A 72,089-nucleotide genomic window follows, 5' to 3' on the forward strand; every position below is an offset into this window, starting at 1 on the left:
TTTGTATACTTTGTTGTATTTTTAGTAAATTAATCTTAATCCAGTACATTTTTGTTAACTTCTGTCACTTTTAGTTAAAAATTGTACAGTTACACATTTAATTGTTGTATGTACAAAAAATCGATATTGTACCTTAGGCCCCCCTCTTCGCAATATATTTTCATGTCTTTTTACGAGAAATCATGGTTAGAGAAATGTCTAAGTTTAAGAAATGTCTAGCCACTCCTACACATGCACATATCTTTCTCAATTTCCTTAAAGGGGAATTCCAATCGAAAATGAACATTGGCTCATATAAAAGATACAACTATTTATTGCTTTTCGGTAAAATATTTTTGCTTATTTAAAAAAAGGGAGAAATAGCTGACAAAAGTTAGAATTTTTGTATTATTTGACGCCCTATTGATAGGCGGATCTTCCAGGAGCGTCAATTTGTGACGTCATTGCGTTTTTCAAAAAAAAATTCTATTGATTCTAATAATACATTGCAAAGATGTATTCAAAGCAAAGATGAGCAAAAATATTTACATTTATTTCGAAGAAAGTCCATCTAGTTGATTGAGTGAGAGTGTTCTATTCAACCCCACTCTATCTCTTAACACACAAATTTCACCAAACTTTTATTACTATATCTTGTAACTTATAACTCCGTAAATATCGTACAATAAGTATTTATGTTATCTAACTTCCTATGTATATATATTTCAATCTGACGATGTCTTAGATTATTGACAACGTTACTGTTATAAAAACTATTTATCAATGGCCATATTGAAAGTTTTATGTTGGGCAATTATATCTGCTGTTAATTTTTTTATAATACTTACAGGGCACGTCTCTGCAGATAATTTTTGCCTTTTTTCAAAATTAAAAATGAAGTAACTGTCCATTGCAGTTGCTGCGCAGCAGATAAAATAATTATTATTGGATATTTTAGATGATTTAAATAGCAATCTGCCATGGACCATCAAGAGAATCACCTCCTTCAATACCTATTTCAGTCCTTCCACCAACACCCGTCATTCTAAAATACAAAAATAAGTTTCAAAATATCAACAGATGGACATGTTGGAAATAGAACACAATCGTTATAGTTTAGGTCGCGTGACAGGAAGTAGATTTAATTACTGTCAACCAATGAAATAAATAGGTCAGGGCATGCTAAGAAAAGTGTCATTTTTCTTTCAAGCGTAATCGAGATAGCTGTTCGTAGCAAGTTTTGATGCATTACATTATATTCTTTAAACATACGAGACTTTGTGTTGTAAATTTCATGAGACTTTTCGCAGATCCATACCGGGGAGGCAGGTAACTTGCGAAACGTGGCACCTCCGACAGGATTGAAGCGTTTGTGAGGAAATCAGACTATATTCGAACCAAGTTGTTGACAGAAATGGCAGACAACAATGTGATAGCAAATGGCGGCGTCAAATTAAAACAACTTTGAATGACATGCAAGAGAACTGATTCGGTTATTAGTTCTAACAAAGATTCTGCAAACAAACGCTAACTGGAAGCGGTAAAGGCTCTAACAAGCGAGTTAGAAACTTTGAGACGAAACGTAGAAGCTTTTAAAATCGAACAAGAAGTGAGCGAGGACGAAGTTACAGCATGGAATATTGGTGTTGAAGACGATATCGAGAAGGCAGATAGCGACGTCTGCCGCACGTCTCAACAGCAAATGCAAGAAAGGTTGCTGACTTCAGTGACAAGTTAACATAATGCGTGCAATCATTGCGATCGCTCAAAAAGTTGAACGAAATGAAGGGTTTTTACGATGGTGACCATCGAAAAGCTGCCAACGATACGGGGTGACCTAGTAAGGTCGGATGGTGACTGGGAAACGTGGCAATTTTGTCGGTTATCTGTGAACGATTTTCTTTCATTCCCGTTGGACACCTCCAGAAAGGTCGTGAGAAATTCAAGACAGAAGGACTTTTACTTCACCTCTGTGTGACTTCATAGCTCAGTTGATCAGAGCACTGCACCGGCACCGCAAATGTCATGGGTTCGAATCCCGTTGAGTCACCTGATTTTTTCAGGTCCTGACACGATTGCTTAAATTGTCCAGCAAAGTGCAAAGATCATATCTTCATTTAATTTGAAATACCGCACTGCATAAAACATTCATTCGACATTCCTTTCACGAGAAAACATGAGCTCAACAATATTGACCTGCTCACCACTGTATGACTTCATAGCTCACTTGGTCAGAGCACTGCACCGGCACCGCAAAAGTCATGGGTTCGAATCCCGTTGAGTCACCTGATTTTTTCAGGTCCTGACACGATTGCTTAAATTGTCCAGCAAAGTGCGAAGATCATATCTTCATTTAATTTCAAATACCGCACTGCATAAAACATTCATTCGACATTCCTTTCACGAGAAAACATCAGCCCAACAATATTAACCTGCTCACCACTGTGTGACTTCATAGCTCGGTTGGTCAGAGCACTGCACCGGCACCACAGAGGTCATGGGCTCGAATCCCGTTGAGTCAACTGATTTTTTCAGGTCCTGAGACGCTTGCTTAGATTGTCCAGCAAAGTGCGAAGATCATATCTTCATTTAATTTCAAATACCGCACTGCATAAAACATTCATTCGACATTCCTTTCACGAGAAAACATGAGCCCAACAATATTGACCTGCTCACCACTGTGTGACTTCATAGCTCACTTGGTCAGAGCACTGCACCGGCACCGCAAAAGTCATGGGTTCGAATCCCGTTGAGTCACCTGATTTTTTCAGGTCCTGACACGATTGCTTAAATTGTCCAGCAAAGTGCGAAGATCATATCTTCATTTAATTTAAAAACCGCACTGCATAAAACATTCATGGAAACTTCATGTTATTTATATTTTGTGTGCTAGTGCCAGACCTAATAGAGAGTTATTCTGCACGACAATAATGGCAACATAAATAAAATGCCTAAAAGAAATACATATTTCACTCGTGCATTAGGTAGGATTTTAGCAATTGTTGCGAAGGTAATATTTTAAAAGTTATAATCGTATTGTGCAAGACAAGGCGAGCTTTTTTTAAAGATCTGCCTCGAATTCGCCGTCAATGTCATCATCTAAAACTCCTCTTTCTCAACATCATTGTCGTCATCAATATCTATATTCGTGTTTGCAGTACACAACCATACATCCGTGTACTTCACTCCTGATTTGTTACATGAGCAATATTAGGAGTTACAGCCACGTTGCAGCCAGTCTTACAACCACAATGAATGTGATCAAGTAGGGAATCCGGCGCTAGGGGAATGGTTATCCATATGATTTCAGACTTGCAGTTTCCCGACACTTGTTTGCCACCCATTTTCATCCGAAGGAGTAATATCCATTTGTGGTTGTATACAGAAAGGCCAAAGCGTAGCTTGGTACAAAAATGAAGAAGGCTGTAAGTTCCATAAACTTCCATTGCTAATCAAGAGTTAGTGTAAATTTTGCTGAAGTCATTCTTATTGCATTCTGTATACAACTGAGAGGCATTTTGCGAAAAGAAGTTAAAAATCTCAGTTAAGAAGCATAAAATCTCAAAACACAAAGCTAGAACTCAACATTATTTGATTCTTAGAACAAACGTAGCTACTATTTGTTTACAATATGCCAGAAGTGGTAAACTTTTGTATTTTTCAACAATCAATAGGTTTTGATAATTGTTAATTTCAGTTCAGGCTTTATGCTCAAGATCATGTTATACAGTTCAAGAAAGAATATTTTTCAGCAGGCCATTTCATAAGACAGAAAGCTGGGTCTTTTGCTTGAGGTGAAACTTTGCTTTATTGTAAATTTGATTAGCAAGGACTTTCATAGATAAAAGTTGTCTTTGTCATACCATGAAAAGGAGAGTGAAAGAGTTCTGGCACATTGATTGAAAAGGTCATCCCGTATTTATATTTCTCAACAAGAAATGTATTTATGAATCTGATCGATACATACTAATGTACTAATTTACTCTGTGTCCTTTGATAAAAGTTTAAATGTTGATTTATAATAAAGAATATCTGAATTATTTTTGAAGTCATTCTTTATATAATCACTGCATGGAAACAGCAACTAAAGATGCTTTTGGGACATTGGTATGTAATAGAGACAAGATCTTCTGTTAGAAGTAAGTGAGCAAGCACTTTAATGTTTAGTGCAGCTTCTACAAAACCAAAAAAAATGTTGTCCTTCGATATTTAAAAAGAGAAATTCCAGAATTCTACTCTTCCAAAGTTAAGAATGGACTTCACTTATCCTATGTGGAGTGACCTTGTAAAAAGAGTGGTCAATACATTGCACCAAAGCAATTTTTGTGTTTAGTGAGTCTAATAGCCTGATAGCAATACTTTTAAAACTTTATTTTTGCTCTTGCATCACTTAAAGCAGGTTAATCAGAAAGGCATGTACTTTATGGCATCTGTAACATAGCTGTAAGCTGCTAAATGTTTGTTCAACAAGTTTTACATTTATCTTAGGCCTATACATAATGATGTGCCTCTTTAAAAGCTTATGAACAAAAAATTGTTTAGTGGTAATGATCAACTTCTTACCAAGCTTTAGTGTTTAAGGAAAAATTTATGGAAAGATACGTTGCTATCCTTCGAAAAGTGAAGTTGCGCATGATTTAACCATGAGTTCTTAAAACTGACAAGATTTAGGTCTAAAACAGGTTTTTCCTATGTTGATACATAAGTGCAAAGGTGACAGTTTAGGTTTGCTTCCAAAATTTCCGACAGAATTCTTCATTTAAAACTTACATTTTACTTGGACTTTATTAAGACTCTCGCGTTTTTGCCACCTTTCAAGATGGCGCCCATAAATAAATTTGCCTCACCATGACAACGGCAGTTAGATACATAGAGTTCCGCACCAAAAAAATGGCGACATTCAAAATTGAAGGAGCGAGGAATTTTGAAATTCAACCGCGGAATACTAAAAAACTGCAGCTTTTTAGAAGCGACAATGAAAAGAATATCAAACAGCAAGTGACTTTCTATATAGTTTGAAAATTTTGCGCCCTTTCTTGAGGTGTCCAACGAAACTCATTTTTAAAGCATATTTTTGAGGCACAGATCACGAACTAGTTGGATCAACTGGCGGAAGCATTACTCCTTTAGCTACGACGTAACCCAGTGCACACCAGTCCAAACTTAAAGGATGATCAAGTCAGGGAAGGAAGGGAAAGAGAGAGAGCATATCTTACTAACTAAACAGACAAACCCCGAGGGTGAGTATATTGCGATAGCAACGATCATAAAGCTGTCGACTGCACGAAATTAACCGCTGTAGCTGACAGAAAGCAAATCCTGGTAAAAAAAAGAAGCTGTGCTTCAACTGCGCCATTGAAAACCACCACGCTGCACAATTTCTAAGGAAAACATCGTGTCAAACCTGCCACAAAAGACACCATACCTCGATATGCGACAAATCACAGATAAGTGAAGTGCAAAGGCTACCTTGATTTCAAACGGAGTGGGCGAGGATATTTTTCCTTCTGTATTACTGAAAGTAAATGGAATGGTTCATTGAGCACTGATTGATACATGAGCGTGTAGCTCATATGTTTCTGCTAAGGTCCTTGAATGCGCCCATACGACATAACGTTTCCTATTAGGCGCTGGTCAAAATTCATTGTGGGCTGGCATTTTGCATGAAATAAGCATAAAACATGGTGGAAAACAAATTGAATACAATTAAGTGAAGCGAAAAATCTTGAGGGAATCATCGCTTAAGTTGTCCAACATGCGGAATCGAGTTAAACAAACTATATTACAATCCAAAAATGAGTTGTCCCAAAAAACCGTAAGTGTTCATACCTGTAGCTATCTGCCTGAGTATGAAGTGTTTTTAGAGCAGCGAAGCAAGGTTTAAATCGACAAATGTTTGAAAGAAAAAACAATTTAGGGAGATCTTGCGTCGTTGGTTGATATTTTAGAAGATGAGCACTTATTTTTATCAACAGTTTGTAAAGTCGAACTTTCTGGAAAAAAAACACGTTTGCAGTACAATTAAAAGAACAATTCTCGTTTATACAAATATTTTCTCTTTCCATAGAAAATATGATTGACCGAGAAGTATTTCTATTGATCATACGAGATATAATTTCAACTGCCGGCGCAAAAATATACCTCCAAGAAATAGCCACGAGAACATCGGGTAAATCAACAGTGCTAATATTCAGTTTCTCGATTCACAGTGTTGGGAAAATGGAAGTAGGCTATAACGCACAACAAAATGCAATGCTTTCACAAAGTTCTGTCACAAATATACACCACGTTTTGAGTTTTGTCTTTGAAAAAACAGATTTTATAACGAACTTTTGTTTTACAAACTTGAGTTTGAACGTCATAATACTGTGCAAAATATCACAAAAGCAAAAATCATGTTTCTGTTGTTGTTAGCATGTACTTAACTATTTGTCAGAGTGATTAGATTTAGCTTGCCTAAAAAATTATAGCAAATTGCAGAATAGTAATACTTCAGTTTCGTTTTCTTCGTGTCTAGCAAAAAATCTGGATACAGCCAGAAGATCTCGATCCGCATGATTTTTCACTTGGTAGCCGAAAAAATTCTGAAAATTTTTATAGGGGAGCAACATACTTTGCAGAAAATTATACAAGTATGCTTTAACCGTTTTATGCGGAAGACATTCGTTATCCTTGGTAGTGTGAGACCATCTCAGAATTAGCTTTACCTGCTTTAAAGTAATTATCGCGGTAATCAGAACATATGTATATAAAAAATTTTTAATCACCACTTGAATACTAATGAGTAATTGTGTTGTGTTTAGCTGCTTTATAGGTTATACGTTTTACAGTTGGTTCTTAGGTTCATCTTTTAAAGACGATTATACTGCTGTATTGATAGACTTGTCGATTTTTAACATGACTAAAAACATTTGCAGGTGTTTTTAAATCAGAAATTTACTGTTGTTTATAAAAAGCATTTAACGCGGAAATCCAAGTCACATATCTTGACCAGGGTTTCCGGGTCAGTTTAACCCAATTTGCGTCGATGGCATTATAACCAGTAACGGGTTAACGATTTGACCCTATTTGGGTCATATCTGACCCAGATGTTTTTAGAGTGTGTAAATGCATGAAAGCACACAAAGCTTTTTTCATACTGTCTCCAACGAGAAATCTTATAGCTTTCATAATATTTAGGGGGAAAAATTTGCGCAATACACTCTCGAGAATAATAGCACAATCACATTTGACAGGAGCCTTGGTGAAATACAAAGAAATAGCAAAGATCCTAACTTACCTTGAACATCGTAAAATAAGCATATGTTCATTTATGAAATTTTAATTAAATTTTACGTGTTGAAGAATCTTACCTTCTAAAAAGACCGTATGAGTTTACAATATGAAACTGATCAATTTGGCTGTGCCATTTTCTAGCAAAGGCCAAACATTACGTTGTGTATCTTCATCAAGAGCTGAATACGGAACCTGATCAGGAGGAATTTTGAGTTAAACTTTGTGTTTTGTTGGGCAAAAATGAAAACACTATACGAATAAAAAAAATTACCAAACTTATACTAAACAACCAAATGGCTACGCCAGCTTTCACACAATATAAAACGAGAGAAAAGATTTTGTCCAAAACTTGCTCTGGCTGACAACATCTAAAACAAAATACTCATATAAGATTTATGAAAAGAAAAACGAATTAACAATTGGCAATGTAGCGGATCCAAAACAATCACGAAAGGAGACTAAACTGAAAAAAAATCAAGCCACTCAAAGAGTTCATAAACACGATATCATCTGCGCTAGAACATGAATTTTGAAACAATTGTAGGCATATGAAAAACATAGAGCGTCGAAAAACTGCAAAACTGCACGCAAACAGGTGTATGTTTAAAGAAATTTTGTGGTCAGAGATGGCGTTCAAAACAGAAGCAACTGGGAGCGAGTATACTTTGAACAACCCTTTAAGTGGCATTGTAGTAAATAAGCAAAAATAACAAACATAATAAAACTCAACTGTGAAAAATTTATTCCATATTAAAGAATTAATGATCAGCAGTAAATGAAATCATTCACGCGTCCATGTAACATAAGTAAAGACACATACAAAAATCAAGGAAGATATCGTGGATAGAGAACACGACAAAAACTTAACAAAACCTCCCTTATCTTGGAATTTTTACATTGTTTTCTTATTTATCGAAGGATCAAAAAAGAAAATTTCGTGCAGTTAGTACATTTCAATGCTCCTTTTTTTAACAATCTGTTTACAATATACTTAACAAAGTAAAGGTTTAATCGTCTAAGCTAGGTAGTATCTTTTAGATGTTTGCAGATGTAGATCGCGTCCAAGTTAGTAGATTCCTGAGAAGGAGTGATGGTGTTGATATTAACTGACGTTTGGATAACCTTAACCTTAACCCACTTGACTCTAAAGATGTTTATCGCTAAGGTTATCAAAACGGCAGCCAAAACGTCAAACCTCAACAAACTTTGAAAAATAACAAAACAAAGAGACAGTGCTCCAACACAAATAGAAAATGGAACAATAGTCTTCGGAACAACAACAAACTGGGAATAGGTAAAACCTAAAAAGAAAATGCCAAGTGTTTAATATCAAGTCAAGAAACCTGAAACTAAAAAAATAAACATGTTTCATTTTGAGTTCTATATGGATGAGAATGAACTGAAACAAACTTTCCTGACCTATTTTTGTGATGAGAATATTTTTGCTATCAAATTCCACTAAAAATAAACGCTGGATCCAATAAACGAAGACAAATGCAACAACCAGAACAATCAACTTCCTGATGGCATTAACAATAACATTAAAAAGGGGACATCTTCCATTAAGTTCACAAGACAATATGCCTAAATAAAAAATTGTGGAAATAAATACATTAATTAACAAATCGCTATTATATTCCTAACATAAATACTAACATTACATTCCGAAAAATTTCACAACAATACTCATACCTTTTCATTATCAAATAAAAATAATGTTGGTAACATTTCCCAATTGTTATAGTTCTTAAAAATTATATTCATTACGTGAAATAATTACACTATAAGAATTATATTAACAAGTATATTCCTGCAAATTTCAGATACGTTTTGATAAATGAAAGAGTATAACTATAATGCCAGAAAAAAAACTTTGTAGAAACATTTAACAGTATGCATAAGTAAGCACTTCTAACCACAGAAGAAAAACACATAGAACACTCAAAACAATAAACAACGCACAGAAAGTGCTAACATCGAAACACACAAAAGGAAAATACATTCATGCAAGAAAAGCTAAAAGGTTGAGTTGACTGTTCGCAAAACGATCACAGAAGACTTTAAAGAGAAGATAAGGGCTTCGATATAATTTGTATGGTGCAGAGATGCAAAGTTGGACATTTCAGTTGTTACGCATTAACACATTAAAAAAAAAACTAATTTTGCTCAAGAGAACGATAATGAGTAATTGGATCGCAGAAGATCACATCAAGACTATGACGAATAACTCAGGGAGATTCTTTCTCCTCCTTGCTGTATTGTAATTCTGACTAGATCTAAGTAAAGCTACAAGAGGTCAATCACAAGCGAACCAAACAGTAGCATGTTTAATGTGATCTAAATTTAATTGGAAATAACGAGTAAGAACAAAATAATGAACTGAAGATCGCGAAACAATTCAGTGAAGATATAGGTATGGAATTTGCACTCGAAAGTTGTTCCAAAGCCAGTTTCAAAACAGGCAAACTAATCTCAACTGGAAACATTACTGACGACACAAAAAGAGAAGAATTGCATGGACGACGAGAAACTATTAGTAGATCTGGGTGTAAACGAAAGTATTAGTATGAAGAATGACAAAATGAAAAAGAAGAGCAGAAACGAGCACTGTAGAAGAGCAAAATTAATCAAAAGAAATGAAATCAAATGGAGAAACGAAATACAAAAGTCCATAGTTAACACTGTAGTAGTCGGAATTTTGCAATATAGCATCTGAAGAAGATTGACGCAAAACAGGTAAACTGTTAAGCGTACAGAAAATTTTACATGGCATAAAGCATAACTGGAAAGAGTGTTCATCCTGAGAAAAGATGGAAGTACGGGTCATTGAATATTGACGTAGAAGAAGCATTTAACAATAGAACTTAATAAATATCTGAAACACAAAGAAGAGCAATGATAAAAGCAGGTGCCTGAACATGAAGATCTAAGGCTAAAAATTGAATAGCTTATAATGGTATTAACTTAAAAAGGAACAACAAAGCCAGACATTGAGAAAAGGCAAGAGTGCCTTAGTGATTGAAAACATTGCATGGCTCATATCCAAAAAGGTAAGACAGACCTCAAGCATAGACACAACTAACACAAGTATATGGTTGTCAAAAAATATAAAAAGAAAAACAGTGGGACAACTAAATGATTTTCAAGATCAGGCAAAGAGCACAAGAAAGTAGAAAAAAATGATATTTCGTCAGGACGATTTGTAACAGCCAATCTACAAACAGATTATCGTTGGAATTACAATAAAACAACAAGACTAGTGGAATAATAAGAGCCAACAGATCGGACAATATTCATTAAATTCTATCTGTATGCTGCACATTGAACTCTCTCCCCATCATATTGTGAAGATTCTTTGTTAAAATATGGTATCGCTATTATATAATTCCAATAATGTCATAATAGAGTTTAGAGCAACTTTTTTCTTTTTTTTTTACGAGGGGCAACTGATCCAAAATACGTCCATTTAAACATATTATATAAGTCCTCTCAGTGAAAGGCTGTATGGTTTGCTAATTAAGATCATCAAAAATTGATCTAATTTCTTTCATTTTAATTTTCTGTGTTTGTACATATCTTTGCTTTTCTTGTACCAACATTAAATTCTATCACTTTTATGGAAAAGATGACGCTGCAGTCGTATGAGCAACGTTAAAAAGCACTGCCTAAATTTATTAACTTTATATATCATATAAGTTGTCCTGATGGCAAGTTGTTCATAATAACATTTCGGCACTTCTATTACGTCATCTACTCAACCCTTTCCTTAAAATTTGTCGATCGTAACCGATCTCATTAAACAGTCTTAATGAAATCATCGCAAAGGTTATTTCTCTCAATAATACGTAGTGTTAAAAGTTGATGAATTCTAATTATCACAAATATGTACTTGTCTCTTGTCCCATGCCCACGTTAGATCTTTGAGGAATATATGAATAACACTTTCTATTTGGTTTAAACTTGGCATCGTTGATCTTTCCCCTCACGACTATTATGCCTTTTATTTGTCTGACACTTCAACATGCACAACATTTTTCGCATCTGAATAGATTTAAGTTACCTTATGCCATCATGCATGACATGAACACGACGTTGCCTTGGGGAGATTTAGGCTGCGTTTACACTACACCGGATTCGCTCATCACGACATCTTTATTTGCTTTGAAAGGTTAACTGTTCGGAGTAAAAGCTTATTAAGGAAGTTCCTAGGTTCCTTTGACTGGCATGTCCTACTAAGCCCCTCCTCAAACTCCTGCGAGGATATGTGGAATATATTCTGCAAGATAATACACACAGGCTTAGACATTCTAATGCCCCTCAAAAAGACAAAAATCTGCAGTGCTGATGCACCATGGATGACTCAAAAACTGAAGTCATTGATTCTGAAAAGACAAAAGGCCTTTAACACCCAGAGTAGCGAAGCGGCGTCCTTTAAATACTACCGGAATCTCGTCAACAGGGTTAGGAAAAGATGTAGATCTGATTATTATGAATCAAAGATTCAACACCTTAAGGGAGAACAACCTAAACAATGGTGGGCTGAGGTTAAACGCCTAAGTGGAATGAAAGCCCAAACCAGTGATCTAGTAAACCAAATTGACATCGATGGCTTCTCCGAACTGTCACCCAAAGTACAAGCAGACCTAATAAATGCTGCATTCTTGGATCCTCTCGACGAGTATAAACTTACCAGTCCCTTGGAATACCATCATCTCGAAGGGTCGCCTGAAACACTTACAGTGAGTGTAGAACGTGTCCAGAAGGCATTAAATGCATTAAATGTACACAAAGCGTGTGGCCCAGATGGGATTCCAAACTGGTTATTGAAAGACTTTTCTGATATAGTTGGTCAACCAATAACCTTAATAATCAATGCATCTTACAAAGAACAACAACTCCCAAAATTGTGGAAAAGTGCTAATGTTATACCGCTCCCAAAAGCCAAACCAGTTCAAGACCTTACCAAACAATTAAGACCAATATCTCTCACACCATGTCTCTCAAAGTTAGCTGAAGACTTTATAGTATCAGACTATATAAAACCGGCAGTAACAAAGGTGATCGATCCCAACCAGTATGGAGTAGTATCAAGCTCGTCAACAACAATGGCACTGATCAGTATGTTACATAATTGGACATTAGGTACAGATGGAAATGGGTCTACTGTAAGGTCGATTTTATTTGATTATCGAAAAGCATTTGATTATATAGACCATTCCATACTCGTCGACAAACTGTGTAATCTGGACATTCCAATTAGCGTAATCAATTGGATCATCAACTTTCTGAGCGACAGATTGCAACGCGTTAAATTAGCAAATAATTGTTATTCAGACTGGGGCTCTGTTCCATCTGGTGTTCCTCAAGGCACCAAACTAGGACCCTGGCTTTTTGCATTGATGATGAACGATCTAAAACACGGAGCACCATCTTTTTGGAAATTTGTCGACGACACTACTGCTTCCGAAATTGTACCTAAAGGCAGTGTGAGTCATGCACAAAATATAGCTGACGATGTAAATGATTGGTCCAAAAAGAACAGAGTACAATTACATCCTGACAAGTGCAAAGAACTGAGAATATCCTTCTCAACACAAACACCAAATTTTGACCCACTTGTTATTAACAGCAACGAGGTTGAGGTTGTTAAGTCAGCAAAATTTCTTGGAATTACGATCAGCAATGATTTGACGTGGAACATTCATATTGACAATATTATCAAAAAAGTAAATAAACGAATCTATTTTCTAAATCAATTAAAGAGAGCTAAGGTATCCCCTAAAGATCTCTCTCTCTTTTATATAACTTGTATAAGATCGGTTATGGATTATGGAGTAGTTAGTTTTTACAATTCCTTACCAAACTACTTAAAAAACGAATTCCAACGTTTAGAAAAAAGAGTGATATCAATAATATGTCCTTATAATAGTTATAAAATTGGGCTGAAAAAGCTAGATATGTCACCAATAGAATTACACCATGAAGATTTATGTAAACGTTATTTCCAGACAATTGAAACAAATGATCGCCATAAATTAAGAAATTTACTGCCAAACAAAAATAACTGTAAATATAACCTGAGAAGTAAACATAAATATATAGTTCCGCTTGCTCGCACCAACAGAGCGAAGAACTCGTTCATCCTGTCCTTGTGTACATAAATTTACACAAAGTGGCCAGGTATGGAGTTTTCTTTGTCTCTGTTGGTGTTAGCGAGTACCATTTTTAGATACTTATTTTTAGATTTTTAGATACTTATTTTTAGATACTTATTTGCTATTATAATTTTACTAATGTAGATATTTGCAATTCAGCCGCAAGGCTGCAATTAATATTTTAATAAACTACCTACCTAACCTAACCTAACCTAACCTTAAGCTAATAGATTTAGTCTATTTCATTGTGTTTCTGACGTTGAACAATTTCACTGCCTTTTAATACATAGAATATTCAACCGGCTACGATAGCAATCTGGTATAGTGTACAAGGGGATAAGCAATAAGCAAAAGAAATTATCACAGCCATTAATGGTTAAATCTTATTCTTTAGAAATTTGCAATCAATAACATTGTTGTAGAGTAATTTAATTAGCTGCTATATTATTTTGACTACGTTAGAGTACGTTAGAGTTCCCAAATTCATTTCATTGAATTTTAAATGTACTGGAATGATAACTCTATTAAGAATGGCCTGTGATTGGTTGAAGCCAAATACGTCTAAAATTTGTCTACCCCTCCTGAAATTGTGCATATTTTCTTGGCGATCGAAGTTTGTTTTTACTTCTGGCAACGGGAATTTTATTCCTTGTCGTTTTTCGACAATTTTTCTGCATTGTACCATGCTTAGCTTATACCTTGTGACATATCTACGTGGAAATACGTAATCGACAAGTTTGGGGTTGATTCGACAAGCTACTACAAGACCGAAAATGTAAAAATATAGATAAAAACATTTTATTTGAATATTTTCAGTATTATGCACATCTTTTCTATAACTACATCTTTTACGTTCATCATTGATGTCTTTTTACGTTCAAAAAATGTTCGTTGGGCCTTTTTGACAGAAAATACATATTTCAGTTTCCCAGTATTTATTTAATTCTTGGGTTTTATATTACAATGTTGCGCATCAAGCTTATTCGTGATATGCGATTTGCTTATTTTCTTTTACTTTTTATTGGGTTTTTTACACACAGCATACAAAAATAGGACATTGTTTGCATGAAAAGCGTTATTTGAATTTTTAAATGACATGAAAAAGATGTTTAAATAGTTTTTTTTTTGCGAGAATCTTTACTTTTTATTCAGTTCTTACACTGAGCTAAATAAGTACTTGCAATGTTTGCGTTTTCGTGACATGAAAAATGCTTCTTAAAAAACACATTTTTCTATTTATTCGATGATTCAAATTTTTGGAAACTTTAATAGTTTGTATATTTAACCGGGAACTACAATATTTTGGCAGTAGAAACAGGTAGGCATATCTAGAAGTTCTTTCAACTCAGAAAAAGCGAATATTTTCGCGCGGTTTTTTGCCAACTTTTGTTTTTGTCAGACAATATTTCAGGAACTAAACGATCTTTGTTCAATGTAGTTACTTGAGTGAAAAATTTATTGCATCTACTATAGTCAAAGCTAAATATTAAAGACGTTAAACAAACAGAAAAGGTTGAAATTTAGAAATTTGTAAAAAGTTTATTTTTTGAAAAAGGTTACAAAGGACTGGCACTACCTACAAAACACGGCTTCAATTTCCCCCCTGAGTTATCATTCCAGTAGATTAATAATTCAATGCTTGAATTCAATGAAATTTCACATTCTTCTGCATGATTTCAAAATAATTATTTGACATCATCAACATTGTTAATAATGCTGTCGTTTGCCAACTGCTCCACAAAAATCAAAAGATTTTCGATTTATAATTGTCGCCACAAGATTTTCTCCAAATGCTTCAACTATTCTAATAGCCAAACCAAAAGAATAACCTTGTTTTGGAAACGGTTTGTGAAAGAAACGCTTCTATTAACACTCCTTATCGTCACAAGTTAATGATAATGTATTGTGCAAAGCGATTCTTCTTCGTTGTGTCTGTGTAAAACTACATGCTGCATTCACAATAGGAGCCACGTAAAAACAGCAAAAAGTTATTTCAAATCCATAAACAGTACGCAATATGTAATTTAAGTAAATCTTAATAATGGGTCTGTAACAGCAATATATATTTGCGTATTCATGCAGTGAAATAGCCATATATTTTTGTTCACAAGGCCCAGCTAGGCCGCGAGATTTTGATCAGATGGTTCGCCATTTTGAAATTTTTCTGATTTTGTTTGATGGCAAAATTCTCGCCCTTATCTTTCGGGTATTTTCCATTCCTCAGTAAAAATTTACAAGTAAAATCATGATAATACTAATCTTGTAGAGTGAAGAAAATACAATTTTCTATTAAATCTAGGTAGCTAGTAAATACAGAACTTTCCAAAGGCAAGTAAATAGTAATAGGAGTAACAATGGGATTGCTGTTAATGTATGGCATGTTTTGATTTACCACATTGACGTAGATGGCCAACCAATCAAATTACGAAAAACTATTTGATGATTCATTAAGTGTGCAAGTGGTCAATGTTTTTATTGATATGAATAATCCATTGTTACTGGGAAATGTTCGGTTGTTTAGAAGTTGGTTTATTGAGTTGCTTTTTTTGCAATAAAACGTAGACATCGAGCAAAAATAATATGAGGGTTTCTGAAAAATAAACACCTACATCATATGTAACAAGCCTAATTGAGCAACCAATCTGTCTGGACTTGGGTAGATTTCAATGTCGCTTCACACGAGAATATAATACAGTTTAAAACACATCTTATATTCTTGCGTTGCAAGGTACGTCGTTGTCGCCATGTTGGATGATTTTAAGAAAGGATTTTCCTTATTTACAATACAAATGTCATCAAACATGGCTAGCATTCCATTGTTCTCTTAATCTCAGGGGATGGTTGCAACCCACCGATAAATACGTATCATTGTTATGCTATGAGTTGTAGGAAATAATTACTTCTTCATTGAAAGACAAAAGACCAAGATGGCTACTTACAGGATCTAAGATACTCTTACAACATCGTACAAATTTTTGAAATAATAACATGAACATTGGCATGCTTGTATGACCGCTGTCCGGTAAGCTTATATTGCGACCGTAAATACAGTTGAAACTAAAAGGTAATCGTTTTCATTTACATTTACGACAAATTTTAACTGCAATTTTTCAAATGAAACTACTTTCCAATTTAAAAATTATTAAATATCTTTTATTAATACAACTTTAAGTAAACATTCTTACTGCTTACCAGTAAACGGTAGACCATTGTCATAAAGAAGTGACAAGCACAGAGCGATGGTGAGCAAATTAGAGAAATTATAATTTCCTGTGGCAATTATCAGCAACTGGAACGTCACCTACATACATGCAGACAAAAAAAAAATAAACGAGGTAGAACTTAAAAGCAACGACAAGTTACAATTTGATATAGAATATGTAAACACAAGCACAAAAAATGTTAAAGGTTGTAAACGAAGGTCACATGAGCTGTTTACATGAATCAAAAGAGTTTCATTCCTATGAAAGTATTTTTTCGTATGAATAACGTTTAAGATATAATAAGTATTAAATACAACGAAACACAAACATGACAAGCAACAATGCAAGTCTATGCTGTTTGGGAAAATGACGACTTTTGTTTCTTAATAAACTATTCTTGACTTGCAACCGTTCTCTTGAGATTTGCGAAACAATGTTGCTCGCCCACGCCGGCTGGTGCCAACAATATATCTGATGAAATATTCTTTTGTATCAGACCACCATGGCTGAATTGCAAGTTAAGAATTCTTGAAGAAATTTATTTAGAAATATTGCTCAATGAAACTCAAGACTCAAGACAAAACATGAACACATGCACAACTTAAACTACAATACCTGCAAATAAAAAGCAAACATTCGTAGGGATCTTATCGGTGAAAAGAATAAGAATGGGATCGGTATTTCTATCACAAACCTAAAAAGATTGAATATTTTACGTTCTGTAGCAAACATTTCGGGGTTTATTTATAGTTGCATGTAAACACAAGCAAAAAAAAACAGATAAAGAAAAATATGCCCCAGCATACATGCATTAAAACTACGACGGTTACTTTTTTAAAACCCAGAAGAACATTAACAAATAGAACGTGACAGGAAAACCAAATTTATCATTTAAGAATGTTATAAAATTAATAATACTAGAAAATCTCTTACGTCATCATAACACTAAATCTTTGAAACCAGGAGGGCAACTGATGTGCAAACCACGCAAGAGGAGTAGGGATACACTGTATTAAAAAAAAAAAAATTAAAATGTTCATGGCATACAGTAGCACTATAACAACAAAGGAAAATTCAGTTGTGCCAGAACTATATCTTTTGACAGCCAATTAATTTATTAAAGCACTCAGTCGAGTACACATGAATATATGATAATTTTTACTCCACTCCCGTTTGACCTTCTACCTACGACCCTCTGCTTACACTGAAAGATAATTTGATTAACATATTTTATTTTACATCACAAATACATTATGGTTGGAGAAATTACTTATGAATGACAACAGTTGCGCGAGCGCAAAAAAAGCTGACTAGGTTGTTCGAGAGAAGCTCACATTTTTTTACATTATATTGCCTAACATTCAGGTAGACATATCGTTCAAGACATCGAATGGTACGGCAAGGATTCTGGCATGAAAACAAGAAAAGCGTGTAAGGGTGCGACCACGATAAGAGTAAAGATGCTAATGACTACACATGTCACCAGATGCCAGACATACAATATCAAGATATTATCGATTAGCTAATGGCGATTTGATGATGGATGTTGAACTAACGATAATGGAAAAAATCCCAGCTGTTGACCATAAAATAAAAGAGTAGCTTTGGTCAACAAGAATTATAATGATGTAAATTGATGAACATACAAAGCAACACATATAGGTAAATTTTATAATCAGTGTGGGAGATAATGCAAAAATCAAACCCTTGGTTAGAAATGTGATAGATCTCGTAGCAATGTGAAGAGTCACAAGCTTTATCTGCCAAATGTGTTGCGTTTCAAAGATGGATCGGGGCAAGATGAAAAGGTATACTGCTGAGTTTAGGGAGAAGTATTGCGATTGTCTGAATTATGGAGTGTCACAGGCCTCTTTTGAGTGGCAAACAAATGAAACGTTTGAGTAGAGACATTTCAGTTTGCTTGGAATATATTTGGTCTACCTACATTTTCATATATCCAGCACAGCAGGGTGTTTTGTAGATACGTGGTCGCATAGCATGACACTTTTTCATTTACATCTGAAGGTCAGACGTAGGGACGGCGCTAGAACGCTAATTGGAGACGGGGTGTGTAAATTCATAAATTCAGTTGTGGGCGAGTGAGTTCTTGTGAAAGTAAATTGATTTTCTAAAGAAGTCAGTCGGGCACAACTGAATAAATGAATATACACCACCCCAATTAGCTTTCTTGCGCCGTCCCTGGTCATAACCGTAGAAGATGGTTAGGAGAGGAAAGTAAGTGAGAGCAAATACTAAATGAGTTTTAAGCTAGAATATGGCTTCAATGAAAAGAGCACAGTCACCTGAGATCATCCGTGAGCAGTCCTTCGCTTAACAGAAGTTTGCAGTCCAAACAGGTGAATCAAAGTGACTTGGATGAAAGTGAAACAAATTGAAGAACGACTTGTTTCTTGGTCCAGCTTGTAAATTCATTATCTAGAATTAGTTGGGGCTCGTGTGACGACTAATCTAGCAGTGAATATGAAAAGTCCCTTACCCGTAAACCAGAACAGCAACTGCGCATTGGATTGATAGTTTGATAGTAGTCCACTGCACGCAGTGTAACGGACCTTACAAGCGATTTGCCGCCAGTCGAGTTCGGAGAATACAAGAGCATTAAAATATATTAAACTTAGAAAGGTAGTAATGTGACTTTCAATGGTGGCAAAACCCAGAAAAAATGGCCTGCTAGACCAGAGGTTAAAACGTCTCAAGAATCTGACTCAGAAAGGAGAAAAATCTGTAAAGTGTTGTGCATCAATCAATAAGAAATCGTATCTGCTGACTTTGATGTGGAGTTAGCAGTATTAACACCTTTTTTTTTGAATTAGCGTAAATGCAAATTGCACGTGACGATCAACTGGATGATTAAAATGATGACCTTAATAAGCGTGTTACACACAGTACCATAGCAACCAATATGATGAATATATTGAGGCACTCGGTGAGAGAATCTACTTCCGTTTTGAGGAAAAGAACATAACATTATACAAGACTTGTAGTGACTTCAATTGACGAACAGAAGTAATTTAAGTAAAGCGAAATAATCGGTCATCGCACTTTCATGATTAATTCAATCTTTATTTTAAAGTTGAAATATTGCAGGTCAGGTTTTACAATAAAAGTTCAAAACAGTTTACAGTGAAGTCACTTTGCACAGGGTTTAAGTCAATTTCACTCGATGCCAGAATGAATAAGAAGTTCGAAAATATTGTCAAAGACTTTGACGAACATCTTGGTTAAAACATAGATCGCATGGATAGCTAATAAGGAACTCGTCTCTTTAAGAGGACACGTACATCAACGGACTTCGAACGCATAGCATGTTCTTAGAACATAACTTAAATATGTTCACCTGTTGTTTTTTTCTGGCAAATGTGGTATAACGAACAATAAGATGACTAACAAGAAATTAGAAGATTAGAGGAGTATCATTTCGTCTAGACGTCTAGTGATGAACGAATGTAAGGCGCAAAAAAGTGATGACCAAAACTGTTGTAAGAAGAACGTTTCACCCAATGTCCATGTTAGCAAATCAAACATTGAACATGACAATGAACATTCAGAGAACGATATCTTGAAAGAAATGCAGTACACTTAACTTTTATGCACGTGGTTTAGGTTGTGTATAAACTTCCACGAATAATATACTTTCTCTATACTTCGAATAAAGCATCGTAGCTATTTTTCTTTTTTACTACATAGCAATAAACAACATTCATACGTCAACTCTTACTTTTACTAGAAAATAGTTTAGAAAATCATCCAAGAGTTCGTAGCCGAAGTATAAAACGATATTTAAATAAAAAAGTAGCCCTTCAAATAGTCCAATATGCTGAATAACTTACTTTCTTCTGCATAATCAATGCTACTGGCTATGCCTGAGACTCGTAGTGCCAGTTCAAAGCAGTAAGTTCCCACCATGTTGGACTGCCACTGGTCAATTTAACAACACCGGAGGCAAACATTAGACAGAATAGTAGCCACTTTACAAGCCAAAGTGAAATTAAATCATTTGGAGAATTTGTCGAATTTCTAAAGAAAAAAATGAAAGAACACCATAAATTATGGAAAAGAAAACAATGGTAGCAAAAACTTAACAGATGAAGTAGACATTATGGTAAGTAACATCAAAGAAACAAATTGATGTGTTTTACTATCAAACCTTGAATTTTTGGACAGTGATACTATAATACACAAAAAACCACCTTCAAAAAGCAGTATATCCGTAAAAAAAACACGTGTAAGTTTAGCACAACAACAAGCACTGATTATGTGGTAGCAAGCATGTTATACAAGTACGTAGCTAATATTTTCAAACTTTTAAGAGGCACAGTAGACAGATTAAGATTGCAGGACGGGACATCATTGAGGACGTAAGTTCACCAAGACAATGTAGGCCGATGACGCCGTCGTCTTTACGAAATAAAGAATTTCATGCTTCTAGATGTAGATCGTCCAGGTTAGTATAGTGCTGAGAAGGACTGTTTTTGTCGTTGTTGACTGACGTTTCGACAACCTTAGCGGTAGTCATCTTCAGAGTCCACAAAAACAGTCCTTCTCAGGACTATACTAACCTGGACGATCTACATCTACAAACATGTAAAGAATTTCATCTTTTATTATTTTACCACATTTGGCATTTGGCAGAATACGCTTTAACTACGTCGTCTTAGACATCGCGTCCTGAAATCTATATTTGTTTAATGAGTTCACACAACATAAAGATAACACCTGTCTAAGGTAACACGCATCATGAATTGCTAAGAGCATGCATGTGTTTCACGTATGACAGTTATTTTACCAAGACGTAGTACTAGTAGCTACATGCAAACATTTGATTCAGTCATTAAAACAATGGGGAAACGGGTTCCCATGTCCACGAATTTTTGTAACATAAAAAGTTGTTCATAAATCTTTTCTCATGAAAATTGAGGATAATTATTAACATTATTACAAATCAAAAGCTCACAAATTCTTTTATGTGTAGAGTAGCTAAGTAACATCGATAAATGGGTTGGGGAGGAGGAGAGGCAATGCTTATACCTATATACGCACTTACTAACGCAGAGTAAGAATATGTATGGATACTGCCCCTCCTTAAAAGTCGAGCTGGCTAAGGCAATGTTTATAGCTGTACATCTGTCTCGGAACAACCACTTTTTAACGAGAAATCGCTTACCATTGAAACCAAAGAAATGTTTGACCAACCTGTAAAAAGGTGAAACAAAAAGTTCTTAAAAAACAGTTACCAAAAATATAACGCAAAATATTGAAAAATTTAAAAAATATTCAATTGCCAGTTCATGGGTTACAACAATATGCAATATGCGCTGTTAATCGGCGTTGAAGCATTTCGGCAGCGCCTTACATTCACTGGCGATAAAAATTAAAAAACTCTGAAGCAAAGCGAACAACAACAGCAGGTGCACAAATTTATCAATTTTTGTCAGCCTTGCATTCCAGAACAACTAAAGTAAATTTTTTTAAGCGTGTTTACGTAAGCTGCCATAAGTATTTTTTCTCAACTAAAAGTTTACCATCTCTAAAAGCAGCAAAACCTACTTGATAGAGGGAAAAATATAAGATCGACATAAACGAAAACGAGAAAATACTCCGCCATCCTTTGCTGACAATACACATTACACCGATAAACACCAATAATGCACAACAAACTCATTCCCGTTTGGGTTGTAAGACCAAGATCATCGATAAACCATAAAAGGGTCGGTCTACGACGTATGTCTTCCATCAAAGAAGCTTTGTTGTCTATAAAACACCAATGTGACTTCTGCTTTAAAATCATCGACACCAATCAATCAACTTTCTCTTTCAAAATCAAAGAAGCTCTTCACATCAATAAAACTAATCCTGATCTGAATGTTCAAATTCACCATTACAACACTACGCATATTTGTTAGCAAAGAGGTACAGGTATTACGTAACAACAGCTTCGACAAGAAAAAGAACGAAGCATAAAAATATCAATGACATGCAATGTGCCAATCATACCAATTTTTTTTTTTGATAATACATTCTTAAGAAGGCAGCAAAATGAGAATATTTACTTTTCAAAGACTTTTTAAAAACTATTTACTGACTTTTCACTGACTATTTGCTCATTAATACTAACTACGCATCTTAATAAGTTTCTGAGACATCATCTGTTTTTATGGAATATAACATGCACATATGAATACTGGCCCCCCTCTCCTTCTGCATACAACATTCAGCAGGACAATCCGATTAGAACTAAGAGCAATAACATGTAATAGCATCCACTATCAACATTGAAAAAAACATGCTATTTATTACATAATCCAAATTGTCTAATTTAACTAAACGGTAATTTATATAACAGCCTTGCAGAACATAGGCGTTGCAAAAATCTGTTTAATGTCTTTATTCAATTGATTTATGTATTTAGCACATTAAATAGTAAATATATTATTTGATTGATGTGCAAAGTTTGGCATGCACGCGATCTGGCGTGTTTTCCATATGCTAATACTTGATCTTTTATTCATATTGTAAATTAAAAAGTCATGAAAATAATCAAAACTAATAATAAAAGTTTTATACTCCAACTGATTGAGATAAATGGCTAGTAGCACACAGCTTAATTACTAACACATCATACGTCTTCTTAGGATGTTCCTAACAGGCAATAATCCATTGTCACCAAAGAAGCCTACAAAAAAAGTTGGTAGAGTGGTAGTCACATTTTCAAACCAAATAAGTAAAAAATGATTGCATTATTAATATACATTCTCAGTAAGCAATGCACAGCAGTCTACATATAGAAATAACTGTTCTTCAAAAATATGTGGATATGTAATTGTTACAATCTTACACTAACCAGATATATGAAGGGCACTTTTGCTGGAAACTTGGAACAAGAAAACAAATGTATGAAACTAAATACTTGGAGATATGTGCATAAAACAACTTTTTTTCTTACTCCACCATTTAATGAATGTCAATCATAGTTATTTATTAAACACAGGCAGTGGCATAGCAAATAAGAAATTTTGTGCTGCTCTGTAAAAATACCATAACCACTTATTGCAAAAACAATAAAATTTCAATAGAAATAAATAACTACAATGCTTTCACAATGGCCTAACAGAGCTAAAACATATACACATGCTAACTATGCCACTTATCATAGGATATAACCAATAACATAAAATTCCACTAAAATCTTAAATGAGGTTTATGTTAGTACAACTAATATAAGCCAAAAACAACTTTTCAAAAAAAACTTTCTCAAAATTTATACACTGTACACAAGTTGAAGCTATATAGCTCGCAAAAAATTACAAGCCAGAAAAATTAATTATTTTCCATACAAAAAGACTATTAAGTATAAATCATGAAACAATACATGCACATTAAATAGGTCAACTCAAATGAGCCTTCAGAATGTCTTTACGAGATAATTGTGATTCATCAATTGTCTGTCATGCATGTCATTTACATATACTTCACAACAATCGTTTCACCTTCCTGTATTTTGATTTGAATACTTTATGGCAACTAAACCAGCCATGTTTTCCCATAATTTTAGCTATTTACGTTTGCATATCATACCTGACAATCACAATTTAAAGTCACAACTACACCAAATTTAAGTGTTGCTCTTTACCAGTTTGCAAAAATAACATGTCAGATTGACAATAACAAAGGGTTACTTTTCCTGATATAAAGTAGTTGTAGTACCTACTGCAAGATATTATTAAGATAATATTAAGATTTTATAAAAGAATTATTTCTAATCTTTTTAAGATCTTCACAATCTTAAAATAAATTTATACCACATTTTAAAAAAATCTTGTTTCAATTCCAAATTGTACTAAATAATGATACTGTTTAAGTCTTATTTAAGATCTTACATAGAAATAAGACCTTACATAATTCCATAAGATCTTTTGGTGCAGCCAAGATGTAAACCATAGAATACATATATTGTTGACATATCATTTTAGTAGGGGGAGAGCAAAAATTTTTCCTGGAGGGCCTAACCACCATTTCCCCCTTTGCCTATCCCATTGATAATATTTTTACAGAACCTTACTTAAGATTTCTACCAGGGTAAGGGACAGCTAAACAGAATACAAACTTTTTTTGTTTTTAATCAATGTAATGGAATGTAATTTTATTAGCCTAACCTGGGTTCATCATGATCGAATTAGGCATCAATTAGGAATTGACTTAACCTGGAGTTTCAAACCAAGACACAAACGCTATATTTTTCTTCCACTCCACACTCAGAATGAAAGAAGCCTTAAGCATTAACAAACTTAAGCCAGACCTGTGTTTTACGTAGATTTTAAGATAATGTTCGAGTTTTGAAGTCGACCACAACAAAAATGCTCTACTGAGTCTACTTTATAGCCAAATGTATGCTATTTGATGATCACTCATCTTGTAAAACAAAGTTTTGTGGGGCTATAATGATCATGCTTATACGCCATATTTGCCTCTAATTCTATATTATGGTGGATTAACTTGTTTACTTTGAACCATTCTTAAGTCGTGACTTTTTTATAGCTGCGGAAAAACATGATTATTCGTGATAAAACACGATAAATGCTAATTAACTTAATTTTGAATTTTCGATGCGATGGCAGCGCCGACGCTCGGCGACATAAATTTTAACGCGTTCTCATTAATACATTAGGGACCTTAAGATTTCACGACGCGCGTTACAACAACGCGAGTTTGGCACGCATGGCCTGGTGCGAATGCGTCCGCGTGTCATTGTAAGTTAAGTCATTAAGATTGGATTTCCTTAACGACGCGAACTTGTGAGTTCACAACCTATACTTTCAAAAAAATGGCCTCCTTCAGAAAAACAAAAAATGCTATAGCTTTTGCGTATGATGCCACTTTGATAAACGAAGAAGAATTTGCGCTTTTGTATGATATTTCGCGTTCAAAGAACAATTTAGAAATATATAGTGGCCAAAATTGATGTATCAGTAGCCGTTGTATAGTATTTTTATGCAAACATAAAAGGGAATGGGACATGTCCTCGATACGTAAAATTCGCCATTTCCAAAAGCTTATTTTATCATTACAGATTTATTGGAATGCCATGATTTTTGGGGGGCAGAAACTAAACACTTAAGCAAATTAACCATAAAAAATTGGTATATATTCATACAATTCTAAAAGTGTAGTGACCTGGTAAGTTGAGCCTGTTTTTCCGGCAATGAAAAGTATGGGGTCACAAGAAACTTACTATTGGCAAAACTATAATAGGTGTGGTTCCCAATCTTTTATAATATTATAAACAATCATTGAGCTATGCAAGGAACTAGAATCAGCTTGATATGGCTATCCTTTCATTAAAAATGAGTATCTTGAAGTAAGGTAATAAAAATCGTCAAAATTCCATTGACTAAAATGCTTATAACTTGTGTTGAGTTAGTGCTACATCAAAAATTCTAGTTCCTTGCACAAATAATATGATCACAAATCTTCAGTGAAAATTTCAGATCAGTAGGTCTTATAGTTCTTCAGAAATCACAAAAAGCATATTCGGTCTAGGCTGAAAATGATAAATTGAGAAAATTAGCTGCAAAGTTTAGGATCACCAAAGCAGTTTCAGTTTAGATCTTAAAATGCTCCAGCTTCATAGTGGGTGCCTTCTTTTTCTGTAAGTTTGTCAAAATATCCTTTTTTTCTTTGTCTTATTCTCTTTCTCCAACTTTTCTGCTTCTCTGAGCCCTTTCTGGTTGAATGACGAAGACGGTCATAGTCCATTTTTTTCATTCCAGCCTTAGTATTATAGCCAGGAGTGATACCCATGTTTTGCAACACATCTAATATTGCTTTAGAGCCATCATTAAAAACACCCACAGGCAGAAAGGTTGCCAGTTCCAGAGTTGGCAGGCTTGAATGTGTCTCCTTGGTGGCACGCTGCCAAATCAAGGCATTGAATACCTCATTTTGGTTTTGTGTGCCACCATGGAGACAGGAAGACAGCAGATGACTTTTGCTCAGATCTGTGAAAACTGGCAATATACACAGTGAAACAGCTTCTGGCAGTGGATGACTGTGAGAATACTCTCGGTTATTCTTTACAATGTCTCTCTGATACCCACACCAACTGCTTTCTCCTTTAGGGCAAAGATCGTGGTCTGGGTTAGCATCAGTTGACTTAGTGTGGTGCCATATTGCCCATATAGCATTCTTCATCCTTTCCATGCTGTGGGAATTGTTTCTTATTGCCTTACCATAATATACCTGTAAGTTATCAATGACTTTGTCCGTTAGACGACCCTTCCCCCCAATGTTTTTTCCATCACTTAGGCGAGTACTTCCAAATTGTTTTTTCAAGGAGCGAAGTCTTGACCCCATTCTTTTCTGCACATAAACAACACATTCAAGTTTAGTTACTGGTTTTTCACCATATACCGAAGCTTCTTTGATTTCATTGTAAGCCTTGCTATCACCATCACCAAGAAAATCGACATACCGCAAAGCATATTGCTCAACTGATCGTTGAAAAATTTGTAAACATCCAGCAGCTTCCATTGCACCAGATGAGCCTTCAAATTTGCATGGCAACTGTGCTGATACTCTTCCCACCAGTGCACAAATTCCTCAGTACTTTGCTTGCTGCTCCAGCCATACACTCCCGGCATTCTTTCGACATAACCTAGATATCTAGCACTGTCCCAGTTACCAATGATATGCCAGTTACAACACCATAGGAAGATGAATATCCTCTTCGTCGCCATGTCCCATCAACTGAAATGCCAACATCATACAATCCATCTTTTGGTTTATAGAATTGATTTAGCTCCTCAGCAGCATGTTTCATACTGTTTTTTGCAACAACTTCAGCAGCTCCATGGATAGCCATCACATGGTCATTGTATGAGTTGGCATTCATGGGTGACAGCATATTCATTACGCCACAAAATTTCACAAGCCCTTGATCACCTACGCCAATGTTTCTCATCGCCAACACTGACCTTCTGTTTGCTTCAAATGCTTTAGAATTTTTCACACGACTTGACGAATAAAAAACTTTGGAATATGTGCACATTCGAGCCGAACATTTGAATGACAGTTGAGAAACAAGTCCCATTTTTGCCGATGTGTCTTCTTCCATTACGACGTGACCAGACTTACATTTTGGGCACAGAAATGAGCTAAAAATCGACATCAGAATAGATATATCTATCAGGCGAAATCCATCAGATACACCCTCGTCATCCTCACTTGAAACATCAGAATGAAGTTTTCTTTTTGAGGCAGGCAAAGATCTGATTTCTGATGCGCTCGTAGATGCCACTTAACTTGACAAAGTAGTAGTACTTGTTTCATCTACTTTCTCAGTTTCAGAAGACTGAGAATCAACTAAATTGTCGACTTTAACATAACAATTCCCATGAAACGTTCGTTTTTTACCCTTCGATCGAACAAACTTCTTATTATTAGGCATTTTGACGCGATTACAACAAAGTATTTCACTGACTTTCTTTACAAGCATGAACGGATAAACATTCTGACTTGGTAACCAGGCGATGTAAGTCGCCTACTTACCAGTCCTCTTTGTAAGGACTCTACTTTTACAAAACAAAATGAAAATCACCATGCAAAACTGTATAACATGGTTATTTTGAAAAAAAGTTGATGTGGTTTCCATGGTTACCAATGAAAAATTCATGGTGCATCTTAGAAAACCTCTAAAATCACGTAAAATAAAAGCCTAGTATTATAAAACTCTATTGTATATGAAAGATTATTAGTTAAACTGTCAAAAAATTATACTTTCGAAAAATTGAATTTTTCTTGATTTTTTTCCTATAAAGCCACCTTAACGACGCGAACTCGTGAGTTCACAACCTATACTTTCAAAAAAATGGCCTCCTTCAGAAAAACAAAAAATGCTATAGCTGTCGCGTATGACGCCGCTTTGATAAACGACGAAGAATTTGCGCTTTTGTATGATATTTCGCGTTCAAAGAACAATTTAGAAATATATAGTGGCCAAAATTGATATATCAGTAGCCGTTGTATAGTATTTTTATGCAAACGTAAAAGGGAACACAAACCGTTATTACAAAGTAAGACAAATTTCAAAGCCACTGAATGTTAATTTAGCTAAACAATTAATTTAAATCACGATGAATTTAGTGGTGTGCTTGATGAGCAATCACTTGATGCTGATGAAAACTGTTCTGCCATTTTCTTGCCTTGCTAAAAGCAAAAATGTGAACATATTTTACTCACAGATAAATATCAACACATCAATCACATACCAGACTCCACAGACAATTGTAACAGGTGAATTAAAAGCTGAAATACTTACTTTAAAACTTTTTTTGTGAAAAATTCCACACTCGATGTAGGACGACGTGGGATTAAGCAAAGACGCCGCGTTGTAGAAGCAAGACAAAACTCAACGACGCACGCACATGCGCATTGGTTTAAAATTCATTTCCGCTCGCGTTGTAGATGAGCGCGTCGTTAAATCTTAAGGTCACTATTATTTACTGCACGGTCTGCACCAAAAGGAAACTGCATGTTTTGTGGCAGGAGATACGTTGTTGTATATTGCTCAGGAAAAGGCTAAGGACAACAATGGGTCATGGTTTCGATTTGACAAAATTGTTAAAAAATTTGTATTCATAATATGTGATCACGGGGCAATAATAATTATATAAAAAACAGCAATTATAGTATCTCTCAAATATTTTCGATTCGTTTGAAACGAGAAATTAAGCCACAAAATTGTTGATAAGTATTAGAATCAATATATTGGTGTTAAGAGAGAACTAGTAGCATTATCGTAACGGCGCAGCGATGGTCTTTTGGCTCATTAAGAAAGCAATGTTTTACAACAGTACAAACTTGTGTTGCAAGATGATGGCGCAATCAAGCAAAATATTTTGTGCCTTATAAGATGGAAAGGGAAAGTCCCTGAATCGATGATGCATAAAATAACATATATAATTATAGGCTTACCGCTCGCTTCTACTTGTATACGTGGTTTTAATTAGTAAACCGGCTTCTGTACTAGAAAGAGCTGTTTCAACATGTCCTGGACGCAAAATCCGAACCCTAAACCGCTTAATGAAACAAATGCTTACTATGCCTTTATTTCACCGAGCTTTTCACGAGCTTGGAAGATTCACTTTAAGAGATTAATATACAAATATTTCAAATGGCTTCTTTTGTTGATTTTGTTCGTTTCACTATCAACAAATGCTATATTTGTTATGAACACAAAACGCAAGAACAGAAATCATCAATACAGTCTCCCTAATCATTACAGAGAAAGTGAAAAGTTTAGAACAATAAATATTGGTAAGTAAATTGCTCAGAATTACTTCCATTGATGTTACTATCAAGTCATCATACAACAAGAATAAACCAAATTACAATTTACTACTTTCAAATTATTGTCTTCAAATTACGTTAAGGACCGTTTGGTCCCACGTACAACATTCAACAACAACAATTTGTCTTTTTCTCTTATTAAACAACAACACCCTTTTAAAACGTCACTTCCTGCTCCGCATTCCGTCCAAAGCGGCAATACATACGGTAGCCACACCGGCCCCTAAATGGACATTGCAACGTAGCAATCCATTTACAACCATCTTAAGCTACCGTTAAATATGAATAACACAACAAGAACATAACTCTCAAATTCTAAATTATTTAGATATGTAAACTTTAATTGTCCATCTCAAGTAGACATAATTTAGTCACGGGACGGATCAAGGTTACCGTGTTCATCTTGTAATCTCCCTTCGGTTGATGTTTGGCTCTGGTCGATACTGTTGAACTAGGTTTTACCTTCACTGTCCGCACATTACCGTCATTACTTGCTATTGCTTCTACAACGAGACCTAACGGCCATTGTCCCCTTGGGTAGTTTTCGTCAGCTACAAGTACTAGATCTCCTTTTTTAAGATTCCGTCTCGGTGTATACCATTTTTTTTCTCTCCATTAATGTTGGTAAGTATTCTTTGAGACATCTACGCCAAAAAACATTTGCTAAGTATTGAGCCTGCTTCCAATTCTTCTTACAGCACAAATCATTTTTGTCAAATAATCATGGGGGTAAACTACTACTTGCTCGTAAATGCAATAAGTGCTTTGGAGTTAGAGGATCGTCATCGTCAGGACTATCACTGTTGCGCGTGAGAGGTCTTGAATTCAGGATTAGAACCACCTCTGCAATCACGGTTTGCAGGACTTCGTCTGAAATTAATTGTTCTTTGAGAATTGCTTTGAGGATTTGTCTAACAGATCGTATCATTCTCTCCCATACGCCTCCCATATGGCTCGCTGAAGGCAGGTTGAAGTGCCACTTAATTCTTCTTTGCGTACAAAATTTGTCCACTTTACTTTGATCCCATTCTTTGTTCAATTCCTTGTTAGCACTCACAAAATTTGTTCCTCTATCACTCCTGATTTGCTCGGGACATCCTCTCATGCTAATAAATCTCCTGAGAGCGTTGATCATCGAGTCTGTATCCAAGGAATGAGCTATTTCTATATGGATTGCTCGGGTCCTGAAACATGTGAAAAGGCAACCATATCTTTTCACCAACGATCTACCTCTTTTCACCAGCATGGGTCCAAAATAATCGATTCCTACTATAGTAAAAGGAAGTTTTTGAGGTGTTACTCGGCTTTCTGATAGATCTGACATTAGCTGCTCACCCAAACGAGCCTTTCTTCTTTGACAAGCTAGGCAACTTCGTACTACGCGTCGAACTGCTGTTCTTCCTTTAATTATCCAGAATTCCTTTCTTAGTGATGATAAGACGGATTCTTGACCCATATGACCTACTTCAGCATGATGTTGACGAATTATCATATCTGTGACGGGATGTTTGAAGGGTAGAATAATAGGATGTTTTGATTTCCCATTGATTGGCGCATTACCAAGCCTGCCTCCAACTTTTAGTAAGCCGTTCACCATCATTGGATTTAATTGTCGGATGGAGATTCCTGATTTTCTGAGTAGTGCCTTGTCAAGCTCGTTACTATTTCCTGGAACTGCAAACAGTTTTAGTTCTTGAGAAAATGTGGTGTTCTGTACACGTGCGAAGATCTCCCTATCGGCGATATCCAATTCTTCTATTGTTAGTCGTCCAACTTTAAATTCCGATTCCAAATGAGGACCAGAAATAACTTTCCTTTGTCTCGCCTTGCTAAGAAGATAATCCTTATAACGTAACAACCAAGCAACAGAACACCTCAACTTCCACCAAATGGAGTGGCGTGAATTCAACATATCCAACAAGTGAGGCTGTTCTGCAGTCACGTAAATTTGGGCTTCCTTCCTTACCTCTCCGTCTTCATCCTTTAATTCAGGAATTGTTATTCCCTTCGGCCAATGGCTTTCATCCTCCCAAAGGAATGCAGGACCTTTTAACCATTGGCCTTTATTTCTCAACACGTCCAATCTAACGCCCTTGGAACCTTCATCGGCGGGATTGTCGTCCCGGTTCACGTAATTCCACTCGGATGGGTGCGATCCACTACGAATCACTGACAAACGGTTGGACTCGAATGTGTAAAATCTTTTGCTTTCGTTGTTAATACATTTGAGGACTGACATTGAATCTGTCCAGTAACAAACTCTTTCCACTACCATATCCAATTCTTCTCGAATAATCTTCGAAAGTCTTACGGAAATGACGGCAGCCGTCAATTCCAGTCTTGGAATAGACATCTCCCTTAATGGAGCGAGTCTAGCCTTCCCAATTACAAATGAGCAGTGTATTTCGTTGTTTCCATTCTTTAGACGCAAATATGCCACCGCCGAATAGCCAAGTCGAGAGGCGTCGGAGAAAATATGTAGACTCACATCTTTAACTTCTTTGAATCCTGCAGGTTTAAAACAGCGGCGAACCCGAATTTCTTGTAGCTTTGGGAGATCAGCTACCCAACGTTTCCATTCCGAAAGTTCGTTCGCCTGAATGTGATCATCCCATCCAAGTCCTTTTCTACAAAGCATTTGCAGTATTAACTTCGCTTTCATAACAAACGGAGCAATAAAGCCTAAGGGATCGAAAAGCGAATATACTGCTGACACTATCTTCCGTCGAGTGACGGGACCTTCGTTTTCTAACTGCAACATTCTTTCCGCAACAACCCACACAAACATATCCTCTTCTGTGTTCCACTTTATTCCAAGAGTACTTTCTGTAGGAAGCTTATCCAATTTCAAATTCTTTACGGATTTTGCTCTCTCAGTTTCGGGAATTGTTGCTATCAACTCCTACTCTTGCTGTACCATTTTGTAAGACGGAATCCTCCTCTTTTTAATAGTTGACGCAATTGACTCGCTAAACTTATTGCTTTCACTGGTTCGCTTATTGATTTCATCAAGTCATCGACATACATGTTACATTTCACCGTCTCTACTGCTAGCGAGTCGTATTTTTTTGATACAACTCGGCTGTCTTCCGCAAACAGAAATTGGCGATACTTGGAGAAGACGTTGATCCGAACAAATGTCTCGTCATTCGGTATTCTTCCATGTCTCCGGAAAAGTTTTTATTTGGCCACCATAAGAATCGCAATGCGTCCCGATCCTTTGGTTCCACTAGAACTTGATGGAACATTGCTTCTACATCAGCAACTACTGCAACCAATTCCTCTCTGAAGCGAATTAACACGCCTGTTAACAGATTTGTCTGATCCGGACCCTGTAGAAGTTGTTGATTCAACGACGTTTGCTCATATCTGCCTGCACAATCATAGACGACTCTTACCTTTTTGGGCTTTAGAGGATGAGTAACCGGGTGATGTGATAGGTACCACGTTGGTCTGTCGTTTACCTCTAGTTGATCCTGAGGAATTCTTTCTGCGTAGCCTTTATCAATGTAATCGTTTATTGTGGCTTGATACTTTTCCAACAGGTTTTCATCCTTGAGGAGCCGTTTTTTCAAAAGCAAGCCTTTGCGTTCTGCGATTATTCTGTTATTGAGTAAGGAGGGCGGTTTATTTCGCCATGGCAGAACAACTTGAAAATGATTATCCACTACTGTCAGCGTCTCTTCCATTATTTGAAGCGCTCTCTTGTCTTCAAGCGACGGACACACTTTAGTTTCAACTAGGGAGCCCTCAAAGTCGGTCTTCCACAGTCTTTCCAATTGATACTTGAGGCATTCATTTTCCGCTTCATCAGCTTCATTGTTAGTGGCAGAGTCAGGGGCATCGAATTCCAATCGTGCAAGATTAGCCGATGCACACCGTTCATTTCGGTAGGCGACAGGACCAATCACTGTCCATCCTAAACTGTATTTGATTGCCACTGGGTCGTTCTCCTCTCCCAATTTATATTCCAAAGGTAGAAACAACTTTTCTTTCCTTCTGGACACTGTTGAAGACTTGCAACTATGGCTCCATGACTTACTTGCTGAGCTTCTACTTGTTAGTAATGAAGGCGAACTAACCTCTTCTCCTCGTTGCTTTGCTTCTAATTTGGCATTCCTTTGCCAAGATCTGACCATTTCGTCCAGATGCACCTTTTTTGCCATCTGTTCTTTGTAGCTACGATTTGCTATTTCTCTTTCTTCATCCTGGACGACTAATTCAAGGTATTGTTCGTAAATGTCAACGAACGCTTTCCAATTATCGTCATATTGTTTTTTTGCGTCTCTTGATTTCGTCCAATATTGCACCAGCATGAATGCCTTCTTGTAACCATCCCTGATTGGTTATTAAAGTGTTTATTAACCCGATACGAGTCTTAAACAAAACGTTGATTGTTTCGTTTCCGGTCTTTCCTATATTTGATTCCGATATTGGAGTATTTAGTTCATTGTCGTACACTGTGAAACCTACGTGTCTGAAGCCACTCTCAGATCTTGTTTTCTGTTCGACAATCCGCTCATCTTGCAACACTATCGGCCAAGATTTTACCGACATAATCGAGCTCCCAAAATAGAAATGACTTCCCAAGCTGCCCTAGCAACTGTCAATCATTCCATGTAATAATCCCAAAGGTTTTGTTGCGATATAGCAAGTATATTCGGATAGCCGTTTCCTTCGAGCAATTAAATACGTCGTCTCTAACGATCGAACATAAATGAAAAACACCGTCCCTGACGCGAGAATATAGTTGAGATACACGAATATAAATGAGATTCACCGTCCCTGACAAGCGAATATAGATGAAATACACGAATATAGATGAGATTCACCGTCCCTGACAAGCGAATATAGATGAAATACACGAATATAGATGAGATTCACCGTCCCTGACAAGCGAATATAAATGAAATACACCGTCCCTGACGCGCAAATATATTGTTTACCAATTAACAATCGTGGTGTTTAGGTCGTTAACTGTTACTATCAAGTCGTCATACAACAAGAATAAACCAAATTACAATTTACTACTTTCAAATTATTATCTTCAAATTACGTTAAGGACCGTTTGATCCCACGTACAACATTCAACAACAACAATTTGTCTTTTTCTTATATTAAACAACAACACCCTTTTAAAACGTCACTTCCTGCTCCCCATTCCGTCCAAAGCGGCAATTCATACGGTAGCCACAATTGATATTAATATACTTGAAGTATATATGCAATTGATTTAAGGCACTAACTTACATTTGTCAAAGAGAAAATAACTTTCAAAAGCAATTTCAAGATTTGATCGTTGTAGTTTTTTGCTAAGTATATTCAGTAAGTAAATTGGAAATCACTTAAAACTAGTAATAATAGAATTGTTAGGAGTATGGTCATGGTTAATTGTTGATATTCCACAAAATATCTTGCATCATTACAACAAAGAAACAAAAATTCCAACTTTATAACAGTAAGTGATGTTACAAAAATTAGCTATGATTTTGCTGAAATGACAAGGATTTGCCCAACACACAAAAATAACAATGAACTATAGTTTGTAGAGCGATTCTTTTGAATTGCTTAAAGTGGTTCTATGACGAAAACTTAACGTTAAAAAAGCATCGATTTTAGCATTCAATAGTTTAAACACATCAATTATTGCTTTCGTAAAATGTAAGCAAAAATAATATTATAACGAGAGAGTTGTGAACATTTAAAATGTCTAATTTTTATGTCCGCCATTAATATCGGCCATTTTGAATGTTTGCAATCAGCAAAGTTTGTGACGTCATAGTCTTAACACGGCAAAAAGCGCACATGGGAAAGTATACAAAGTAATACATAAATAGAGCAAAAAAATGTCAAATTCATCGAGATCTAGCTCGCTCTCTGAGTCTTAGATCGTGACAAACGCATCGATTTCTTCATCGGAATTTATCACGGCAAATTCGTACGAATCTAATTCGGAAATTTCGCCATTTGCCGATAATATTGAACCGCTTGCTTCGCCCGATGAAATTGCTGAGTACGAAGCTGCAGTTGCAGAAGAACGGCGGGTTGAAGACATGCTGCAAGATCGTTTTGATGCCCGTGTTGATGTTACTTCATGGTAAGATGTCATTCTTAGTGTGTTACTTTGATCTGAATCGTCTGCTGTTAGCTATGATAACTTTATGGAAACATACAATTTGGCCAATATTAATACGGTGGCCCGTAAGTGCCACAGCTTCTGCGTAGAAATATGTAGCTGTTGCATACAAATCGAGTTTCTACGTACAAACCCGAGTGTTCTCCGTACAAATATAATGTTGCTCCATGGAAAACGAACTGCTCCACACAAATGTTAACCTTCTGCTTGTTGAAATGCTACTTCTCCACACTTAAAGAAAGGTTGCTACGAGCAAATAATCCCTTCTCCACGCTGAAATTATCTTTCTCTATACAAATAAACATACCGAACACTCTCTTACCCCCTGGCAAAAATAACACACGTGCACACACTCAACGTCAGGGGGTAACCTACTCAAAACAAACTCCTACTACACCATAACGAGCAACAAGGAATGAAACCATGAAGTTGTGTATACAATGCGGAGAACATGTTGAAGATAAGTCGAACTTTTGTCCGAGCTGTGGAAAGAAACTATTTAATAGTAAGTTTTAAATAACGTGTGTAGCAGAAATCCGAGTACATTTTGCTTAATCGTGAAGTTTATTTGCAATATATCAATCTTTGACTTTGTGTTGCACGTGTTCGTTCTAACGGAATTATATTAAAGTTTTATCCCCCCAAATATAATTATAAAGCTTGAATTATTATGTTTCAGGTTTGTCAGAGATGCAGTAATATAGTTGCAATGCATCCACGCCTGAAGCACACGCAAAAGCTCGGGCAATTACTTTTGAAGAATTTAAACAAGCAAAAGCAACTAACAGGGTAAAAACCTTACCATCAAGGGGAAAAAAGCAACTTTGCGTGGAAGAGTGAAGATACAGGTCGGGATAAAACAGTACGACAAAGATGTTTCCTTAAAAGTCCTAAAAAGAAGAACCCTTCCCCTAAGAGTTGATGCTGACATTGATGCACGACAGTTGTTGCAAGAAGCAATAACCAAACATTCGAAACATTTTCGAACATTTAGTTGTGAGAAGAAGTATCACTTGTTATACCCCGATAACACAGAAGTTAAGCGTCTACGGTCATCTCACAACTTGTTCACACTACAAGAATATAAAGAGGAGTTGGGTAAGCCATTTTCAAGAATACATCTTTATTTGTGTGCTGATGAATGTGTGGGAAGGGCTGAAATGCACGAGCTTGGACTAAGCAGTGATGATGATCAAATGGAAGCCATATTTTCAACTCCATCTTTTGGCAGTCCTTCCAATATATATTGTCATAGTACCCAATCTATTAGTCCTATTGCCCCATCAACCAGTACTGATGCCAAGTGTAATATTTCTATTGCTCCATCAACTAGTACTGATGCAAAGTGTGTTATTCCTTCCTATCTACCACTATCGGAATTTTTTGCTATTATTATCACCATCATGTGCAAGGAATGGCAAAATACTGGGCTGGGTTGTTTTTTTTCTAGGTAATGTTGGACAATGCCTATCTTTGTTTAAATCATGAGCCTCATGACTTTCAACTAATATTACATTGTCTAGGGCCTGGATATCAGATGGTGGTTCAGCTCGGCGAAACCACAGACGATAGTGGTGGATAGGAAGGAATAACACTTTGCATCAGTACTAGTTGATGGAGCAATAGAAATATTACACTGGCATCAGTACTGGTTGATGGGGCAATAGGACTAATAGATTGGGTACTATGACAATATATATTGGAAGGACTGCCAAAGATGGAGTTGAAAATATGGCTTCCATTTGATCATCATCACTGCTTAGTCCAAGCTCGTGCATTTCAGCCCTTCCCACATTCATCAGCACACAAATAAAGATGTATTCTTGAAATGGCTTACCCAACTCCTCTTTATATTTTTGTAGTGTGAACAAGTTGTGAGATGACCGTAGACGCCTAACTTCTGTGTTATCGGGTATAACAAGTGATACTTCTTCTCACAACTAAATGTTCGAAAATGTTTCGAATGTTTGGTTATCTTTCTTGCAACAACTGTCGTGCATCAATGTCAGCATCAACTCTTAGGGAAGGGTTCTTCCTTTTAGGGCTTTAAGGAAACATCTTTGTCGTACTGTTTTTCCCGATCTGTATCTTCCTCTTCCACGCAAAGTTGCTTTTTCCCCGTGATGGTGGGTTTTACCCTGTTAGTTGCTTTTGCTTGTTTAAATTCTTCAAAAGTAATTGCCCGAGCTTTTGCGTGTGCTTCAGGCGTGGATGCATTGCAACTATATTACTGCATCTCTGACAAACCTGAAACATAATAATTCAAGCTTTATAATTATATTTGGGGGGATAAAACTTTAATATAATTCCGTTAGAACGAACACGTGCAACACAAAGTCAAAGACTGATATATTGCAAATAAACTTCACGATTAAGCAAAATGTACTCGGATTTCTGCTACACACGTTATTTGTGCTTAATTGTGGCTAACTTTTATTTTGTTTATGAGACATCATTTTAGAACTTTTGTGGATGACTATGCATATGCTTTATAGAAGAATACTAGGTAGCAAATGTCTTAATAGCAAAGATTGCATCAAACAATAAATGTATTTATACGTAGAGTGATATTGATCTATTTAAAATTAACTGCTCTGACACAGATAACTGTATTGCCTTTATAAATTATTAATACTTAAATTTCACGCTGTATGTGCAGAAATCACCGACAACTATATGATCTGTCAAGGATTGTTCTATCTTTATTTAGTGAATCCGCATAGTGGTATTGTCACTTATCTCAATTTAAATTTCTTTCTTCAATAACGCAAATGTTCCATTGTAGTTTACAGGTTACAGGTCCGGGATATTGAAGATAGACAGTCAAATAATTAAGTGGCTTAGTTTTAGTAGAAATGCTAAAGACTATACAACATGAAGCACAAAATTTCATAACCAGCTATAACTTCAAAAATATGTTTTTTATCTATTTTTTGTTTTTTAAGCATCTTATATTAACCAATGAGTCGGAAATTTGGGAAGAATTGAAAAAAAGAAACAGAGGCAGTTGTAGCTGAACAATCTCTGTAAAATTTTTGTTCGATAATAGAATTGTCAATTATGGCTTAAAACGTTTTCTCTAGGTCCCTGCATTTAAAAACGGTTTTTGAAGTTCTCTCAGTGCAACAGACGACACATGTTCCTTTTCGATGGTGATACATGCAAGGTTGGACAATTGATCTTCCTTCATTGTGCTACGCAATTAATGAAAGACGTGCAACGTTGAAACTTAGGTACCTTAAAGTAACAATATATTGAGAAATGCGTGATATCTTAAATGTGTAACAGCTCAGCAGAAAAACTTGTCTGATTTTCGTAATCTTCATACACATGACAATTAAAATCAGTAATTTTGAGGTGCTTGCATCAAATATGGCTATTTAAATTTCCGATAACCATTCAAAACTTTCCTAAGGACACATATCCAAGCGTGTCGGTGGGGGGAAGGCACTGCCGGGAGGGCACAGTTTTATATAGTGTTATGTAAATATCTCTATGATATACCATGCTCCCGCCCATCTCAACAGCAAACAAACAGTCTCAAATGCAACACAATAGTGCCAGTTGATAATTTATTGAGTATTATTCAAAAACGAAATTAAATTTAAAATGTTGTGCATGAAAAAAATTTTGCTAATTGAAATTGATATGTCGACCTGAGCATAGTTCTGTCGTTGCATTTTCTGACGATGAGGAATGATGTTTACTGTTATAACATTTAGATCATAATCCCATTCTGTTTTGTACATAATATTCAAATTAATCTTCTCCTCGATAAACACCATCATTGCCATAAACAGATAATGGAAAACTCTTTAGATTCTCTCAATATAAGCCATGGCTATTGCCTTTATAAAAATGTTTTGGTTATTTTAAAAAAAGAGAATGTGCAATCTTTACACATATAGTCTCTGATATCCATAGAACTGACAATTAGTGAAACTGGTGCTGTACTGAACTCTTTCAAAACTAGTGTATTTTCACGGGCTGCAGTTACTAAATCTGCTTCATTCCAGCCTTTCTTACCGTATGAAAACGTGATATGACATAACGTGTTTTTATCACTTTTTATAAAGACATTTTCTTCAAATGGCACTCTGTGATCTTCCTTTGTTTCGATCGTTTCATTTCGAGGGGATATTTTATAGTATAGTTTCTATAAATGTTTTATGCAGTGCGGTGTTTGAAATTAAATGAGATATGATCTTCGCACTTAGCTGGACAATTTAAGCAATCGTCTCAGGACCTGAAAAAATCAGGTGACTCAACGGGTTCAGACCCATGACCTCTGCGGTGCCGGTGCAGTGCTCTGACCACTGAGCTATGAAGTCACACAGTGGTGAGCAGGTCAATATTGTTGGGCTCATGTTTTCTCGTGAAATGAATGTCATATGAATGTTTTATGCAGTGCAGTGTTTGAAATTAAATGAGATATGATCTTCGCACTTAGCTGGACAATTTAAGCAATCGTCTCAGGACCTGAAAAAATCAGGTGACTCAACGGGATTCGAACCCATGACCTCTGCGGTGCCGGTGCAGTGCTCTGACCACTGAGCTATGAAGTCACACAGTGGTGAGCAGGTCAATATTGTTGGGCTCATGTTTTCTCGTGAAATTAATGTCATATGAATGTTTTATGCAGTGCGGTGTTTGAAATTAAATGAGATATGATCTTCGCACTTAGCTGGACAATTTAAGCAATCGTCTCAGGACCTGAAAAAATCAGGTGACTCAACGGGATTCGAACCTGCTCGAATCCCGTTGGTTCGAATCACGTTGAGTCACCTGATTTTCAGGTCCTGAACGTCAATAAGTGTCAGGTCTCAATCACCGCTGCATAAAACATTCATATGATTCATTCACGAGAAACATGAGCCCAACTGACCTGCTTAACGACTTCATAACTGATTCAATCCGTTGAGTCACCTGATTTTTCAGGTCCTGAACGATTGCTTAAATTGTACACTAAGTGCGAATCATATCATTTAATTTCAAACACCGCACTATAAACATTCATATGACATTCATTTCACGAGAAAACATGAGCCCACAATATTGACCTGCTCACCACTGTGTGACTTCATAGCTCAGTGGTCAGAGCACTGCACCGGCACCGCAGAGGTCATGGGTTCGAATCCCGTTGAGTCACCTGATTTTTTCAGGTCCTGAGACGATTGCTCAAATTGTCCAGCTAAGTGCGAAGATCATATCTCATTTAATTTCAAACACCGCACTGCATAAAACATTCATATGACATTCATTTCACGAGAAAACATGAGCCCAACAATATTGACCTGCTCACCACTGTGTGACTTCATAGCTCAGTGGTCAGAGCACTGCACCGGCACCGCAGAGGTCATGGGTTCGAATCCCGTTGAGTCACCTGATTTTTTTAAGGTCCTGAGACGATTGCTTAAATTGTCCAGCTAAGTGCAAAGATCATATCTCATTTAATAGTTTCTATAAGTAGTGAGCAAAGAATTTTAAGCTATAGCACATAACCAATGTCCCAGCAATCGCAGAAGCAAACCGACAGTCGACTTTGACAATTTCGTTTTCTTTTGTAAATGATATATACTAGCCAAAAAAATAAACCGAATAACTATGGCAAGACATTGCTTTCTTTTCACGTGATTGACCAACAAATCCTTCTTAACATTCAAGAAAGGAACAAGTCTTACTGAATGATGTGCTTGATTTTTGGCAGGTACCATTGCTATAGCTATATCGCAATGGTACGGATAGAAGAGCAGATCTTGTCTGATCTTCTATCCGTATAATTCATTAAATATTTATGTCTACAATAAACTTACACTGGCAAAGTAGAATTCTTAGCTCTAATAATATGATTGAATAAATATTTTAAATAATGCCTGTCTCTTCTACAAGTAGCTGTAGTTACTTGAAATTTTTATGTCAACAACGTCCAATTAACTTTTTTATTAATTTGCTCAACTTAAGAATCATACATTGTACTTATCAGTTCAAATTCATGCGTTCACCAAACCATAATTGTGTTGTGGCATTATCAGACGATGCACAACGATGTGTAGTGTCATAGCAATCATAATATCCAAAATTATCTTCTCCTCCACTACCATCACTATTGCTGCTGCGTGATGATTGAAAATTCTTTTGATTGCACTTAATTGAGCGATGGCTATTGTCTGCATGTAAAATCTTTTGGTCATTTTGCCAAAAAGGTATGCTGCAATATTTACAGTTGTAGCCTTTTATATCGACAAAACTGATATTTAGGCAAACAGTATCGTAATTAATCTGTTTTAAAATTGGTGCATTTTCAGGGTTGTAACAACCAAATCTGTTTTATTCCAGTCTGTGTCACCGTATGAGCACGTAATACTCCATAAAGTGTTTCCGTCTTCTTTTATACTCATCATTGCGTTGAAAGAAAGTCTGTGATCTTCCCATGTTTCATTTGTTTCATTTCGAGGAAAGATTTTATGATATGGTTGATATCTATATCGAGCACGTAATTTAAAGCTGTAAGACATAACCAATGTCCAAACATGCGGAGAATCAAACTGACAGAAAACTTTGACCATTTTAGTTTCATTTGTAAATATTTGATACCAGCCATTTGAACGACGACGAAAATTTTGACAAGACATTGCTTTCTTTTCACAACGTTTACCTACAAATCCTTCTTTACATTCGCAAAAGGCGCGCACGTTACTCGATCTTGAGGTTGGTTGTTGACATTTTCCGTTGTTATTGCAGTAATTTGACGTAAAACAACAATTTATTGTCACATGGCATGTGCCGTGAGGGTAGCTTGAATTATCCTAAAAAGAGATAAGACATACACACGTTATAATTTTGCAGATAGGTTACTATTTTTAGTATTTAAGTACCTTAACGTGACAATGAGCTGTAAAGAACTGTAGTTAACATTTGTACGTATATAGTTACATATATACAGAAAGAAATATAAATTTAACGACGTTCACCACTTACCTATAAAATCATAGAGTTTTGTAACATTGTGATATGTAAAATTAAAAACAATTATGCACACACCGACGAATGTTAAAATTACTGATGTTTCTGAAAACAAAGCCCGATAGCAACCAAACACGGCTAGTTTCGCGTTCAATGTTATGAAATGTGAAAATAAGTCGAAGTACACAGAAAACATCTAACATAAAAATTCAACAGCGCATTTTGGGATAAATCTCTGTCAGAAGGAAAATGTACAAAGCTGTTACATTGTGATATGTAAAATTAATGATGCGTGCTTTTGATGTCGAAGAAAGCAGTGTGGTGTTTAAACAAAGGTAAATAATATAGCAATTTAACGTCTTTGGCAAAAACATCTGAAGATATTGAAACACGAGTTTTATAAAATAACTTAAAGTGCGAATTAGGAATGTATTTATTTTGCTGATTGCTTTGTTTTTTAATGTTCGTGTTTGATGGTGACTAATTTATATTTTGTTAATGAAACATTAAGTATTTTAAAACATGTTTTGCACATTTACATGTTAAGATCTAACTAGATTACTCCATCTAGCAAGAGCATTTTAGGAGAAATCATTGATCTTCACAACTGGACTCAAACTCTAACTTAAAAATTAGCTGCTGAAGTTGGCGTTTTATTAATGCTTTCTTTTAATGCTCCAGTTTTCTTAGTTGTCGAATCAACCATTTCATGAACAGACTATCCTCATCATAATTCTTATCTTTGTTTAATTCAGATAAAATCGCCAAATCTACTTGGTTGAGTGATTCATCCCCTTTCCTTCTTTTACTAGAGATTTTTGGTGCTTTAGAGATTGTAGTATTACTAGCGGCACTTGCTGATGAAGAGCAAGCTGGGATGTTTGACTGTGGATCATTTAAAGTTGGGGAAAAGTCAGATATGTCCACCTTACTGTCGTTTGACAGCAATCCTATCTGGCGACTTTCCCTCTCATTTATTGTCAAGAAATTTGAAGATGTTGTCGTCTCAACGATGCTAAATTTTTTCATGAAACTCATTTGACTCATCCATTGCCAAGTAGCTTTTTTTTGTACCATCAGAATAACCGGATTTTGGTATCAACAACTTCAACTATATCCAATACGTGTCTTGTAGATCGCGCCTATTTGTTTTAATACTCGATGCTTTGCCTTCCAGATCACATTCACTTGCTATTTTTAACTATGCTTACTCCTGCACAATATTTTTTTGCTAGTATCTCAAACGACTTTGTTTTAACAAACATTTCCAATAAGGCTTCAACTAGTTCTGGCGTCCATTGTATTTTTCCTGTCGCCGGCCGCCATTTTGGTTTGTTGTTGTTTTTTTCTGATTGATTGCCCACGCAGTTCGCATGTCAAATTCGCAATGCGAATGCTCGCATGCGATTTGCGAATTGCGAATAAAGGGGATATGGCCTTAACTCTCTAATATTATGTGAAGAAGTTGTTTTTTTGTAATTAAATTGTGCAGTCGTTTTGCAGACGACTTCGTCATCAAATGTAAGATGAAAAGTAAGAATATTATTGTCACATTATTATTACTTGCATATGTATGCTAGAGAGCACAAGATGGAATCAATCATGCATAGTTAAAGAAGTGTCGCCCAACGTGGGACTCGAATCCACGATCTTGAGATTAAGAGTCTCATGCTTTACTGAATGAGCTAGCCTGCATTGTTAGAGTAAATGATAATCAATTAGTATATTTTTGATACGTTGAGACAAAGCAAAAACGCTCTTTGTCTGTTATTTAAATCTTTAAATAGAAAATACTGAAGAAATTACCATTTTTCTTACTTTTAATCTCCTCGCCTAGGTCGTTAATATATAGCTTTTTAGCTTGCTACCCTAAACCATTGCTCACATTAAAATTCATTTATATCGTGGAGGACGATAAAAATACTTAATCGACGTTTTGGTGTCAACATCTTGTCTAAAAGCAATAATTTAAGTCATCTTTACTTTCGCGACTTGTGTCTTTTTAGCTCGTACTATGATACAACATATAAAACTTCATTGGTAAAAATTTTTATTGAAATCCTTTCTGATAAAAAATGTTTTTAATAAATTAAGAGCTTTTTACATGATGATTTTAAGTATGTTTAAATAGAAAAGAAAATAGAAAACAAAAAAAAAGAACACAGAAATGTCTTAAAAATGGTCAAATATGCTTGCGTTCTTGACGCCATTCGAAATTTTTATGCCAGGTCAACTTTTGCGGTAAACATGAAACTATTTTTTTTAATTTAGACGTCAAAGTTCAAATTGCTAATTTATAACTACAGTTTAGGGTATGAGGCTTACAAACTGAACGCCAACCTGTAAATCTCAAATCTTATAGAGATGCTGCCTTTTGTCATTGAATCGCAGACACATTTAAATGGAACTAAATAATTTAGTGCATACTTGGAATTTAATGCAGTGAGTTCTTTTATGATCTCTGTACATGATTCGTTGACATCGTATGGTTCTGAGAATTGGCAGTGTTATATCATTTATACAATCCCAGCATTAGTTAAGTGGGGCACCTTTGTTGTGGAGTGCACGTGAGAAGAGTTCTGCGTCCATCAAAACAAGGTCTAAGAATGATCAAGGATAAGAAAAAAAAACGAACCACAAGGTGCAGTTTACAAAATAACCTGCTATGACTGCAACAATTCCTATATTGGGGAGACTGGCAGGGACAAAAATATATGACTTAATGAACACAAACGAGCTACAAAGAAACAGAGCAAAACTGATCACATCACCAACTGACAAAGCACAACATGATCAGATCGCAACAGTTACCACCCCCTTAAAAACGACTCATCCACAATACAAAACAAAGAAGCAACTAACACTACTTTAGACTAATCCACGATAACAGTATACAATTGAAACCCACACACTCACAAATTTCCTGTTCACACAATACGATGACGTAAGAAGCAGATAACAAATTTGGTATCGTTCCATCTTGGGGGAATGCTCATACCATGACATTGATTATTCAAGCTTAGTGTCTAATACTGACCTAGTAAAGTTGTGCAAGCATTAAATATTTATTATACAAAAAGCTCTTTCAAAACTTACGTATGCAATTATTCCAGCCAAAAATATCTAATGTTTCAGCACAAGAGAACTTTCTGTATAATCATTATTATGTGCGATTCTTTTAAAGTGTAAAGATCTATGGTTATCTTTCTTTGCGAAAAAATCCAACTTATGATATCAAAGATTTTTATAAAACTATTAACATATGCTTTTTCACAGGTACAATTCGCTAAAGAAAAAACAAAAACACAAAGCTTATCAATCAATTCATTTAAAGAAGTTTATTGGTGAGACAAAATTTTTTATTTTGACTTGAAAGACAAATTAGCTGTTTAATAAATTACTTTAAATTTTTCAAAATTCAGCAGTTCTTCATTTCCTATATTTTATTATATAGTTATGTCTACAGTAAACTTACACTAGCAAAGTAGAATTCATATCTCTAACAATACGATTGACCAAATATTTTAAATAATGCCTGTCTCTTTAACAAGTAGCTGTAGTTACTTGAAATTTTTATGTCAACAACGTCCAATTTAATTTTTTTTCATAATATGGCTTAACTTAAAAGTCGTGCATTGTACTTATCAGTTCGAATTTATGCGTTCACCAAACCATAATTGTGTTGTGGAATTATCTGATGATGCACAACGATGTGTCGTGTCATAGCAAACATAATATCCAAAATTATCTTCTCCTCCATAACCATCTCTATTGCTACAGTGTGATGAGTGGAAATTCTTCAGTTTGCACATAATATTACCATGGGTATTGTCTGCATGAAAAATATGTTTGTCATTTTGCCAGAAAGGAATGCTGCAATCTTTACAGTTGTAGCCTTTGATATCGATAAAACTGACATTTAGGCAAACGGCATCGGTACTATTCTGTTTTAAAATTGGTGCCTTTTCTTGGGTTGCAACAACCAAATCTGTTTTATTCCAGTCTTTGTCACCGTATGAGCACGTGATACGCCATAACGTGTTTCCACCTTCTTTTATACTCATCATTGCGTTGAAAGAACGTCTGTGATCCTCCCATGTTTCATTTGTTTCATTTCGAGGAAAGTTTTTATAAATTGGTTGATATCTATATCGAGCACGTAATTTAAAGCTATAGGACATAACCAATGTCCAAACATTTACGGAATCAAGCTGACAGAAAACTTTAACCATTTTTTTTTATTTGTAAATATTGTATACCAGCCATCAGACTGACCAAAAAAATTTTGACAAGACATTGCTTTCTTTTCACAGCGTTTACCAATAAATCCTTCTTTACATTCACAATAGTTACCTGTCTCAGGGTACGGACCGTCTGATTTTTGACAAGTACCATTATTAGAGGAGTACGTTGAAAACTGGAAGCTTTCTGCACAATATTTTGACTTGAACTAGCAAGAGAAACAAAAAATTAAAACGACAATCTTACTTTAAAAGTAATTAATTTTTGTGTTTTAGATAAAAACATAAAATTTATCGTGGATGGTTAATTGCGATTAAAATCATAATAAAATTTTTAAAAATCCTTGTTAATAACTACGTTTCTAGGTATGGTGATGTGTATTGACTTTGGAGTATATTGTCTCGGCTATTTAATTGCCACATTTTACACTAAAATGTATAAATCAATTGTTTAACTTTGTTGATAATTTGAAATTTTAACGTAAATAACAGAATGCAGATTTTTAAAAAGACCAGCATTCCGTCTTAAATGCAAGGTGTTAAATCATATTGATGAACTATTTGAACTTTGCATTGAGACATTTGAAGCTTAAATATTTATTTGATTTTCTTGCGTCTTTCCTCTAATTCAGGAAGATAAAGGCTTTGCTACGTACAAGACAATACTTCATCAATCCTACACCCGTCAAATTTGAGTAAAACAGAAGTTGTTTTTCTACCTCAGTTAATAATGTTATTTTAGCTTTGAATTTGCTTTTTCCATAATGCAAACGCACGATTTTTGTTTAAACTCACGGACAAACATTTTCCTATTCATTCAACACTCAACCTCAATGCAATAGAAGCTACTTGTAGTACTTTGCATGAATAACGTCTGGAATATCATCAGCCCACTAAGAGTGTTTAGAGAAACAGTGTAAAATTTAAGTACATGTATACTGCTATAGCTATTAGCATTTGTGAAATTTTTCACATGTAAATTGTATACATATGGGAATGTGTTTATACAAAAATTATGTTCATATGTGAAATATATTTGTTAGTAAAACAAATCATATATGAACTCATTTCACATAGAACGTGTTTAATTTTCATATATGAACTTGTTTCACGTGTTAACTTTTCTCTTGAGACATTTAACATTACGAAGTAAAAGTAAAAGTTTAAAGATATTCTCTTAAGAAAGCAACAAACGCACAAAACGGTCTTTTTCGCCAACGTTCCTTTATCCGACTATCACTATTTCTTAAGCAATATTTTTGTTCACAAGATTTATATATATGTCAGTGCCATGGCTAGATCACTCATCTGGGAGGTGTTTCTTTATATGTTTAATAGTGCTCTTGTTTTTTAGAAAGGCTAGTGGATTGCAAATGTAATCAATCCGGTACAACTTCCTAAAGTAATATAAATACCCTAAAACCCAATCAACGTTCTAGCGACGGTCCTATTAATATGACAAAAAATGAAAATAATAGCAATTCTAAATTCCTCAATTATGGCTTGCAAGGTTAATAAGAACTTGTGGAACAAAAGTTAGAAATACTTTTTCTCTAAAGTGTATATTTTTGTTTCCGAAAGAACATTTTGAACTAATTTACGCATGCACACAAATAACATTACTAACAAGAATTTTTAACAAATAAAGCTAAAAAAAATGAAAAATATTGTTCAAGCTAACAAAACTTTGGGATATTTTGCAGAGCATAGATGCGCAAGTTTAGGAATTTAATATCATTGCAATTGCCTTTTAAAAATTGAAAACAAAAGTTTTTTCATTATCAGTCCCTTAACTTAAATACAAATATGAAGACAAATACTTACAGTGATTTGATTGTCTACCACAATGGAAATATTATTAGAGAAATAGCTGAGTAACGTCGAGTTGTTATTTTCAAAATGACAGACGTAACAATATTTTTACCTCAAAAACTCACCCTTATACTAGACATATTCATTGTAAAATAAACACATTGATCATCTTCTTCTAAAGATCCTTCATTTGTGTTAGTGGAAAGAAGTTGACAGACTGTACCACAAATTTGAAAAGATAAACAGGAACTTTCATCGAAACAGTTGTGCAGACAATGATGCATGCTGGAAATACTGATATTTCTTAAAATGAGGTGAGATGACAGCCTTCCTAGGCGATTTTTTTTTTCCACTTGGTAGTTAGTAGAAATAATGGGAAGAACGCAAAATAGTTTGAGTACAGCAATCCAATAATGCATTGTTACATAAATTTCAACCTAGAAATAAAAAGTTTATAAATGCTCAGTTATTGGGAAATGAAAGACTGAACCGATTTTTTACTTGTCATCAACGATTTTCATTTATATTTTTAATACTGTGAAAGTTGAAAAACAGAAGAAAATTCTCAACATATAATGAACTTTTATTCATGACGCACTAAAAAAATTATGCATATTTTGATTTTTCAAATCACTCATACAATGCGTTGCATCTTGTACATTTTATAATACGAAACTCCCATTGTTTATTTTTTTAAATGTTTTTAAAATTGTGCACGGAATTTTTTTAATAAAATATTCAATAGCTACTTAAGTTATACTTGCTTGTAGATTTATCAACCCAAAACAAGTGTTGATAATTTTTTCAACTTCATACTCTTTAACAGCGAAAAAATTTACTGCCACAGCAAAAATTTGCAAATAAACCATGTTTTATAATTCTGTAAAGGCTTACAAAAAATATTTATGATAGTATGATTAACGTTTTTTTATTGATAATTAACAAAAAAAATTTTAATTCTGATTGGTTAGGAGCAGTGCTCTTTACGTTAAATACTAATGCAAAAATATGAAAACACCGGTAAAAAACCAATGCACATCATTTTAAAAAAATGAGCTCATGACGGGTTTCTCAAACAAACAAGTGATCTAAAAGCCAATCAAAATAAAACATTTCAAATGCGGGAGCGTTACATTATTGTAAACAAAGCAATTTCAAAGGCTTTAAGTATATTTTCTTTTTACGTTTATTTTTTGTAAGACGTTTCTGGACAAAAATATAAACACTGCTAAATATAGATATCTTGTTCTAGCTGTGTGTTTGTGGAAGCTGTGGTTTTGTGAAAAATAATATCGGACAAATTAAAAAATACGGGCCGGCCGAAAACTTGCCGCTTGAAATGTACCTGCGCTGAAGTTAAAAATCCCTTAAATCAGCAGTCATATTTCTTTAAAAATATTAATAGTCTTTGCAAAACTTACTCGTGCATGTTTTTTTCCCAAAATGCACTCAAAACCATGCCATTACGTACACAGACTAGTTGTGGGCACTTATGAGGCTCTAAAGCGGACAGAACTGCCATATTGCAAATATTCATACTAAGTGGAAAAATTCATGGTAAGTGCAAAATTCGTGCTTATTAAAATTCATAGTCTACCCGCAACACACCTGTTGACTAGAAACTGATCTGCTAATAGACTGGGTATAGCTAACATAGGTGTTAAAAGTGAACCATAATTATTCCTGGTACGCCAAGGGTATATGAAGTTTGAAACTTGCCAGGCCCTTTTCTTTGGTGTATAAGTGGGCAATACCACTGGGAGCCCATTGGTCGCGCATAACAAAATCCACATTAGCTATTCAGTATTGCTAAATTGCTATATTATCTAAAAACATCTTTTAAAAACGATGATATTTTTTCGTGGCAAACATGTTTCGACATTAAGAAAATGGCATCTTCAGTGCGAATGATAGTGTTACGAAATATGATACAGTATACGAAAATATGAATAATATATTTACATTGAATGGGAGTGTGATCTATTTAAAGGAAGTTTAAAACAGAAAAATATATATAAATAAATATGTATTTACATTGGAAATGAGATAAATGAAATTAAACATGTGCCAACCGATTGAGCTCAGAACGGTTTTAAAGTTCCTCCATTTTTTTCACCAAGTCTTTATCAAGTTTCCTTAGTTGTTTTTTAACAACGCTGTTTGTTAAAAATTTCTAAAGATCGTTTAAAACTAAAAAACTCCGAATTATGTTGAGCTCTAAATTAATTTAAAAAGGGGATATATTTTCATTAATGTGCTCTGACCTAGCTGAAATCTGACACTATACAACGCACGCAGCAAAGATACATGTTGAAATACTCCAGCGAGTTTGAAAACAAAAACAAATGAGGTTGCGATCGACTTTTTTTGATATAATTTTTTTATTTTATAATGTATAGCAGATCTGCATCAATCAGCAAGCAAATTGCAGATAGTCACACAAAGCATTATTATTAGGATAATCCACTGCATTAGTTTGCGACCAGTGAGAAAAAATGGTAAGGGAGCATCAGAAATTTTGCTTTGATGAGAAAAATTTAATTATTGGCAAAAATTTTTTCTCAGATGACCTATATTGCAGTTGCATCTACCTAATCCATTAAAAGGTTTTTGCGGATCATCCGAACTGATCGTTTTAAAGACGTTTTCCCAACTGTTTAGTACTTTTATCCCAGTATTTTTCATACACTTTATTCTGCTTACATACCACGAAAAATCGACATATAAGAGAAATTTTAACTTACAAACCCACCGGTACTAAAAATTGTACTGCTGCTGATGAAGGAACAAGTGAAATCAGCTAGTAACATAGTGTGACGAACAAAATTAAGGCATTTGGATGTTGTTTGACTGTGGTTTATCATTAAACTGCGAAAAACATTTCACAATATACAGATGATCTAAATACATTGTAAAATAAATCGTCAAATATATACACTCTAGCGCAATATTGAGCTATGATAAAATGATTTATAAATATGATTTTACCTTTGTCAATTTGATAAATATATGTAATGTCTTCTTGATATGTCGCCTCTGTCATCTCTATCTTTCCAACTGACTCGTGTCATCCCTGCCATTTTAATAAGCACTGCCTTATGTAAACACACTTTTCGTTCTAATTACGAATTAGGAATGTCTTTAACTTTGCTGATTGCTTTTTATGGAATATTTGTGTTTGACGGTGGCTAATTTTTATTTTGTTAAATAAAACATTAAGTATTTTAGAACATTTCTGAATTACTATGCATAAGCTTTAAAGAATGATATAATGCAGAATATGTCTCTGTGGTGAAGCTTGCGTCAGAGAATACGTGTACTTACATGAAGAGTGGTATATTTGTCTATTTGAAACAAATTTGCTCTGCGGGAGACACTTTTGTTGCTTATATGAATTATTGATATTTTAATTTCACACTGTACGTGCATATAGTTTACCGACAACTATATGATCTGTTAAGCATCGCTTTATTTTCGTCTTCGCCTTATTAACGCGTACGTGCTTTTGTAAGAAAATATGCAATTTAGTAAAGTAATTAAAATTTATGTAAGGCAAATAACAATTATGTACATCATGTAATATTAAGAAACAGCTTTCTTAGATCTATGTATGAATTTTTTTTATAGTTCTGAAGCACAGTAGCTAACACTATACCAACTTAACGACAATTATACATTAGCTATTAAGAAACTTTAAAACGAACACCAAAAATATATTTTACACAACCTTCTTCTACTCATAAAATATTTTCACGAAAGAAGCAAAACATTTGTATTTATATTCTCATTGCATAACTAATTCTTATCTTCATAATGATACATAAGTCATGAATTATTAGCATTTTCGATTTTTCATTCAAATTTTCACATTTTGAACAAGTGATTGCTAATGGAAAAAGTTGATATAATTTAAAACTACAAAAATATCAAAAGTAAAACTTTACCACAAAGGCAAGTCTTTTTGTTGGAAATTGACTTGGGTTTAGTTAGTTATCTTATTCAGCTTGTTACACCTGGGGCATACTGTAGGTTTCTACTTAGCAAAGTTTCATTTGTGGGGTGTGCTGTCAAACAAGAATATTTTTGCTTCAAAACGTATAAATTTGTTAAGTCACGCTTTCTGTCTGCACTAATACCCTCGATTATATGTAGTATATTTACCAAACAGCTGAATATTCTCTTAAATGCATTTTTGGATAAGGTACTAAAGTGTAGATTTTTTAAAATGGAGACTTCTGAAAACAATCAATTTATCTGGAGCAATTGCCGCTTATTTCCCTGTTATAAATTGGCCAAATCGCGGAAATGCATAATTAATTTATGCTGAGGCAGAAACAAAGGAAAGAATTGATACAAGTGACTTCTGTTACTCAGGTATACGCAGTGTTGCCAGATCGGGAAAAAAATCCACAGAATTGTGAACTTTTTGCTCTTTTTATGAACCTTTTATGAACATTAAAAGTTTGTAAACTTTTTGTGAACTTTTTAAATATTTATGAATTTTTGTGTTTTCATCATATTCATCAAGTAAGCATAGATAAATTAAAGTTCAATGAAAGGGGAAAATCTTAATAGCTTGACAATTCTTTCAAAACAACGACGATTTTCAACTTTCAAGATAACCCTATGTTTTCTTGTGATTTCCAAGTGATTCCTAGAGTTCTCGACAATTTTCCAGGTGTTTCGGAAATTTTTAGTTTAGTCTGTTAACTTCCAATCTTAAAAATTAGATGTAATAGGAAGTTTTTGCCATTTTTGCGAACTTTTGAGGCAAGCAAGCATGAATACTTTAAAATTTTATCAGGCAACACTGAGTACTTGCCATCCGTATGTGCTTTTACATTGTGTTTATAGTTTTTTGTTGAGTTGTTCACATTTTAATTGGTCATCTTGACAGCTCGCTGTCTTTCATGTTGTTTCGGCAACTGAGCGATGCATTGCAGAGTTTCGTTGCAATACTACCAGAAAGCTAACTTCAGCATTTCCACCTATTCACTTCAACAAGACAATAGCTTCAGGACAACATTATAGAGACTACATTTTAGTTAATCCATTGTCTCCATCCATAAAATTACATCAGATCAAAAAGTTCTTGGATAGGGAAGGCAATATATCATTGTGTTTTGACCCTAAGTTTATTGTTGCAAGACTTAGCCTGGTCAATAATATCTTCATATTTATATTCATATATGAAAGGATATCATGCCATTATTCACAGTGCCATGATACAGATGCTCTTTGTAACCATTTTGTCAGATAATAGGTCAGAACAAACACTGCTCCACATCATGTGTACTGTTTGGGGTGATCGTTTTTTTGTTATCTATTGACTCAATAAAATGTGTAAGCATAGTCGTTTTTCGTCAAGGAAACTATTTTGCGAAAAGATTGGCAAATTTACGATTTCATACAATAACAAGTAAGTAGCAAAATGTGTTTAGTTTTAAATGTGATCACATGAAGTCAGTTTTAGTTTTCAATATATTCAGTCATTGAGTTTTAAATGGCGATACAATATCGACCACCTCGTCTATCGGTTTTCTTGCCTTCATGATACCGCAATAGTATGAGAAGCATGGAAACAGAGCTAAGTGAAAACAAATTGACGTCATATGGCTTCAAGATGACATGAAGAGAATGCCTTTTGACATAACTTTTATATGAATTATCAAAATTTATCGTCTGTAAAAGTTAAAAAGTCTCTAAACTTTGTTTACGACCGTAATTTTACATTGAATTCTGCTCTCAAATGTAATCTGATTGCGCCATTCGCACGCGGCCAATATTGCATAACTTGAGCAATGTAAATTCACTTTAATCTTTGATGAAAAAGAAAAATAATGAAATATCTCACCAGTGAATGCAAAATGCATTATTGAAATATTGGAATATTAAAGAATGTGTGTCGACCACGATGCATTGCGCGCTTTTGTTTACGTGTACATCGGTACACCGAATTCTATTTCGCCAATATACGTATATAATTTAGCTGAAAAATTCAGCAAAGAGTCATTATTTATAAAAAAGAGTCATTATTACTGTAATTACGAGTGCTGAGATGGTAAAAACTTCAAAACGGACACAGGTACAAATAAATTTCCTTTTGCAGAACATATTTATATTAATATACATAAAAAATACAATTATTACATGTAAAACTCAACGTTGTTATGTTGTTATTTTTTTATGGCGATTTACTAGTTTTGTAGTGGTAAATTATAGATTATACCTCCGTTTTTCTTTTCATTCAAAATTTGAAGAAAATAAGCAGCAAATTCACAATCTGTCTGTTGTGCCATTTTATTTAACTCTTGGTGTCTTATCCATTCGCGGTCAGTAGCGTAGCCAGCCTGTAGATTTATTCCCGATATCTAAATTATGACAGATTACCATTATTCATTTCTTTAGAAATTTATTGTTCTTACAGTAAGTAAACACTAAAATATTTGCAAAGCGGGAGTAAATTGTCGTGCTGGTTACGTTATTTCTCGCTGTATAATTCAATCAATTTACGAGTCCGGTGTTGCTCAACTTTCTGTTTTCGCCTTCCACGCTTGGGAAACGATGCCATTTTAAATCAGAACTTTTAAAATTACTTAAAATTTTTTTTTAAAGTTGTCGGTTGTTTAAATTTCCATGGACAACAAATAATAACACAAGTCGCCATTTTCGCGTCCGAGAAAATAGCCGCCACGCCGTGATCAACAAGCAATGCGTGTTGGTTGACATGCATAATTTAACGGTGAAATTCATGGAAAAACATTTGACAAATTATGGATACTATATAATTATATTTAATATAATATAATAATAAATATAAACAGTTATATTTTTCTGACAGACAATTAACAAAAACTCAAAAATCAATGTACTTGTAAAACAAAAAAAAATGAATTGGAAAGTCAGTGTTTCCAATAGACAATTTAAAAAAATGCAACTTTTTTAAAGTAAAACCAAATCTTTTTTACAAGAATTACATTAGATAATTAGCCAACAACTGTTACTCCTTTACCCATTTTTTTTCGGAAAAGTTACCAAGTTTGTATACTGTATCACAATACCCGGCTAGCTCTGTCGGTAGAGCATGAAACTCTTAATCGCTGGGTCGTGGGTTCGAGTCCCACGTTTGGCGACACTTCTTTCACGTTGCATGATTGATTCCATTTTGTACTCTTTAGAACACATTTGCAAATAATTCAATAATAATGTAACGATAATATTATTTTTTTATCTTTCTTTTATGACGAAGTCGTATGCAAAACAACAGCACAATTTAATTCCAAAAAACATCTCTATATAATATTAGAGAGTTAAGACCCATTTCCACTTCATTCGCAAATCGCAAATCACATGCGAACATTCGTGTTGTGAATTTCACTACTTCAAAATGTTTGAGTATATAAGAACGTTCGCATGCAAACCTGCGTGGGCAACCGATCAGAAAAAAAATTACAACAAACCATAATGGCCAGACAGGAAAGATAGAATGGACGCCAGAACTAGTTGAAGCTTTATTGGAAATGTTCGTTCAAACAAAGTCGTTTTAGATACTAGCAATGCAAGTTACTAAAACAATAATGTGCAGAAGTAAGCATGGTTAAAAATAGCAAGTGAATATGGTCTGGAAGGAAAAGCATCGAGTATTAAAGCAAATTGGCGCGTTCTAAAAGACACGTAAAGGAAAAAATTGAAGTTGTTGATACCAAAATCTGGTGATTCTGATGCTACAAAAAAAGCTACTTGGCAATGGATCAAGAGTCAAAGTTATCAGCGGTTTTGTGTACATCATTGTGTAGAGAGTATGTTGGATGTTGCATTGCTTTTGATATTGAGAAACAATCTAAGGTTTCTAACATTATTTGTTGAAATAATAGGTTGTGGGAGGCTTTAACTGTTCATAATTCTTGAACATCCAATCAGCTTCTTGTTGATTAAGTATTTCACTTCTTTATGGAGCATACTTAATTGATACATGCAAATAGTATATAGTCTGTTGTAAAACAATTCCGTTTTCATTTGCAAGACAATGGACGTGCGTTTTAAACACCTGCTAACTTTTATATTTGTGGGTAAAACCCTTACGAAAATTAATAATAGGATCTTATTAGAATTCTAAGAGAAATACAACATTGCTGTAGGAAGTCCAACAGGAAGGCAGAGTAAATTCATTTTTATTCCAATTCCGATAAGAAATATATTAAGAAAAGGGCGGAAATTTAAAGTTTATAGGAATATTTGAATTCCTGTAGTAAATCCTTTAGGAATCCATAATGGGATTTGTTTTGCGATTTCAGCTGGAAATACTGAAAATAGTAAGAAATAAAAACCTATATGATTATTTAAATTCTCATATGAAATCTTCTGGAAATGTTATTGGAAAAACCTATATAGCAAACGAAATATATAAGAAATGCTATTTTTTTTCGCCAAATGTACAACTATGCTGGATTCTTTAGATATCTAATGCACGAATTAAGCGGAGCATTGCGGTATGGAGTTGGTGGTTGTGTAAACGACAATGATAATGTCATCTCTTGAATCAAAGGCTGCTGATGTTTGAATTCTTTACCAGAATTTAAACAAAAGCTTTACGAGCTAACATTACTTAAACTCCTCAAAGCAGAGCAACATTACATGTCGAAATTTAGTCATTAGATAACGAGTTTTCAATACCATTACGAACAGCAACAGCACGCGATTGAAGAGGAAGTGCTTTTTGATTTCGCCACCAATGAATTAAGCTGTTTGCTTTGTCATAGTTGGTATGCGATTCCTACAATGACTCCTATTACAATGTGAAATCTCATAGAAAAAGAAAATTCTTATAAGAAGTGCTTTAGAAAATTTCACAGGAATTTGTAAAGTTATGGAAAAATATATTTTCAAAGTGTACAGGTTGTGGTCATACATACATAGGCAAAACTAAACGGAACCTACACACAAGACTAACCCAACATGCTATTAATTACAATAATTCTAGTGCTATCTCACAACGTTTACTCATTTTTCCAGACGCCAACTCACACCTTTTCTCACTTCCAGACGTCGACTCCAACCCTGATCTCACACGCGTGCCACTTGATCCTTGTAATTTGATTTTAAGTAACACCAAAATCTTATATTGCTGTAATAATAATAATCTTTATTTTAATGTAAGTATACTGCTTCATTGCTTAGTCTTAAAGTTCTCTAATTACATATCTGTCATTTCTGCCTGTAAATATTGTATAAAAGTTTCGCAGCCTGCATTGTAAACTATAAGTCTGATGATGTCTTTGGAATAAAGACGAAATATTACACCATCTTCTGTTTCAAACTCTTGTACTATCTTGAATATCAAGAAAACGAGATGTCCCTTTTCGGAATTTATTTTTATTTTGTTGTGAAAAGGTGACCAATTGTGAAAGTAAAGAAGAAAGTTTGCGATTTTCGATTTTGGAGACAATACTTTTGATATTGGCCAAACATCATGGATACAAGTTAAAAATTTTACAAAATTTGACGACGAATCCTAGCTCTTTACTCACGAAATAATTGTCAGGTGGCCCATAGACTTCAATGCAGTGAAACGAAAAATGTGAAAAAAAATTGATGTAGATACAATTAAAACGGAAGCGAATGATATCCGGCAAGAATTGCAAAATTCGGAGGTTGGCGTTTGATTTTGATTTTTTAAATACCACTGCAAAGTTATAAATTTAAAACGTATGAATATTTTCAAAAAACGTTCCTGTATTTCTGCCTTCTAAATTTTTTATTAGGTAGCACTGGCTCCAGGTATTAAGATTTTGCCTTCACGGAGGGATCGTTTGACTTTACAAGGAAATCTAAAGAACTACACGTATGCGTTAATGTACATGATTTGGTCCAGAGATGTGTTGGCAACACATTTCCTAACAGAAAAAACATCCAATGCTCACAAAGATAACACACCAAAGCGATCATTGTTTTTTTTTAAATTGCTGCACTGTATATTAAATAAAGCTTTCAACCTTTATTCTATGATTTTAAGAAGTCCAATACAGTTTGTTAATAAGGTCAGCCTGGAGGAATTCTTTGTGGGATGGCTATAGGCAAATTGAAAATTAACACAGAAATTAGTACAGGTTCTCCAGAAAACTTTAGCATTTAATAGAAAATTTGATGTAGATACAAGTAAATTAGAGATGAATTGCAGCATGCTTCAAGACACATACCAAATAACTAATAAACTATATGAAACTTTAAATTGTTTCATAGTGTAGTCAAAAAATTAAAGACTTTGTATATGATATTACCCGACAGTTTCAAAACAACAAAAAACTAAGTTTAGGGGTGGAAAAGTTGAAAGCATCTGCTTAGCGAGATGACAGTTCAATAAAGGTCACTAAAGTAGTAACTACATTTAGAAATCCCCAGGTACCAAGTAGCTACCGCAATCAAACATAACAGATATAATTAGCGACGCTGTTAGAGGAAGGAAAAAGTTTCAATCCTCAATGCTCTAAAGAACTCTTTCGTGTTTTATCAAAAATAAACATTCCTCGAGATTTGTTTAGGAACGATATGAGATAGATAGAAGCTTAATGGAAACTTCACCAAGTGAAGAAAACGAAACAGTTTATCTTTGTTCATTAAAAGCGAAATTGACCACCCCCAAAGCTTCCCTCTATATACAAGAAAACTTATTTACGTTGGTTAAGCTATAAGTATGTCTTGTAAAGGATCTTTTCTTTAAACAAATATCGCAGTTGATTTCAATTTCCTGATTGTCGTCAGTTAAAATATGTAAATACAAAACGCAAGCAATTAAGTTGAACAAAGAACTTTATTATTGATAATTAAACACTTCAATCTTTTACAAATACGCTTGTACTTGACTTATTTCAAAAGTTTGGGATTACACTAGTTTGTATTTGAAAATGTTTGCTTACAAAATTTGATACCTTCTTATCGTTCTCAACAGAATTACCATCAAACATGCCTACAACTCTACTCATCGTATGTTCTCTTACTTTTTAGCTTAGGTAAAATATACAATAATGTCCACATATATCGGTCCAAAAACTTTTTAACTTGCGCGTGTTACAATCCCAATCACAATGTTTTAAATAGTCTCTAAAGAATTTATGATATATCTCTGGCGGCTGTCCATAGCTGTCGAAGAATTCGGCTCTTCGTTCAGACGAGTATGTTTTTTCGCTGATATCGGTGTTTGCTATAAGCCCATTAGGATAGCTTTTAATTACTTCAGGTAAACGATTGGCTGGAAAAACATCAAGAAATTTCTTGCTTCTAACAGGACCCGATCTCAAAGCAGACGGTATTTGTGAGGTGTCCATTTAACCAATATAGTCATAGACAAAATTTCTTTTAGAGTTGATGTGATTTATGTTTTCAAAATCTCCATAGCAGACAAGACTAACAGCATAAGTTGGTTCTGTTGAGAATTGTATCTCAATGGCAAGATTTCCTTTTTGCCCTGTATTAAAATCTTCTTCCATACTAAAGGTATCAGGCGTCAATCAAAACAGCACAAAGGAAAACCTTTTGACTGTTTAATTTGACGCCTGATATGTGTAGATTTGTGTAGGTTGATTTGTGACGCCTGATATGTGTAGATTTGTTTAGAGCCCATTGCTTTGTACAGTTTTGGTTTGACACCAGGTATGTGTAGATTTGACGCCTGATATATGTAGACGTTTTGATTTGACGCCTGAAACATAAATTGTGATAGAAATGCTTCTATGTACCTAGGATTGTAACCAAACGACAGCTTAAAAGGCTTCCACGTTAGGGATTTGCCGTTTACTAAAATGCCTAAGGAAGAAACTTTTGGTGTCATTTAAAGTAGCATTCGTATTAAATATACTAAACGCTGACCATACACCAAATATGGTGATATGAACAAAACGTGCTATAGAAGTATTTCTAGTGAGGTTGATTATTGTTGTGCTATCTAATGTAAAACTCTTTTTTTATTAAATAAAATAAATCTTCTAAACCATTAGCGATACACCGACAAATTCAATAGGTTATGGGCCCAGGCAGCGTTAGCGAAGTTTGTTAAATAAAGAATGAGTTGGTATAATTTTTTCGATTAACAAAATGGCGGGCGAATGGAAAAGGGCAACAATAGCGCCTTTGAATGGATCAAATTATGTAACCTGGAAAATTCAGTGTCGAATGGCTTTGATAAAGGATGGGCTTTGGAGTATTGTCTGCGATGAAGAAACGTTTCCTGATTACGAAGAATCAGAAGCATATGCGAAATTTATGAGTCGAAGAGACAAAGCTGTTGCGATCATTGTTCTTTCTGTTGACCCGTCACTTTTATACCTGCTAGGAGATCCAAATGATCCTGTGGCTGTTTGGAAGAAACTATCTGATCAATTTCAAAAGCGTAATTGGGCAAACGAGCTTGCGTTGAGGCGATGATTGAATAATCTGACGTTGAACGATGGAAATTCGTTGTCATGTTATATTAAAGAAATGACGGAGATATTCAATGAGTTAGCAGTAATTGGAGCGCCGATGGACGATGAAGACAAAGTTGTTACATTACTTGCAAGCAATGAAGTACCTGCAATGGAAGTTGTTCTTGAACGATTGCTGCACGAAGAGAGAAAGCAAAATGATAGAGATAAGCATTCTAACACTTCCGAGAAAGTTATGATGATGTCAAAGGAGGACAATAAACCACTAGAAAAGAAGAAAGCGCCAAAATGTTATCACTGTGGAAAGATTGCTCATATTCGACGATTTTGTAAGGATTATTCCAAGGAAAAGGAAAAGGAAAGAAAACATGACAAACAAGGCAATCAGAAAACTTGGATAGGTAAATCTCGTCAAACTGAGAGTTTAGGTCTTGTTGTGGAAAGTCTTGTTATTGGGAACGGGAATATTCCGGATGGGACATGGATAGTCGACTCAGGGGCTACCAGCCACATGTGCAATAACAAACAACTATTAGAAGACTTTCAAAGTGTAGAAGATCATGTGCATGTAATGCTTGGAGATGGAAAAATCCTAAGTGGAATCGGAATTGGTACTGTAACATTAAACACAAATCTTCAAAATGGAAAGGTACAAGAATGTAAATTGCATAATGTACTGTATGTACCACAACTCAGCTACAACTTGATAAGTGTTGCAAAAGTCACTGATGCGGGAAATGCTATCAATTTTCATCATACGACATTTTTTGCAAAGATGGAACAGTGATTGGTATTGCAAAGAAAGCTGGAAATTTGTTTGTATTGGATTGCGAGTGCACGTTTGAACACGTAAAAATCATGAATGAAAAAATTGGAACATCTGATGAGATGCTGTGGCATCGACGTCTTGGTCATATTGGAGGTCACAGATTGAGACAAATGGTGAATGAAAATTTAGTGGAAGGACTAAATTTTGACATCAAGAAGAATCTAGAATTCTGTGATGAATGTGCAAAAGGAAAGCTTCGTCGTAATTCGTTTCCTCGTGGTGAAGCAAACAGAGCATCAGATCCTCTTGGTCTAGTGCACAGTGACGTCTGTGGGAAATTAAATGTAAAATCCTATGGTGGTGCAGATTATTTCTTGACGTTTACTGATGATAAAACTCGATATGTTTGGATTTATCCTTTGAAACAGAAAAGTGAAGTATTCAGCAAGTTTCAGCAATGGAAAGCTTCTGTCAAAAAAGCAAGTGGGTTTAAAGTTAAAACCTTAAGAAGCGACAACGGCGGCGAATTCACGTCGAATGAATTCAAGGGCTACCTAAAATCAGATAGGAATCAAGCAAGAGCTCACCATACCAAAAACGCCGGAGAAAAATGGTGTAGCTGAACGTCTTAACCGAACGCTAATGGAGTCTGTTCGTACCATGTTGATGCAAGCAAAGCTGCCGCAAAGATTTTGAGTTGAAGCACTTACTACAGCCGTGTATCTGCATAATAGAAGCCCCACGAAAAGTCTATTGAAGATGATACCATTTGAAGCTTGGTCAGGTGTCAAACCAGACGTCAGTCATTTAAGAACATTTGGTTGTGTTGCCTATGTTCGTGTACCAAAGGACGAGAGAAGAAAGCTGGATTCAAAAGCTAAGAGGTGTGTTCTGCTGGGATATGGTGCAGAAACTAAAGGTTATCGTTTGTTTGATCCAGATTGTTCTAGAGTCATTTTTAGTCGTGACGTCAAATTTAATGAAAAGCAATATGGATTTGAGAAGAAGCCTGAAACAAACGAGAGTCCACCTCGACGTGTGATCTTACAGCTTTCTTATGATGACGAGAACAATGACGATGGTAAAAACAATGTAGTTAATGACGTACCACTGGTTCTCCCGGTAAGACAACGACGCTCACTGGACCGTTACGGAGAATGGGTTACCATTGTCGACGAAAATAATGCAGAACCAAAGAACTTTGATGATGCACTTGCTGACCAAAATCTCGATAACTGGAAAAGGGCTATGCAGGAAGAGATTGACTCGCTCAATGAATATGATGTTTGGGAACTGACAAAACTACCTGAAGGACGTAAGGCTGTTGGATGCAAATGGGTCTACAAGATCAAACGCAATTCAAATGGCGATGATGAACGATTCAAAGCTCGATTAGTGGCGCAAGGCTATACACAAAAATATGGAAAAGACTACGACGAAATCTTTTCTCCAGTAGTGCGATTCGAATCAATTGGAAGTGTAATTGCCTTGTCAGTTCAGAGAAAATTGCAGTTGCATCAAATGGATATCACAGCAGCATTCTTTAACGGAGAGTTAAATGAAGACGTGTATATGAAGCAACCGCAAGGTTTTGAAGACAACAATAGAAAGGACTACGTGCACATCGATACAGATAAGAAGAAAACGATAACCTTCGTTATACTTTGGTAGAGATTTTAAGTCTGCAAAATCCAACAGACATTGGGCATCGAAACCACTCACCAGAACGTGATTTCTTTCTAATTTTCGTCGAATGGGTTTATGTATAGTATGGGCATCTTGCTGGCTCAACCATTCTTTAATTTTTTTTGTAACTAATATCACATTATCATTTGGTTTTCACATCATTGTACAAACGTTCAACACCCCCATAGCTTCCTGAACATTTGGGGTCAAAGCACACACTGGCCAGGTACTTGTCGGTGTCACTCATGGTAATGTTCTTAAGATAATAATTTTGCAAATTGGTGCCAATTACTTTTAATTACTCGTAATTGAGGGTTGAATGTTCTCATTTACAGGTGATGTTTCCTCTACTGTGTTATCTGTTACAGACCTAACTGCGACAAGTCCATCATTTTTCACCGTTTTACTTGTATATCCTGCTTGTAAACGACGTTGAAGATGGAGATCGTTGCGTTTGAAAATTATACCCAAGCAAAACATTTTCTGACGATTATCATTTTTATATCTTTTTGCATTTCAATTTTCACGTTTGCTGCTACCGATTCTCATTTTCACATTAACGCGGTCATAAAACAACTGAAACAAAATGCAACAACATTCAAATTTATATTTTAATTTTTTGTCGAAGCAAATACATAGTTCATTTGTATCTCAAATTGCTAAATACAGTAGATCATATGAATTATTAATAAACGATAATGTAACTTCATTATAACTTGTGCAAACTTTCCCATAATGAATTTAAAATCATTTTAACAATGGTACAAATACATATATATTTTATATATTACTTCTATCTAATTGAATTCATTTATGTTTATTATAAGCTAATATAAAATCATTTAGTTCATCTTCATTAACTGTTTCATCCTCGTTATAACATTCTGAAGGAATACTTATATTCTCTCCTTTCATTTTCAAAAAGTTATTTAGAAATTCCTCGAAAATTTATTTATTTCAACACTACTCCATGTACCCCTTACTGCTATCTTTTCATCATTATGAGTACATTTGTCATTTTTTCCATAGCACAAGTGTAACACAAAGTAAATATCAAGTTATTACAATGCGTAAAGTTAAAACAGAATATAAAAGTGTATTAGGGGGTAATATACAGCATTTATTTAACCCAAACACACTAGCAACATTAATATTTAAACATTTATCCTCTAAATATATTTCAGGATGATTTAGAGGATATTCACACTTTTTTTTGAACATATGGATATAATGACTTAAATTCAATATACTCAATCTTTTCCTTTTCCTTCACTTCATAATATAAAAATAAAGCTCATGTTCTACCAGCAAATAATCATCACCTGGATGTAACGGTAGCAAATTAAAAAATTCCTCTTTCCTATTTTTAGTTACTAATATTTTTATCAATATGAACATATAAGCCCAACATAATACTTTTAAAAAAAGCCATCACAATAATAAAATAGAGAAGGATTTATTAATTACGTTTCGTCTTTAACTCAAGACATCTTCAGATTAATTGAGTTAATATATAGAGACCAGGTTTTAAATACAAGCATATATTATGGGGTGTTAAATTACATGTGAGAGGAGTAGGATGTTTAGATGACATAATTAAGTGAAAATGGCGGTATATTAAAGAAGGTGAAGGGGGATTGAGTTGCCTTGGATGTTAAGAGAGGGTTTAAGTTTGGATATAAGAAGGCTTTCATGAATCATAAGGTCATAATTGTCGGAGGAGGAAGAGAGAATTGAGAAATCATTAAAATCGGCAGGGTGAGATGTATTTCTTTTATGAGAAAGAACTGCAGATGGTGGTGGACATAAGAGTAGTTAACTAATATATATATATATATATATATATATATATATCATCACAAAGCTCAAGTTTTTTTATTATAAATTGTATTATGTCTAAAAATAGTCATAATACATTTCATAATAAAAAAAACCGGGGGGATCATTTTTGAGGCAGTCAGCGGTAGTAAACATAAAAAGAGAGAAGGGTGAGCCTGTGATAATATACATATATATATTAGAATAGTGGATAAGAGGAATATAAAATATATAAACAAGATTTTATAAAAAAAGGTATATTTCAAATACAATATAAAATAATTACATTGATGAAAGTCCAAAGTCCAATTTTTTGAATGATAATATGGAAAGTTCAAAGTCCAATTTATTGATGATACAAATTGTCTCGCAACAATGCATAATCCACAATATAAAATCGATAAAAGGACTCATATAATTCCCCAAATTCAGTACTGGACCAAAACCACTTAAACCAATATTCCATTTGATCACAAAGACATGTATGAATACTTGACTGCGTTGGTATGTTACACATTCTAAATTTTGCCAAAGTCCGATTTACTGATGATATAACTTGTTTCGCTTTAATACATGATCCAAAAGAAAGAATCGCAAATATGACTCAGTCTTTTCACCAAGTTCTTTGTCCCAAAACCAATTAATCCAATCTTCTATTTGTACACAAACGCATGTAAAAGAATTTGTAGAAGATGGTATGTCACACATTGTACACACACATTGTAAATGAGGGCTTCTTTTATTGCTTTGAGTTATTTCGTAAAAAATGAGTTCAAACGATTGCAAACACCGACATATTTATATTCTTTTTGCTTTAACCATAAACAAAAAGAATAGGGAACATATTCAACTTCACCTCTATTTGATTTATATGGAAATTGAAAAAACTCGTCATCTCCTTCATAATAAAGTTGATTCTGTTGAATTCTTTCTTGTCGATTATGCAACCAATGAACAATATTTCCTCTCCAAAGAAATTCATTTGCATTGTATTTGTAAATATATTTTCCATCGGGATATTTCTTAGAGTGTTTTTCAACATAGTTAATACAGTTCAAGGGTTTAGTGTTTTCTCTTGTATTTCGTCTTGATACATTTACCAGTTTCTTTGACATCATGAAAATAATACCATGAAAGCAAGCCTCACATTGATTACTAGTAACCAATCATTGTAATGCTTCCTTTTATGGATTTTGTATTTTTATTTTTTTATAAGTACAAACATTTTTACCCAAATAATTTCATTTTGAATTAATAAAAAATCTTTTTTTTGTCTTATATTCTTACTTTATACCTTTTTCTACTTTTTCATACATTTCTTTTATATTAAACTCAAATTCTACTCTTAGAGGATTTATAAATTCATCAATTTTCTCTGTAAGTCTTTCTTCAATTTTTTTATTTCTCCATTTATTACTGGTATTATTTTGTTAAATTCAGAAAAAACTTTTGAATTTACAGAAGATTCAATTTCACAATAGATACATTTTGTACATGTTGATTGCTTACATATTTTTAGAAGAGAAATACGGTGTGAATTAAAATTATTAAATTCACAAAATGTTTGCGGCTTTCCATATGAAATATTTCCAAATCCACCATAATTTTTGGAAGGGTTATCCACATCATTTTTTTCCATCTTTCTTTATCCAATACCAATGTGGTTATCTACTCTACATTGATATTAAGGATTTATATATTACACTTTTTTAGTAAATAAATAAAAAAACATATTTCTTATTTTTATAAAAAAATTCGAATTTCTCAATTTTTTCATCATATTTCTTTTTTTCTTTTTTTAAAAAAATTCGAATTTCTTACCCTTTTTATCACTCTTTTAATGTAAAATCTTCAATAAAAGATTTATTTTCATTTGAATGTTTTGCTGTCTAATTGATAATGGCAAAATCTTCAAATCATAGCATTACTTTTATATTTGAGTGCGATGAAGATTTTGATAAAGAAAAAGATTTAAGTCAAATTATTATGAAATCAGAATATATATCTAAATTCATTGATGGTGGTGGAATGATTATTTTTAATAAAGAAATTGAAGATAGAAGAAAATTTAATTTCAAATTATGCGATGAAGGGATGATATTCAGCGAAAAAGATAGTATTGACATATTTATACAAAAATTGGAAGACTACTTTTATTATCATGATGAAAAAGAATTTTATAAGCCCATTACACAATTGGATTTAATTAAAGTGTTTTATAAAATATTATTGAAAAAAATTGTAATAGTAACTATATTATATATATAAGATGGTAAAAGTAGCGGATATTGCATAATATAATTTCTTAATGGTAAAATAACTGTTTTGTACAGAATTATTGTATTAATTGCTGAAATTTCGGAAAAATGGTTGCGGTCTTCAAATGCAAATTTAATATGGATAAAGTATTATATATATCACCGCAATCATCATGCGACAACCAGATCGCTTCAAGTTTCCAGATGATGTAGAAGATATATTTAAGAAGACGAAGTTTGATTGACATTTGAGTGTTAGATGTTAAGTATCATTTCTTGCTAGTGATGATGGCGGATTGGCGAAGTAGAACTATAGTATTCTTAACTGATGATGACTTTATTTCGAATAAAGTGTTTCTATCTTCAGATGTCATTTTTAGTTGGAAAAAGCAGTGCAGGGTTTTTGATGTTATTGATGAATGTCAAGAAGATAATTTAACAATTATTTTTGATGCAACTGAAAAGAAATTTATCTTAAAACAAAAATCTCTTATTGAAGCATTTATTAAAGTATTAAAAAAATATTTGGATGAAAATGATGATAATCATCAACATTTTGAACAAATGAAAGTACTTATGAACAGTAATGTTGAAAAAATACTTTCCTATGTAGGTGAATAGGTGAAGATGTGTGTATATATATAACTTACCCTTCCATGTAAAAAAAGATTGATGGAAAAAATGTCTCGGATACAGAAGTATCAATGTATGTTTACAAATTGTACACACTCCAAAAAAAATTGTTCTTTTTATTTTAAATGTTGTGAAAGATTTTATCCATGTCATCATTGTCATAATAAAAATCATTTTTGCAATAAAAAATTCAATCCAAAAGATATTTCCTGGATAATGTGTAATTATTGTGGGTTTGAGCAAGGAATTCAACAATATTGTTTCAAGTGTAAGAAAAAGTTGGCTGATTATTTTTGTGACGAATGTAAGGTTTACGATGATTATTCGAAAGATCCTTATCATTGTGTAAAATGTGGTGTTTGTAGAGTTAAATTACATAGATCATTTCATTGTGATGCTTGTGGATCGTGTTTCAAAAAGGAAAAAGGAAAAAATCAATATCATATATGCAAAAACGAACATGTTCAATGTATGATATGTTTGGAAGATACATTAACTGGAATCGGAATGTTAAAATGTGGTCATAAGATACATTTTGATTGTTTGACACAATTATTATTACAAGGATTTTCTAACTGTCCGATTTGTAGAACTGATTTATTAACACCAACAACCATTCCATCAATTAAGCGAGCATCTTTAAGATCCGTGTCTGGTACAACCTGATACTACCCTCAATAAAATACAAAAACATGAATTTTTTATTATATGAAGTATTATATAAAGTATTAGATGAAGTATTTACAAATTGATGTATATAAAAGAATTTTAAGACATTTTTCAAAAAAAAATACTCCATTGTGTTGTTTAAATTAATTTCTTGGTTGAGTTCTTTTAATTGATCAAGTAATTTTTTCTTCTCTCAAATAGATCAATTAAAAATTGGCTTCTTCCTCATTTTACATATGATATTTCCTTTTATAAGTGAATAAAATTGTCTATTAACACAATTTTGTCCATTGTTGAAAGATAACATATTACAAGAGTATTCAGGATTTTTTGATTTCGTTGTTGTATTCTTTTTTTTTTGGTCGGACGTCCTCTCTTTTTTATACTTTCAGTAGCATCCATTAATTGTCTTTTTTCCTACCCATTCATTAAGATTATGAGGAGGACTTGTAAATAGTAGATTGGGATGAGCAAATACTTGATCTTGATTCATTTGTTCAGGAGGAGGAGATGTATTTCCTTGATTTTGAATCACAGTATTATTATTGGGAGGAGTTGTAAATCCTTGATCTTGATTAAATTCAATGTCTCCAAGTTCTCTTAAAAAAGTGCGTGGTGTGGGGACATTGTAATTTAAGAAAGACTCCGTGTTTGGTTATATCATACTTGTACTTGTGATTGGAGACATGATATTCATAAGAGTTGTATTTTTTTTAGTAGGAGAATCTTTTGTTGAATATACATTATTAATTATGGGTAAAGGAGATGATTTTTGAATATTATCGTTATAAATATTCAAAGGACTTTTACCATCACTCTTTTCTGCTGTATCTTCATCCATGGGTTGTGGAGAATCTGGTGATGATGATATACGATTTTGATTTTCGATACAGCTTGTCTCAGAATTTGTCTCGTTATTTGTCTCAGTATTTACCCAATTCGGTATGGGTGTTTGTAGAGAGAGATATTCATTATTCTCTTGAAATTGATTTTCTTCTTGAAATTGATTTTCTTTTGCTTTTAAATTTTTTTCTTTATTTCTTTTTATAAACAAATCGAAACGATTTTTGTTTCTTTTATCTTTCAAATAAAGTAAAAAATCTTCATATGACACGTTTGATTCCATTTTTTCTTTATAATAAAGAAATTTTTAACGAGCAAGCTCTTATATACTACTGGAATTTGATATAAAAATTGTATTTCCTTTCATTTAATCTATTTATGGTATGATTACCCTTGGGTGAACTTGCTACATAGCCTTGATTGTACTTGGTACAATCTGATACCATTTTTTGTTTAAATTTAGAATATAACCTTGACTTTTCAAGTTGATTGACATTACTGAGTGTCTAGAAGTTACTAATTGAGATGCTTTGCATTTTTTGACGTCAATGAAGAATTACTACATGTTTTTATTACTATATATGGTCATTATATGTATGATAACCTTGAACGCCTCATATTTGCATTTGTAAGAAATTTGTTTTTGTGCAAAAAAATCATTTATTGCGCGTATATAAAAGATCTGTTGTTTGAAATTGTATGCATTGAAGAACTAACGTGTCATATATTTGTTAAGTTTGTTTTATAAAATGGAATCACATGGATCAAACGCAAATACATCACACATTTCAACTCCAAATACATCTGAAGATGAAAGTCCAAACACAAAGCATTGGCTCAAAAGAAAATTTTATTATATAGCTGATGATGATGATGATGTAAACATCGAACTTAGCGAAAATTATAAAAAACTTTCCGAATTTAGAAAACAAATACTTGACTTGCAGAGTGAATTAGAAGAAACGAAAGAGAAGCTAACGCAAAATGAAGCAAAAATTAGCGAATTTTCAAAAGAAATTCAAGCTTTAAAAGATGAATTGAAAGAAAAGAAAGAGCAGAATGAAACAGCCCATTTTGAATATTTAAAAGATGTTCAAGATTTACAAGATGAATGCGATTGTTTAAACAATTCATTAACTGATTATGAAAAAATAAAAGAAAATACCCAAGTAAAGTTAATATTAGCACAAGTTAAGTTGGATGAAGAACTTCATAGTGAAATATAGTTCATATAAAATTTAATATAACTCATTAAAAATTTTGCTCAAACGATTAACATGCAGCTGTTTTTCATTTTCGGATATGTCGACATCTAAAAAAATAAATTCTAAATAATCTTTAGATTTTTTTATCACTTTTTCCTTTTTTCTTCTTTCTTCTTCTTCTTTTTTTTTTTATTTAGTTCATTTAATTTTAAATCGTGTTCTAATTGTCATTGTCTAAATTTGAGCTCTTCTTCAAATTTAATTGATTCTTTTTCAATAAACTCGATCATCTCATCGCAAACTTCTTTCCAAATATGACTGTATATTTTCATATATTTTCTATCCTGTTGTTTATTTTTTTCTAGCCGTCTTTTGTATCGTAATACTCTTTCTTTTTGGCATTTTCCCATCTTTTCTTTGTTTGCTTTCACCGTTTTTTCTCACTGTCTTCGCGATAAGTGTATGCTTGCAAGTGAAGTAAACGAAATAAATACTTGAATTTTATAGATCAAATTTTTGCGCAAATATAACCTTTTGACACAGTGAAACATACTGTTGTTGCGTTTACTTGTTTCACATATGTTAAAACTTGCGATTTTTGTCATAACATAAACTGCATCGAGTATTCATAACATTAATGTGTTGAAAAAAAAATTTGCATTTAGA

At 34.2% G+C, this 72,089-nt stretch overlaps 2 protein-coding genes across 2 annotated transcripts; both read right to left on the reverse strand.

The window, feature by feature from the left end:
• Nucleotides 1-8,583: 8,583 nt before the first annotated feature.
• LOC124456590 (lipase maturation factor 2-like) lies at nt 8,584-20,580 on the reverse strand. Its single transcript, XM_047006999.1, has 6 exons — nt 20,494-20,580; nt 17,546-17,619; nt 17,228-17,306; nt 16,602-16,710; nt 8,665-8,838; nt 8,584-8,603 (listed from the first exon to the last, which is right to left on the reverse strand). Exons 1-6 carry the CDS (start codon nt 20,578-20,580, stop codon nt 8,584-8,586), a joined length of 543 nt encoding a protein of 180 aa, XP_046862955.1.
• Nucleotides 20,581-26,236: 5,656 nt separating this feature from the next.
• LOC124456591 lies at nt 26,237-28,073 on the reverse strand. Its single transcript, XM_047007000.1, has 3 exons — nt 28,040-28,073; nt 27,309-27,922; nt 26,237-26,539 (listed from the first exon to the last, which is right to left on the reverse strand). The coding sequence occupies exons 1-3, from the start codon at nt 28,071-28,073 to the stop codon at nt 26,237-26,239; spliced, it is 951 nt and encodes a 316-aa protein (XP_046862956.1).
• Nucleotides 28,074-72,089: the final 44,016 nt, after the last annotated feature.

The sequence above is a fragment of the Xenia sp. Carnegie-2017 genome, unplaced genomic scaffold, assembly GCF_021976095.1.
Source record: "Xenia sp. Carnegie-2017 unplaced genomic scaffold, XeniaSp_v1 HiC_scaffold_57, whole genome shotgun sequence".
Taxonomy (NCBI): Eukaryota; Metazoa; Cnidaria; class Anthozoa; order Malacalcyonacea; family Xeniidae; genus Xenia; species Xenia sp. Carnegie-2017.

Bases quoted from the DNA above. Each gene is read 5' to 3' on its own strand.
- LOC124456590 (XM_047006999.1), bottom strand. From the start codon at position 20,580: ATGTTTGCCTCCGGTGTTGTTAAATTGACCAGTGGCAGTCCAACATGG. The intron at 17,620-20,493 runs GCATAGCCAGTA...TTTTTAATACAG, and splicing joins ACTGGCACTACGAGTCTCAG to TGTATCCCTACTCCTCTTGC. The intron at 16,711-17,227 runs GTATTGTAGTTT...GCATGTATGTAG, and splicing joins TGTTTGCTTTTTATTTGCAG to GTGACGTTCCAGTTGCTGAT.
- LOC124456591 (XM_047007000.1), bottom strand. From the start codon at position 28,073: ATGCCTAATAATAAGAAGTTTGTTCGATCGAAGG. The intron at 27,923-28,039 runs GTAAAAAACGAA...TGTCAAGTTAAG, and splicing joins GAAGTTTGTTCGATCGAAGG to TGGCATCTACGAGCGCATCA. The intron at 26,540-27,308 runs GTAACTGGGACA...TTGATTTGGCAG, and splicing joins TTGTAACTGGCATATCATTG to CGTGCCACCAAGGAGACACA.